Source organism: Lasioglossum baleicum, unplaced genomic scaffold (genome assembly GCF_051020765.1).
Source record: "Lasioglossum baleicum unplaced genomic scaffold, iyLasBale1 scaffold0023, whole genome shotgun sequence".
NCBI lineage: Eukaryota > Metazoa > Arthropoda > Insecta > Hymenoptera > Halictidae > Lasioglossum > Lasioglossum baleicum.
Window position 1 is genome coordinate 1,898,524 of NW_027469083.1, and position 72,089 is coordinate 1,970,612.

Genomic DNA, 72,089 nt, shown 5'->3' on the forward strand with positions numbered 1-72,089 from the left:
TCATCTGCATACCGCCGTTTCCTCAAACTGTGTGTTCATAACTGGCACTAGGAGGATCGCAGTGCCACCACTACGAGGAGGCCCAGGACTCTGCGCGGCATACGCTGGAAGAATGTCCAGCGTGGTTGGCACCGCGCAGAGACCTAAGGGGCGTTATTGGGATGGACCTCCCGTTGCCGGTCGTGGTCGACCACATGATCGGCAGCGAGAGGTCAAGAGCAGCGATTGCCTCCTTCTGCGAGATTGTGATAACGCAGAAGGAGGCAGCGGAGAGGGAGAGGGACGCCGACCCGCTGTCCGCAAGGAGGCTAGCATCGGCGGGGCAACCCCAACGAGGCCGACGGCCCCCGTAAGGGGACGCAGACGTAATGGCGGCGGTGGTACTACTTAGTACTTCCACCGCCGCCAAGGGGGCTGGCCGTTAAGGCGCCCCCGAGGTGGACAGGTCGCGGGGGGCAAGGTGGAGCAATAATCCCCTCCCCCCCTCTACAAAGATGCGACCTTCCGGTCGACCCCCCTCCTTTTATTTTATAATATTTCATTTTACTCTATATTATAAATTTTATCTTTATCTTTTATTCCCCTTTATTTTGCCCCCCTTCTTATGTTTGTTGTGTTTTGTCCATTGTATTTATTTACTTATTATTATTTATTTATTTAATGACTTTTATTTTATCTATTTTATCTATACACCTTTTCATTTACTGATTTTATCTTTTATTTTATCATATTTTTAAGTTTTATGCGGGTTGACCAGTGGGGCGGGACGGGGGGAGGGGACAGACGCGAGCCGGAACTCGCCTCTGTCCCCTCCTTGTCGCGTGCGGAAAAAAATACAATGCAGCGTGTACGAGTACTTGCACATGTATAAAAATCGGATGGCGCGGTAACAAAAATTCTAAATTATACAGCACAAGTGGCAGCAATGCATGCGCATAAGTTAAATCATCTGCATACCGCCGTTTCCTCAAACTGTGTGTTCATAACTGGCACTAGGAGGATCGCAGTGCCACCACTGCGAGGAGGCCCAGGACTCTGCGCGGCATACGCTGGAAGAATGTCCAGCGTGGTCGGCACCGCGCAGAGACCTAAGGGGCGTTATTGGGATGGACCTCCCGTTGCCGGTCGTGGTCGACCACATGATCGGCAGCGAGAGGTCAAGAGCAGCGATTGCCTCCTTCTGCGAGATTGTGATAACGCAGAAGGAGGCAGCGGAGAGGGAGAGGGAAGCCGACCCGCTCTCCGCAAGGAGGCTAACATCGGCGGGGCAACCCCAACGAGGCCGACGGCCCCCGTAAGGGGCCGCAGACGTAATGGCGGCGGTGGTACTACTTAGTACTTCCACCGCCGCCAAGGGGGCTGGCCGTTAAGGCGCCCCCGAGGTGGACAGGTCGCGGGGGGCGAGGTGGAGCAATAATCCCCTCCCCCCCTCTACAAAGATGCGACCTTCCGGTCGACCCCCCTCCTTTTATTTTATAATATTTCATTTTACTCTATATTATAAATTTTATCTTTATCTTTTATTCCCCTTTATTTTGCCCCCCTTCTTATGTTTGTTGTGTTTTGTCCATTGTATTTATTTACTTATTATTATTTATTTATTTAATGACTTTTATTTTATCTATTTTATCTATACACCTTTTCATTTACTGATTTTATCTTTTATTTTATCATATTTTTAAGTTTTATGCGGGTTGACCAGTGGGGCGGGACGGGGGGAGGGGACAGACGCAAGCCGGAACTCGCCTCTGTCCCCTCCTTGTCGCGTGCGGAAAAAAATACAATGCAGCGTGTACGAGTACTTGCACATGTATAAAAATCGGATGGCGCGGTAACAAAAATTCTAAATTATACAGCACAAGTGGCAGCAATGCATGCGCATAAGTTAAATCATCTGCATACCGCCGTTTCCTCAAACTGTGTGTTCATAACTGGCACTAGGAGGATCGCAGTGCCACCACTGCGAGGAGGCCCAGGACTCTGCGCGGCATACGCTGGAAGAATGTCCAGCGTGGTTGGCACCGCGCAGAGACCTAAGGGGCGTTATTGGGATGGACCTCCCGTTGCCGGTCGTGGTCGACCACATGATCGGCAGCGAGAGGTCAAGAGCAGCGATTGCCTCCTTCTGCGAGATTGTGATAACGCAGAAGGAGGCAGCGGAGAGGGAGAGGGAAGCCGACCCGCTCTCCGCAAGGAGGCTAGCATCGGCGGGGCAACCCCAACGAGGCCGACGGCCCCCGTAAGGGGCCGCAGACGTAATGGCGGCGGTGGTACTACTTAGTACTTCCACCGCCGCCAAGGGGGCTGGCCGTTAAGGCGCCCCCGAGGTGGACAGGTCGCGGGGGGCGAGGTGGAGCAATAATCCCCTCCCCCCCTCTACAAAGATGCGACCTGCCCGTCGACCCCCCTCCTTTTATTTTATAATATTTCATTTTACTCTATATTATAAATTTTATCTTTATCTTTTATTCCCCTTTATTTTGCCCCCCTTCTTATGTTTGTTGTGTTTTGTCCATTGTATTTATTTACTTATTATTATTTATTTATTTAATGACTTTTATTTTATCTATTTTATCTATACACCTTTTCATTTACTGATTTTATCTTTTATTTTATCATATTTTTAAGTTTTATGCGGGTTGACCAGGGGGGTGGGACGGGGGGAGGGGACAGACGCGAGCCCGAACTCGCCTCTGTCCCCTCCTTGTCGCGTGCGGAAAAAAATACAATGCAGCGTGTACGAGTATTTGCACATGTATAAAAATCGGATGGCGCGGTAACAAAAATTCTAAATTGTACAGCACAAGTTGCAGCAATGCATGCGCATAAGTTAAATTACCTGCATACCGCCGTTTCCTCAAACTGTGTGTTCATAACTGGCACTAGGAGGATCGCAGTGCCACCACTGCGAGGAGGCCCAGGACTCTGCGCGGCATACGCTGGAAGAATGTCCAGCGTGGTCGGCACCGCGCAGAGACCTAAGGGGCGTTATTGGGATGGACCTCCCGTTGCCGGTCGTGGTCGACCACATGAGCGGCAGCGAGAGGTCAAGAGCAGCGATTGCCTCCTTCTGCGAGATTGTGATAACGCAGAAGGAGGCAGCGGAGAGGGAGAGGGAAGCCGACCCGCTCTCCGCCAGGAGGCTAGCATCGGCGGGGCAACCCCGACGAGGCCGACGGCCCCCGTAAGGGGCCGCAGACGTAATGGCGGCGGTGGTACTACTTAGTACTTCCACCGCCGCCAAGGGGGCTGGCCGTTAAGGCGCCCCCGAGGTGGACAGGTCGCGGGGGGCGAAGTGGAGCAATAATCCCCTCCCCCCCTCTACAAAGATGCGACCTTCCGGTCGACCCCCCTCCTTTTATTTTATAATATTTCATTTTACTCTATATTATAAATTTTATCTTTATCTTTTATTCCCCTTTATTTTGCCCCCTTCTTATGTTTGTTGTGTTTTGTCCATTGTATTTATTTACTTATTATTATTTATTTATTTAATGACTTTTATTTTATCTATTTTATCTATACACCTTTTCATTTACTGATTTTATCTTTTATTTTATCATATTTTTAAGTTTTATGCGGGTTGACCAGTGGGGCGGGACGGGGGGAGGGGACAAACGCGAGCCGGAACTCGCCTCTGTCTCCTCCTTGTCGCGTGCGGAAAAAAATACAATGCAGCGTGTACGAGTATTTGCACATGTATAAAAATCGGATGGCGCGGTAACAAAAATTCTAAATTATACAGCACAAGTTGCAGCAATGCATGCGCATAAGTTAAATTATCTGCATACCGCCGTTTCCTCAAACTGTGTGTTCATAACTGGCACTAGGAGGATCGCAGTGCCACCACTGCGAGGAGGCCCAGGACTCTGCGCGGCATACGCTGGAAGAATGTCCAGCGTGGTCGGCACCGCGTAGAGACCTAAGGGGCGCTATTGGGATGGACCTCCCGTTGCCGATCGTGGTCGACCACATGAGCGGCAGCGAGAGGTCAAGAGCAGCGATTGCCTCCTTCTGCGAGATTGTGATAACGCAGAAGGAGGCAGCGGAGAGGGAGAGGGAAGCCGACCCGCTCTACGCCAGGAGGCTAGCATCGGCGGGGCAACCCCGACGAGGCCGACGGCCCCCGTAAGGGGCCGCAGACGTAATGGCGGCGGTGGTACTACTTAGTACTTCCACCGCCGCCAAGGGGGCTGGCCGTTAAGGCGCCCCCGAGGTGGACAGGTCGCGGGGGGCGAGGTGGAGCAATAATCCCCTCCCCCCCTCTACAAAGATGCGACCTTCCGGTCGACCCCCCTCCTTTTATTTTATAATATTTCATTTTACTCTATATTATAAATTTTATCTTTATCTTTTATTCCCCTTTATTTTGCCCCCTTCTTATGTTTGTTGTGTTTTGTCCATTGTATTTATTTACTTATTATTATTTATTTATTTAATGACTTTTATTTTATCTATTTTATCTATACACCTTTTCATTTACTGATTTTATCTTTTATTTTATCATATTTTTAAGTTTTATGCGGGTTGACCAGTGGGGTGGGACGGGGGGAGGGGACAGACGCGAGCCGGAACTCGCCTCTGTCCCCTCCTTGTCGCGTGCGGAAAAAAATACAATGCAGCGTGTACGAGTATTTGCACATGTATAAAAATCGGATGGCGCGGTAACAAAAATTCTAAATTATACAGCACAAGTTGCAGCAATGCATGCGCATAAGTTAAATTATCTGCATACCGCCGTTTCCTCAAACTGTGTGTTCATAACTGGCACTAGGAGGATCGCAGTGCCACCACTGCGAGGAGGCCCAGGACTCTGCGCGGCATACGTTGGAAGAATGTCCAGCGTGGTCGGCACCGCGTAGAGACCTAAGGGGCGTTATTGGGATGGACCTCCCGTTGCCGGTCGTGGTCGACCACATGAGCGGCAGCGAGAGGTCAAGAGCAGCGATTGCCTCCTTCTGCGAGATTGTGATAACGCAGAAGGAGACAGCGGAGAGGGAGAGGGAAGCCGACCCGCTCTCCGCCAGGAGGCTAGCATCGGCGGGGCAACCCCGACGAGGCCGACGGCCCCCGTAAGGGGCCGCAGACGTAATGGCGGCGGTGGTACTACTTAGTACTTCCACCGCCGCCAAGGGGGGCTGGCCGTTAAGGCGCCCCCGAGGTGGACAGGTCGCGGGGGGCGAGGTGGAGCAATAATCCCCTCCCCCCCTCTACAAAGATGCGACCTGCCGGTCGACCCCCCTCCTTTTATTTTATAATATTTCATTTCACTCTATATTATAAATTTTATCTTTATCTTTTATTCCCCTTTATTTTGCCCCCCCTTCTTATGTTTGTTGTGTTTTGTCCATTGTATTTATTTACTTATTATTATTTATTTATTTATTGACTTTTATTTTATCTATTTTATCTATACACCTTTTCAATTATTGATTTTATCTTTTATTTTATCATATTTTTAAGTTTTATGCGGGTTGACCAGGGGGGTGGAACGTGGGGAGGGGACAGACGCGAGCCGGAACTCGCCTCTGTCCCCTCCTTGTCGCGTGCGGAAAAAAATACAATGCAGCTTGTACGAGTAATTTGCACATGTATAAAAATCGGATGGCGCGGTAACAAAAATTCTAAATTATACAGCACAAGTGGCAGCAATGCATGCGCATAAGTTAAATCATCTGCATACCGCCGTTTCCTCAAACTGTGTGTTCATAACTGGCACTAGGAGGATCGCAGTGCCACCACTGCGAGGAGGCCCAGGACTCTGCGCGGCATACGCTGGAAGAATGTCCAGCGTGGTCGGCACCGCGCAGAGACCTAAGGGGCGTTATTGGGATGGACCTCCCGTTGCCGGTCGTGGTCGACCACATGATCGGCAGCGAGAGGTCAAGAGCAGCGATTGCCTCCTTCTGCGAGATTGTGATAACGCAGAAGGAGGCAGCGGAGAGGGAGAGGGAAGCCGACCCGCTCTCCGCAAGGAGGCTAACATCGGCGGGGCAACCCCAACGAGGCCGACGGCCCCCGTAAGGGGCCGCAGACGTAATGGCGGCGGTGGTACTACTTAGTACTTCCACCGCCGCCAAGGGGGCTGGCCGTTAAGGCGCCCCCGAGGTGGACAGGTCGCGGGGGGCGAGGTGGAGCAATAATCCCCTCCCCCCCTCTACAAAGATGCGACCTTCCGGTCGACCCCCCTCCTTTTATTTTATAATATTTCATTTTACTCTATATTATAAATTTTATCTTTATCTTTTATTCCCCTTTATTTTGCCCCCCTTCTTATGTTTGTTGTGTTTTGTCCATTGTATTTATTTACTTATTATTATTTATTTATTTAATGACTTTTATTTTATCTATTTTATCTATACACCTTTTCATTTACTGATTTTATCTTTTATTTTATCATATTTTTAAGTTTTATGCGGGTTGACCAGGGGGGTGGGACGGAGGGAGGGGACAGACGCGAGCCGGAACTCGCCTCTGTCCCCTCCTTGTCGCGTGCGGAAAAAAATACAATGCAGCGTGTACGAGTATTTGCACATGTATAAAAATCGGATGGCGCGGTAACAAAAATTCTAAATTATACAGCACAAGTTGCAGCAATGCATGCGCATAAGTTAAATTATCTGCATACCGCCGTTTCCTCAAACTGTGTGTTCATAACTGGCACTAGGAGGATCGCAGTGCCACCACTGCGAGGAGGCCCAGGACTCTGCGCGGCATACGCTGGAAGAATGTCCAGCGTGGTCGGCACCGCGTAGAGACCTAAGGGGCGTTATTGGGATGGACCTCCCGTTGCCGGTCGTGGTCGACCACATGAGCGGCAGCGAGAGGTCAAGAGCAGCGATTGCCTCCTTCTGCGAGATTGTGATAACGCAGAAGGAGGCAGCGGAGAGGGAGAGGGAAGCCGACCCGCTCTCCGCCAGGAGGCTAGCATCGGCGGGGCAACCCCGACGAGGCCGACGGCCCCTGTGAGGGGCCGCAGACGTAATGGCGGCGTGTGGTACTACTTAGTACTTCCACCGCCGCCAAGGGGGGCTGGCCGTTAAGGCGCCCCCAAGGTGGGCAGGTCGCGGGGGGCGAGGTGGAGCAATAATCCCCTCCCCCCCTCTACAAAGATGCGACCTGCCCGTCGACCCCCCTCCTTTTATTTTATAATATTTCATTTTACTCTATATTATAAATTTTATCTTTATCTTTTATTCCCCTTTATTTTGCCCCCCTTCTTATGTTTGTTGTGTTTTGTCCATTGTATTTATTTACTTATTATTATTTATTTATTTAATGACTTTTATTTTATCTATTTTATCTATACACCTTTTCATTTACTGATTTTATCTTTTATTTTATCATATTTTTAAGTTTTATGCGGGTTGACCAGGGGGGTGGGACGGGGGGAGGGGACAGACGCGAGCCCGAACTCGCCTCTGTCCCCTCCTTGTCACGTGCGGAAAAAAATACAATGCAGCGTGTACGAGTATTTGCACATGTATAAAAATCGGATGGCGCGGTAACAAAAATTCTAAATTGTACAGCACAAGTTGCAGCAATGCATGCGCATAAGTTAAATTACCTGCATACCGCCGTTTCCTCAAACTGTGTGTTCATAACTGGCACTAGGAGGATCGCAGTGCCACCACTGCGAGGAGGCCCAGGACTCTGCGCGGCATACGCTGGAAGAATGTCCAGCGTGGTCGGCACCGCGCAGAGACCTAAGGGGCGTTATTGGGATGGACCTCCCGTTGCCGGTCGTGGTCGACCACATGAGCGGCAGCGAGAGGTCAAGAGCAGCGATTGCCTCCTTCTGCGAGATTGTGATAACGCAGAAGGAGGCAGCGGAGAGGGAGAGGGAAGCCGACCCGCTCTCCGCCAGGAGGCTAGCATCGGCGGGGCAACCCCGACGAGGCCGACGGCCCCCGTAAGGGGCCGCAGACGTAATGGCGGCGGTGGTACTACTTAGTACTTCCACCGCCGCCAAGGGGGCTGGCCGTTAAGGCGCCCCCGAGGTGGACAGGTCGCGGGGGGCGAGGTGGAGCAATAATCCCCTCCCCCCCTCTACAAAGATGCGACCTTCCGGTCGACCCCCCTCCTTTTATTTTATAATATTTCATTTTACTCTATATTATAAATTTTATCTTTATCTTTTATTCCCCCTTATTTTGCCCCCTTCTTATGTTTGTTGTGTTTTGTCCATTGTATTTATTTACTTATTATTATTTATTTATTTAATGACTTTTATTTTATCTATTTTAACTATACACCTTTTCATTTACTGATTTTATCTTTTATTTTATCATATTTTTAAGTTTTATGCGGGTTGACCAGGGGGCCGGGACGGGGGGAGGGGACAGACGCGAGCCCGAACTCGCCTCTGTCCCCTCCTTGTCGCGTGCGGAAAAAAATACAATGCAGCGTGTACGAGTATTTGCACATGTATAAAAATCGGATGGCGCGGTAACAAAAATTCTAAATTATACAGCACAAGTTGCAGCAATGCATGCGCATAAGTTAAATTATCTGCATACCGCCGTTTCCTCAAACTGTGTGTTCATAACTGGCACTAAGAGGATCGCAGTGCCACCACTGCGAGAAGGCCCAGGACTCTGCGCGGCATACGCTGGAAGAATGTCCAGCGTGGTCGGCACCGCGCAGAGACCTAAGGGGCGTTATTGGGATGGACCTCCGGTTGCCGGTCGTGGTCGACCACATGATCGGCAGCGAGAGGTCAAGAGCAGCGATTGCCTCCTTCTGCGAGATTGTGATAACGCAGAAGGAGGCAGCGGAGAGGGAGAGGGAAGCCGACCCGCTCTCCGCCAGGAGGCTAGCATCGGCGGGGCAACCCCGACGAGGCCGACGGCCCCCGTAAGGGGCCGCAGACGTAATGGCGGCGGTGGTACTACTTAGTACTTCCACCGCCGCCAAGGGGGCTGGCCGTTAAGGCGCCCCCGAGGTGGACAGGTCGCGGGGGGCGAAGTGGAGCAATAATCCCCTCCCCCCCTCTACAAAGATGCGACCTTCCGGTCGACCCCCCTCCTTTTATTTTATAATATTTCATTTTACTCTATATTATAAATTTTATCTTTATCTTTTATTCCCCTTTATTTTGCCCCCTTCTTATGTTTGTTGTGTTTTGTCCATTGTATTTATTTACTTATTATTATTTATTTATTTAATGACTTTTATTTTATCTATTTTATCTATACACCTTTTCATTTACTGATTTTATCTTTTATTTTATCATATTTTTAAGTTTTATGCGGGTTGACCAGTGGGGCGGGACGGGGGGAGGGGACAAACGCGAGCCGGAACTCGCCTCTGTCTCCTCCTTGTCGCGTGCGGAAAAAAATACAATGCAGCGTGTACGAGTATTTGCACATGTATAAAAATCGGATGGCGCGGTAACAAAAATTCTAAATTATACAGCACAAGTTGCAGCAATGCATGCGCATAAGTTAAATTATCTGCATACCGCCGTTTCCTCAAACTGTGTGTTCATAACTGGCACTAGGAGGATCGCAGTGCCACCACTGCGAGGAGGCCCAGGACTCTGCGCGGCATACGCTGGAAGAATGTCCAGCGTGGTCGGCACCGCGTAGAGACCTAAGGGGCGCTATTGGGATGGACCTCCCGTTGCCGATCGTGGTCGACCACATGAGCGGCAGCGAGAGGTCAAGAGCAGCGATTGCCTCCTTCTGCGAGATTGTGATAACGCAGAAGGAGGCAGCGGAGAGGGAGAGGGAAGCCGACCCGCTCTCCGCCAGGAGGCTAGCATCGGCGGGGCAACCCCGACGAGGCCGACGGCCCCCGTAACGGGCCGCAGACGTAATGGCGGCGGTGGTACTACTTAGTACTTCCACCGCCGCCAAGGGGGCTGGCCGTTAAGGCGCCCCCGAGGTGGACAGGTCGCGGGGGGCGAGGTGGAGCAATAATCCCCTCCCCCCCTCTACAAAGATGCGACCTTCCGGTCGACCCCCCTCCTTTTATTTTATAATATTTCATTTTACTCTATATTATAAATTTTATCTTTATCTTTTATTCCCCTTTATTTTGCCCCCTTCTTATGTTTGTTGTGTTTTGTCCATTGTATTTATTTACTTATTATTATTTATTTATTTAATGACTTTTATTTTATCTATTTTATCTATACACCTTTTCATTTACTGATTTTATCTTTTATTTTATCATATTTTTAAGTTTTATGCGGGTTGACCAGTGGGGTGGGACGGGGGGAGGGGACAGACGCGAGCCGGAACTCGCCTCTGTCCCCTCCTTGTCGCGTGCGGAAAAAAATACAATGCAGCGTGTACGAGTATTTGCACATGTATAAAAATCGGATGGCGCGGTAACAAAAATTCTAAATTATACAGCACAAGTTGCAGCAATGCATGCGCATAAGTTAAATTATCTGCATACCGCCGTTTCCTCAAACTGTGTGTTCATAACTGGCACTAGGAGGATCGCAGTGCCACCACTGCGAGGAGGCCCAGGACTCTGCGCGGCATACGTTGGAAGAATGTCCAGCGTGGTCGGCACCGCGTAGAGACCTAAGGGGCGTTATTGGGATGGACCTCCCGTTGCCGGTCGTGGTCGACCACATGAGCGGCAGCGAGAGGTCAAGAGCAGCGATTGCCTCCTTCTGCGAGATTGTGATAACGCAGAAGGAGACAGCGGAGAGGGAGAGGGAAGCCGACCCGCTCTCCGCCAGGAGGCTAGCATCGGCGGGGCAACCCCGACGAGGCCGACGGCCCCCGTAAGGGGCCGCAGACGTAATGGCGGCGGTGGTACTACTTAGTACTTCCACCGCCGCCAAGGGGGGCTGGCCGTTAAGGCGCCCCCGAGGTGGACAGGTCGCGGGGGGCGAGGTGGAGCAATAATCCCCTCCCCCCCTCTACAAAGATGCGACCTGCCGGTCGACCCCCCTCCTTTTATTTTATAATATTTCATTTCACTCTATATTATAAATTTTATCTTTATCTTTTATTCCCCTTTATTTTGCCCCCCCTTCTTATGTTTGTTGTGTTTTGTCCATTGTATTTATTTACTTATTATTATTTATTTATTTATTGACTTTTATTTTATCTATTTTATCTATACACCTTTTCAATTATTGATTTTATCTTTTATTTTATCATATTTTTAAGTTTTATGCGGGTTGACCAGGGGGGTGGAACGTGGGGAGGGGACAGACGCGAGCCGGAACTCGCCTCTGTCCCCTCCTTGTCGCGTGCGGAAAAAAATACAATGCAGCTTGTACGAGTAATTTGCACATGTATAAAAATCGGATGGCGCGGTAACAAAAATTCTAAATTATACAGCACAAGTTGCAGCAATGCATGCGCATAAGTTAAATTACCTGCATACCTCCGTTTCCTCAATCTGTGTGTTCATAACTGGCACTAGGAGGATCGCAGTGCCACCACTGCGAGGAGGCCCAGGACTCTGCGCGGCATACGCTGGAAGAATGTCCAGCGTGGTCGGCACCGCGCAGAGACCTAAGGGGCGTTATTGGGATGGACCTCCCGTTGCCGGTCGTGGTCGACCACATGATCGGCAGCGAGAGGTCAAGAGCAGCGATTGCCTCCTTCTGCGAGATTGTGATAACGCAGAAGGAGGCAGCGGAGAGGGAGAGGGAAGCCGACCCGCTCTCCGCCAGGAGGCTAGCATCGGCGGGGCAACCCCGACGAGGCCGACGGCCCCCGTAAGGGGCCGCAGAAGTAATGGCGGCGGTGGTGTTACTTAGTACTTCCACCGCCGCCAAGGGGGGCTGGCCGTTAAGACGCCCCCGAGGTGGACAGGTCGCGGGGGGCGAGGTGGAGCAATAATCCCCTCCCCCCCCTCTACATAGATGCGACCTGCCGGTCGACCCCCCTCCTTATATTTTATAATATTTCATTTTACTCTATATTATAAATTTTATCTTTATCTTTTATTCCCCTTTATTTTGCCCCCCTTCTTATGTTTGTTGTGTTTTGTCCATTGTATTTATTTACTTATTATTATTTATTTATTTATTGACTTTTATTTTATCTATTTTATCTATACACCTTTTCAATTATTGATTTTATCTTTTATTTTATCATATTTTTAAGTTTTATGCGGGTTGACCAGGGGGGTGGGACGGGGGGAGGGGACAGACGCGAGCCGGAACTCGCCTCTGTCCCCTCCTTGTCGCGTGCGGAAAAAAATACAATGCAGCGTGTACGAGTAATTTGCACATGTATAAAAATCGGATGGCGCGGTAACAAAAATTCTAAACTATACAGCACAAGTTGCAGCAATGCATGCGCATAAGTTAAATTACCTGCATACCTCCGTTTCCTCAAACTGTGTGTTCATAACTGGCACTAGGAGGATCGCAGTGCCACCACTGCGAGGAGGCCCAGGACTCTGCGCGGCATACGCTGGAAGAATGTCCAGCGTGGTCGGCACCGCGCAGAGACCTAAGGGGCGTTATTGGGATGGACCTCCCGTTGCCGGTCGTGGTCGACCACATGATCGGCAGCGAGAGGTCAAGAGCAGCGATTGCCTCCTTCTGCGAGATTGTGATAACGCAGAAGGAGGCAGCGGAGAGGGAGAGGGAAGCCGACCCGCTCTCCGCCAGGAGGCTAGCATCGGCGGGGCAACCCCGACGAGGCCGACGGCCCCCGTAAGGGGCCGCAGTCGTAATGGCGGCGGTGGTGTTACTTAGTACTTCCACCGCCGCCAAGGGGGGCTGGCCGTCAAGGCGCCCCCGAGGTGGACAGGTCGCGGGGGGCGATGTGGAGCAATAATCCCCTCCCCCCCCTCTACAAAGATGCGACCTGCGGGTCGACCCCCCTCCTTATATTTTATAATATTTCATTTTACTCTATATTATAAATTTTATCTTTATCTTTTATTCCCCTTTATTTTGCCCCCCCTTCTTATGTTTGTTGTGTTTTGTCCATTGTATTTATTTATTTATTATTATTTATTTATTTATTGACTTTTATTTTATCTATTTTATCTATACACCTTTTCAATTATTGATTTTATCTTTTATTTTATCATATTTTTAAGTTTTATGCGGGTTGACCAGGGGGGTGGGACGGGGGAGGGGACAGACGCGAGCCGGAACTCGCCTCTGTCCCCTCCTTGTCGCGTGCGGAAAAAAATACAATGCAGCGTGTACGAGTAATTTGCACATGTATAAAAATCGGATGGCGCGGTAACAAAAATTCTAAACTATACAGCACAAGTTGCAGCAATGCATGCGCATAAGTTAAATTACCTGCATACCTCCGTTTCCTCAAACTGTGTGTTCATAACTGGCACTAGGAGGATCGCAGTGCCACCACTGCGAGGAGGCCCAGGACTCTGCGCGGCATACGCTGGAAGAATGTCCAGCGTGGTCGGCACCGCGCAGAGACCTAAGGGGCGTTATTGGGATGGACCTCCCGTTGCCGGTCGTGGTCGACCACATGATCGGCAGCGAGAGGTCAAGAGCAGCGATTGCCTCCTTCTGCGAGATTGTGATAACGCAGAAGGAGACAGCGGAGAGGGAGAGGGAAGCCGACCCGCTCTCCGCCAGGAGTCTAGCATCGGCGGGGCAACCCCGACGAGGCCGACGGCCCCCGTAAGGGGCCGCAGACGTAATGGCGGCGGTGGTGTTACTTAGTACTTCCACCGCCGCCGAGGGGGGCAGGCCGTTAAGGCGCCCCCGAGGTGGACAGGTCGCGGGGGGCGAGGTGGAGCAATAATCCCCTCCCCCCTCTACAAAGATGCGACCTGCCGGTCGACCCCCCTCCTTTTATTTTATATTTCATTTTACTCTATATTATAAATTTTATCTTTATCTTTTATTCCCCTTTATTTTGCCCCCCCTTCTTATGTTTGTTGTGTTTTGTCCATTGTATTTATTTACTTATTATTATTTATTTATTTATTCACTTTTATTTTATCTATTTTATCTATACACCTTTTCAATGATTGATTTTATCTTTTATTTTATCATATTTTTAAGTTTTATGCGGGTTGACCAGGGGGGTGGGACGGGGGGAGGGGACAGACGCGAGCCGGAACTCGCCTCTGTCCCCTCCTTGTCGCGTGCGGAAAAAAATACAATGCAGCGTGTACGAGTATTTGCACATGTATAAAAATCGGATGGCGCGGTAACAAAAATTCTAAATTATACAGCACAAGTTGCAGCAATGCATGCGCATAAGTTAAATTACCTGCATACCAACGTTTCCTCAAACTGTGTGTTCATAACTGGCACTAGGAGGATCGCAGTGCCACCACTGCGAGGAGGCCCAGGACTCTGCGCGGCATACGCTGGAAGAATGTCCAGCGTGGTCGGCACCGCGCAGAGACCTAAGGGGCGTTATTGGGATGGACCTCCCGTTGCCGGTCGTGGTCGACCACATGATCGGCAGCGAGAGGTCAAGAGCAGCGATTGCCTCCTTCTGCGAGATTGTGATAACGCAGAAGGAGGCAGCGGAGAGGGAGAGGGAAGCCGACACGCTCTCCGCCAGGAGGCTAGCATCGGCGGGGCAACCCCGACGAAGCCGACGGCCCCCGTAAGGAGCCGCAGACGTAATGGCGGCGGTGGTACTACTTAGTACTTCCACCGCCGCCAAGGGGGGCTGGCCGTTAAGGCGCCCCCGAGGTGGACAGGTCGCGGGGGGCGAGGTGGAGCAATAATCCCCTCCCCCCCTCTACAAAGATGCGACCTGCCGGTCGACCCCCCTCCTTTTATTTTATAATATTTCATTTTACTCTATATTATAAATTTTATCTTTATCTTTTATTCCCCTTTATTTTGCCCCCCTTCTTATGTTTGTTGTGTTTTGTCCATTGTATTTATTTACTTATTATTATTTATTTATTTATTGACTTTTATTTTATCTATTTTATCTATACACCTTTTCAATTATTGATTTTATCTTTTATTTTATCATATTTTTAAGTTTTATGCGGGTTGACCAGGGGGGTGGGACGGGGGGAGGGGACAGACGCGAGCCGGAACTCGCCTCTGTCCCCTCCTTGTCGCGTGCGGAAAAAAATACAATGCAGCGTGTACGAGTATTTGCACATGTATAAAAATCGGATGGCGCGGTAACAAAAATTCTAAATTATACAGCACAAGTTGCAGCAATGCATGCGCATAAGTTAAATTACCTGCATACCTCCGTTTCCTCAAACTGTGTGTTCATAACTGGCACTAGGAGGATCGCAGTGCCACCACTGCGAGGAGGCCCAGGACTCTGCGCGGCATACGCTGGAAGAATGTCCAGCGTGGTCGGCACCGCGCAGAGACCTAAGGGGCGTTATTGGGATGGACCTCCCGTTGCCGGTCGTGGTCGACCACATGATCGGCAGCGAGAGGTCAAGAGCAGCGATTGCCTCCTTCTGCGAGATTGTGATAACGCAGAAGGAGGCAGCGGAGAGGGAGAGGGAAGCCGACCCGCTCTCCGCCAGGAGTCTAGCATCGGCGGGGCAACCCCGACGAGGCCGACGGCCCCCGTAAGGGGCCGCAGACGTAATGGCGGCGGTGGTGTTACTTAGTACTACCACCGCCGCCGAGGGGGGCAGGCCGTTAAGGCGCCCCCGAGGTGGACAGGTCGCGGGGGGCGAGGTGGAGCAATAATCCCCTCCCCCCTCTACAAAGATGCGACCTGCCGGTCGACCCCCCTCCTTTTATTTTATATTTCATTTTACTCTATATTATAAATTTTATCTTTATCTTTTATTCCCCTTTATTTTGCCCCCCTTCTTATGTTTGTTGTGTTTTGTCCATTGTATTTATTTACTTATTATTATTTATTTATTTATTCACTTTTATTTTATCTATTTTATCTATACACCTTTTCAATGATTGATTTTATCTTTTATTTTATCATATTTTTAAGTTTTATGCGGGTTGACCAGGGGGGTGGGACGGGGGGAGGGGACAGACGCGAGCCGGAACTCGCCTCTGTCCCCTCCTTGTCGCGTGCGGAAAAAAATACAATGCAGCGTGTACGAGTATTTGCACATGTATAAAAATCGGATGGCGCGGTAACAAAAATTCTAAATTATACAGCACAAGTTGCAGCAATGCATGCGCATAAGTTAAATTACCTGCATACCAACGTTTCCTCAAACTGTGTGTTCATAACTGGCACTAGGAGGATCGCAGTGCCACCACTGCGAGGAGGCCCAGGACTCTGCGCGGCATACGCTGGAAGAATGTCCAGCGTGGTCGGCACCGCGCAGAGACCTAAGGGGCGTTATTGGGATGGACCTCCCGTTGCCGGTCGTGGTCGACCACATGATCGGCAGCGAGAGGTCAAGAGCAGCGATTGCCTCCTTCTGCGAGATTGTGATAACGCAGAAGGAGGCAGCGGAGAGGGAGAGGGAAGCCGACACGCTCTCCGCCAGGAGGCTAGCATCGGCGGGGCAACCCCGACGAAGCCGACGGCCCCCGTAAGGAGCCGCAGACGTAATGGCGGCGGTGGTACTACTTAGTACTTCCACCGCCGCCAAGGGGGGCTGGCCGTTAAGGCGCCCCCGAGGTGGACAGGTCGCGGGGGGCGAGGTGGAGCAATAATCCCCTCCCCCCCTCTACAAAGATGCGACCTGCCGGTCGACCCCCCTCCTTTTATTTTATAATATTTCATTTTACTCTATATTATAAATTTTATCTTTATCTTTTATTCCCCTTTATTTTGCCCCCCTTCTTATGTTTGTTGTGTTTTGTCCATTGTATTTATTTACTTATTATTATTTATTTATTTATTGACTTTTATTTTATCATATTTTTAAGTTTTATGCGGGTTGACCAGGGGGGTGGGACGGGGGGAGGGGACAGACGCGAGCCGGAACTCGCCTCTGTCCCCTCCTTGTCGCGTGCGGAAAAAAATACAATGCAGCGTGTACGAGTATTTGCACATGTATAAAAATCGGATGGCGCGGTAACAAAAATTCTAAATTATACAGCACAAGTTGCAGCAATGCATGCGCATAAGTTAAATTACCTGCATACCTCCGTTTCCTCAAACTGTGTGTTCATAACTGGCACTAGGAGGATCGCAGTGCCACCACTGCGAGGAGGCCCAGGACTCTGCGCGGCATACGCTGGAAGAATGTCCAGCGTGGTCGGCACCGCGCAGAGACCTAAGGGGCGTTATTGGGATGGACCTCCCGTTGCCGGTCGTGGTCGACCACATGATCGGCAGCGAGAGGTCAAGAGCAGCGATTGCCTCCTTCTGCGAGATTGTGATAACGCAGAAGGAGGCAGCGGAGAGGGAGAGGGAAGCCGACCCGCTCTCCGCCAGGAGGCTAGCATCGGCGGGGCAACCCCGACGGGGCCGACGGCCCCCGTAAGGGGCCGCAGAAGTAATGGCGGCGGTGGTGTTACTTAGTACTTCCACCGCCGCCAAGGGGGGCTGGCCGTTAAGGCGCCCCCGAGGTGGACAGGTCGCGGGGGGCGAGGTGGAGCAATAATCCCCTCCCCCCCCTCTACAAAGATGCGACCTGCCGGTCGACCCCTCTCCTTATATTTTATAATATTTCATTTTACTCTATATTATAAATTTTATCTTTATCTTTTATTCCCCTTTATTTTGCCCCCCCTTCTTATGTTTGTTGTGTTTTGTCCATTGTATTTATTTACTTATTATTATTTATTTATTTATTGACTTTTATTTTATCTATTTTATCTATACACCTTTTCAATTATTGATTTTATCTTTTATTTTATCATATTTTTAAGTTTTATGCGGGTTGACCAGGGGGGTGGGACGGGGGGAGGGGACAGACGCGAGCCGGAACTCGCCTCTGTCCCCTCCTTGTCGCGTGCGGAAAAAAATACAATGCACCTTGTACGAGTAATTTGCACATGTATAAAAATCGGATGGCGCGGTAACAAAAATTCTAAATTATACAGCACAAGTTGCAGCAATGCATGCGCATAAGTTAAATTACCTGCATACCTCCGTTTCCTCAAACTGTGTGTTCATAACTGGCACTAGGAGGATCGCTGTGCCACCACTGCGAGGAGGCCCAGGAGTCTGCGCGGCATACGCTGGAAGAACGTCCAGCGTGGTCGGCACCGCGCAGAGACCTAAGGGGCGTTATTGGGATGGACCTCCCGTTGCCGGTCGTGGTCGACCACATGATCGGCAGCGAGAGGTCAAGAGCAGCGATTGCCTCCTTCTGCGAGATTGTGATAACGCAGAAGGAGGCAGCGGAGAGGGAGAGGGAAGCCGACCCGCTCTCCGCCAGGAGGCTAGCATCGACTTAGTACTTCCACCGCCGCCAAGGGGGGCTGGCCGTTAAGGCGCCCCCGAGGTGGACAGGTCGCGGGGGGCGAGGTGGAGCAATAATCCCCTCCCCCCCTCTACAAAGATGCGACCTGCCGGTCGACCCCCCTCCTTATATTTTATAATATTTCATTTTACTCTATATTATTGTTCGATGCCGTCGTGAACAAAACCGCGATAGTCCAGCGACCAGCTCAGCGAAGATGAGCACCGCCGTTTACGCCGTTTCAGTATCGCACATACAAACAGAATATGCGAGAACAGACAACCGTTTAGGTCACTTTTTTTGATCGTCCCCACCACGAGAATCAACTCTCGATATTCCGCGCGACGTCGATCGCGCTCTCTTGCCTTCCGGACATGTTAGCGAAAGCAACCATTTGTGACCAGTGCGAATAAACCGTGACCGTGTCGGCCTTATCACCGTCCGTATTAAAGAATTGTACCCGCGATTCAGAACACAAGTACGCGAGTGTCTCGTATCGAAACCTGGCCTCGCGAGAAACCACCAACAGAATAAACTCGTTGTTTGTGGACCAATTCAATAGTGAACTTTTCTTTACAACACGTGGCACCCATCTCGCAGTCTCCTCTTCCGAATCCAACCAGCCTCCATCCGAAACATTGTGGTCCTTCGAGCCGGATAGTTGAGGAGAATCCGTCCACGTCGTGAAGATTCAGTTCGAGCCCTTGGAAAGACCAGACCACACCACGTCGCACGTGGAATCTCCGCCGGAAAAGAGCACGCCATTTTCTGTTACGTCATCAGAACACGCAGTCGTTCGATACGCAATGGATACCATCGACGCATTAATTTCGCAACAGATGCAACTCATCAGTTCAATCCAACGAGCTCTTCGAAATTTTAAGAAGCTCGGTCAAGCCAAAATGACCGCATCGGTAACACGCCAGCGGCTCGCAAACCTGAAGGAGAACTTCGCCAAGTCCCAGGAATTGGACGGAGCCATTGTCGCTTATGCAAGCGAGTCCACCAAAGCAGCTCATCCGTATTTCACGCAGGACCAGTTCTGCGTTGGTGAAGACGCCTTCAACGAAGCTGCAGATTTCATGGCAGAGGTACTCGGATCCACCACCGGTGAGTCATCTGCCTCCAGTAAATCGGTTGCCGATCTTCCTTACCGACCGGTGTCGCGCCTTCCGAAATTGCAGTTGCCTACGTTCGACGGACGTTTATCCCAATGGGAACAATTTCGCGATAATTTCAAATCGATGGTGTTTAACGACAGTACTCTTAGCGACGTAGATCGAATGCAGTATTTAATAACCTGTCTCAAAGGCGATGCAAGCAACGCGATCAGCCGTCTCGCAATTACTGAGAAGAACTTCCGCGTCGCGTGGGAGATACTCGTGAAACGATGCGAACACAAAAGTCGCCTCGTTTCAGTGCACCTTCAAACCCTGTTTGATCTACCAAAAGTCACAGTAGACAATTTCATAAATCTTGGCCGCCTTCGAGACACCGCGAACATAGCAATCGAGTCTCTTCGAAACCTCGGTCGTCCAGTCGAACACTGGGACGACATCTTTGTATTTTGCGTCACCACTAAATTGTCCGAATCGTTGCGAAAAGAATGGAGACTCACGCTCGGCGAGAGTCGTGAGTGCCCGTCGTATGCCAAGCTAGACCAGTTTCTCGGTCAACAAATTAACGCGCTCGACGATTCGAAGCCCGGTGCTGTTGATGTAAACAAACAGGTGTCGCGACCATCCGTTAACCGTCTAAATTTGAAGTCGACTACCTCGCACACCGTCACGCCAAGTAACACGACATGTCCGGCATGTCGGTCCAATCATTTGTTGTACCAATGCGATCAATTTCGTAATCAAACTCCATCGGAGCGATACAAGCTCGTTCGAGCGACCAACCGGTGCATTAATTGTTTTAGCGCGAGTCACGCGGTGAAAGACTGTAAAAGCACGCGCGCTTGCAAGCAATGTCACAAAAGGCATCATACGATGCTGCACTTCCAAACCAGCGACGCACCCGCGCCGCCCTCGGTCTCTCTATTGACAGCGACCGACAATCCAATCGAACAGCCAATCGAGGCAGAAACACCGTCTCACTGCTTGACAAGCGCGATAGCCCGACCCACGACCGTCATTCTTGCCACCGCGTATGTACGAGTCTACTCGAAATCGGGCAATTTTGTGCAGGCTCGAGCGCTCCTGGATCAAGGCTCGGCTATATCAGTTATTTCAGAAAACCTTGTCCAGCTGTTACGCTTATCGAAATTACGAAGATCGATTCGCATACAGGGCATCGGAAATGCCCATACCTATTGTCGTCACGCTGTCTCGCTAACAATCACTCCCCACTCCAGCAGCGCTCCTGCCTTCCCCACTACTGCGCTCGTGCTCCCATCGTTGACGCAGTATAAACCGAATCGAGTCAATTCGCCGTGTCACTATACACACCTTTCGGGACTCAATTTAGCAGACAAGGACCCCATGAGTTCAGACCCAATCGAACTATTGATCGGTGCCGATCTATACGGATCAATCATTCGCGACGGTATTCGAAAAGGCGCCGGTAATGAACCTGTTGCCCAAAACACAGCATTGGGTTGGATAATATCCGGTCCGGTTGCAACTCATGCGTCCTCCACCTTCACATCCATCCATATTTCCCACGGAACTGTACACGAAACGTTCGAGTCCGAACTAAGCAGATTCTGGGAAATCGAGGAGATCCCTCGCACCTCGCTCCCAAGTCCCGAAGACATCCAGTGCGAAAACCATTTCGCATCCACGCATTTTCGCACGCCGGAGGGCAGATACGTCGTCCGTCTTCCCTTCAAGGACAAGTCGTCCACATCGCTCGGAACATCCCGATCCTCCGCGCTGTCGCACCTGTTATTCTCTGAACGCCGTCTCAAGCGGAACCCAACCCAGGCGGCGGAATATACACGCTTTCTCCAAGAATACGAATCCCTTGGTCATATGGAGAAGGTGACACAAACCGACGAGCAATCGTCTCCACCGTACTACATTCCGCATCACGGAGTGTCCCGAACGGACAGCGCCACAACCCGTCCCGGTGGTGTTTAATGCGTCATGTCGCACGTCGACGGGTATATCACTAAACGATTTATTGTTAATAGGACCGAAACTGCAAACTGACTTAACGTCAGTCATCTCATTATGGCGGCAAAGTCAATTCGTCTTCACAGCCGACATCGAAAAGATGTATCGGCAAATATTGATTGACCCACGAGATCGCGATTATCAACGCATTTTGTGGCGTACCAATTCGTCTAATCAAGTACAAGAATACCACCTTAGTACTGTCACCTATGGCACCGCGTCAGCCCCATTCCAAGCTCAACGGGTCCTCCAACAGCTGGTTGAGGACGAAGGCTCTTCGTTCCCTCTAGCCGTCCCCGTGCTACGACACCAAATTTACGTCGATGACTGCATTTTTGGTGCCGACAATATTCAACTGGCCCGGCAAACGCGTGATCAGCTCATCACTCTCTTACAAAAGGGAGGGTTTCGTCTACGCAAGTGGGCAAGCAATCGGTCGACTCTCCTTGCAAACTTGGATCCGTCCGACCATGGACTCGCGTGCGCCAAAGAACTCCGGAGCGACGAATATTTAAAAATATTGGGTATTACGTGGTGCCCGGAAAGTGACCAATTCAAGTTTCGACTTTCCATTCCAAGCCACTCCAAATCCACAAAACGTGGGCTCTTGTCGCTCATAGCAAAACTGTTCGACCCGCTAGGGTGGGCAGTACCAGTAGTCATTACCGCCAAAATCCTCATTCAACAGCTTTGGAAGTTGAAATGCGATTGGGACGATCCCCTTCCAGTCGAATTTCAAACTCGGTGGGAACGATATCGCTCCCTCCTCCACCACTTAGAGTCAGCTCACATTCCGCGATGGACTGGACAAACAGCCGATACAGTTGACGTCCAGCTTCATGGCTTCTCCGACGCGTCCTCGGTCGCTTATGCTGCGGTAGTATACCTTCGCGTCGTTTCCTCCGACGGCAGTATCACCGTCTCCCTGTTGATGGCGAAGTCAAAGGTAGCTCCTGTGAAAACAATCAGCATTCCTCGTCTCGAGTTAACAGCCGCCCACCTGCTTGCACGATTACTGGATTGCATTCAGCAAGCCCTCCACAAGCGTAGCCTTCCATGCGTATGCTGGACAGACTCGACCATCACGCGAGCGTGGCTCAGCAAACCGCCGGCGACGTGGAAAACATTCGTTGCAAATCGCGTGTCCGAAATCCACTCACTGGTTCCAACTGGCCAATGGCTCCATGTCCCGTCAGAGGACAACCCTGCAGACTGCGCCTCGCGTGGCGTTTCAGCGCCGGAATTGGTTTCCCATCCTTTATGGTGGAACGGTCCGCAGTGGCTGCGACTTGTTCCTGAATTTTGGCCATCTCAACCTGCAATAGCAGAGGCACACATTCTCGACGAAAAGAGGAATCCTGTTCCAATTCTTGCATCAACCACGATCGAGCCATGGGACATCCAGACTCGATACTCAACGTGGACCAAACTCCTTCGGGTGACCGCATATGTCATCCGGTTCATTGAGGCAATTCGCCACCATCCTCTCACCTTGTCGCTCACGGGAAATTGCCCGAAGAGTCCAAGAGCAGACCACTCGTTGCATCCGGACGAGATTCAAATCGCCAAGTATTATTGGTATAAAACCATTCAACGGGCATGCTTTCCCAGCGAGTTGTCCAAACTCGTCGCGAAAACGCCAGTACCGAGCTCCAGCCCGCTGTCCAAATTAAATCCTTACCTCGACTCGAGCGAGTTGATCCGAATAAAGGGCAGGTTGCAACACTCCAACCTTCCAGAACCAAGGAAACACCCTATAGTCCTCCGTTCTCACCTACTCCTAAACCTCATCATCTCGCACCATCACCAAAAAACATTGCATGGAGGACCTTCACTCACACTCGCTTCCCTCAGGGAAGAATTGTGGATCCTGAGAGCTCGAACGACAGTGAGGTCGATCTTGTATCGGTGCGTCCCATGCACAGGCGAAGCAGCTAAGGTTCCGACAGAACTCATGGGGGACTTGCCGAGCATGCGAGTCAACCCTCAGTCGCGAGCGTTCACCCACACCGGCGTCGATTATGCCGGACCCATACTTGTGAGACTATCGTCTGGCCGCGGTCACAAAACGCATAAAGCGTACATCTCCATATTCATCTGCATGACCACGAAAGCGGTCCACCTAGAACTAGTCTCAGACTACAGCTCACAAGCGTTTATAAGCGCCTTCCACCGTTTCATCGCGCGTCGAGGTTTACCTCATAGCATGTATTCCGATAATGGAACCACATTCCAAGGCGCGGATCGCGAATTAACCAAAGCACATCGCGATGCCATCCGACAATCAAACTTCCTAAACGAAGTAGCCACTAACCGAGTAGCATGGCATTTCTTACCCCCCGCAGCGCCACATTTCGGTGGCTTGTGGGAGGCCGCGGTGCGCAGCACTAAACACCACCTAAAAAGGTGTGTCGGCGCGCATACTCTCACGTCCGAGGAAATGGCCACGCTGCTCTGTCGGATCGAGGCATGCTTAAACTCGCGACCATTAGGTGCCGTCTCCGATGTCCTTGACGATTACGGAGTGTTAACACCTGGACACTTCTTAATCGGAGCTCCTATCATCAGCCATCCTGAACCGAGCGTACTCGATTTCCGAGAAAACAGACTGTCGCGTTGGCAGCTTGTACAGCGCCTGTCCGAAGGTTTTTGGAAATCCTGGTCGCGCGACTACTTGCATACGCTGCAACAACGCCCGAAATGGCGTGTCGTGCAACAATTGGCCAAGCGAGGTCAAATCGTACTACTGCGTAATCCTAACGCGCCTCCGGCCCACTGGGCCCTCGGTCGGATCAGCGAATGTCATCCGGGCAAGGACGGACTCACCCGAGTAGTAACTGTCAAGACTCAGCTGTCCGAATTCAAAAGACCACTTGAGAAACTGTGCTTTCTCCCAGTAGAAATTAACGCAGAGACGCAAGCTGTCATGGCGGGCGGAACGCCCACTTGCCCGGATGACCCCCCTTCCGGTGCGTCTTAAGTAAAATTGTATATTTGTTTTTTTTGGGTTTTGTTTGTACTGTAGCCCATTTCAACGCGTATTCGACCAACGTCTAGTCCGACACGGTGCGTTCAACAACCAGCGCCTGCATCCTTGTCGAATGTACTCATTCGAGGCGGGCGGTATGTTCGATGCCGTCGTGAACAAAACCGCGATAGTCCAGCGACCAGCTCAGCGAAGATGAGCACCGCCGTTTACGCCGTTTCAGTATCGCACATACAAACAGAATATGCGAGAACAGACAACCGTTTAGGTCACTTTTTTTGATCGTCCCCACCACGAGAATCAACTCTCGATATTCCGCGCGACGTCGATCGCGCTCTCTTGCCTTCCGGACGTGTTAGCGAAAGCAACCATTTGTGACCAGTGCGAATAAACCGTGACCGTGTCGGCCTTATCACCGTCCGTATTAAAGAATTGTACCCGCGATTCAGAACACAAGTACGCGAGTGTCTCGTATCGAAACCTGGCCTCGCGAGAAACCACCAACAGAATAAACTCGTTGTTTGTGGACCAATTCAATAGTGAACTTTTCTTTACAACACGTGGCACCCATCTCGCAGTCTCCTCTTCCGAATCCAACCAGCCTCCATCCGAAACAATTATAAATTTTATCTTTATCTTTTATTCCCCTTTATTTTGCCCCCCTTCTTATGTTTGTTGTGTTTTGTCCATTGTATTTATTTACTTATTATTATTTATCTATTTATTGACTTTTATTTTATCTATTTTATCTATACACCTTTTCAATTATTGATTTTATCTTTTATTTTATCATATTTTTAAGTTTTATGCGGGTTGACCAGGGGGGTGGGACGGGGGGAGGGGACAGACGCGAGCCGGAACTCGCCTCTGTCCCCTCCGTGTCGCGTGCGGAAAAATATACAATGCAGCTTGTACGAGTAATTTGCACATGTATAAAAATCGGATGGCGCGGTAACAAAAATTCTAAATTATACAGCACAAGTTGCAGCAATGCATGCGCATAAGTTAAATTACCTGCATACCTCCGTTTCCTCAAACTGTGTGTTCATAACTGGCACTAGGAGGATCGCAGTGCCACCACTGCGAGGAGGCCCAGGACTCTGCGCGGCATACGCTGGAAGAATGTCCAGCGTGGTCGGCACCGCGCAGAGACCTAAGGGGCGTTATTGGGATGGACCTCCCGTTGCCGGTCGTGGTCGACCACATGATCGGCAGCGAGAGGTCAAGAGCAGCGATTGCCTCCTTCTGCGAGATTGTGATAACGCAGAAGGAGGCAGCGGAGAGGGAGAGGGAAGCCGACCCGCTCTCCGCCAGGAGGCTAGCATCGGCGGGGCAACCCCGACGAGGCCGACGGCCCCCGTAAGGGGCCGCAGTCGTAATGGCGGCGGTGGTGTTACTTAGTACTTCCACCGCCGCCAAGGGGGGCTGGCCGTTAAGGCGCCCCCAAGGTGGACAGGTCGCGGGGGGCGATGTGGAGCAATAATCCCCTCCCCCCCCCCTCTACAAAGATGCGACCTGCCGGTCGACCCCCCTCCTTATATTTTATAATATTTCATTTTACTCTATATTATAAATTTTATCTTTATCTTTTATTCCCCTTTATTTTGCCCCCCCTTCTTATGTTTGTTGTGTTTTGTCCATTGTATTTATTTACTTATTATTATTTATTTATTTATTGACTTTTATTTTATCTATTTTATCTATACACCTTTTCAATGATTGATTTTATCTTTTATTTTATCATATTTTTAAGTTTTATGCGGGTTGACCAGGGGGGTGGGACGGGGGGAGGGGACAGACGCGAGCCGGAACTCGCCTCTGTCCCCTCCTTGTCGCGTGCGGAAAAAAATACAATGCAGCGTGTACGAGTATTTGCACATGTATAAAAATCGGATGGCGCGGTAACAAAAATTCTAAATTATACAGCACAAGTTGCAGCAATGCATGCGCATAAGTTAAATTACCTGCATACCAACGTTTCCTCAAACTGTGTGTTCATAACTGGCACTAGGAGGATCGCAGTGCCACCACTGCGAGGAGGCCCAGGACTCTGCGCGGCATACGCTGGAAGAATGTCCAGCGTGGTCGGCACCGCGCAGAGACCTAAGGGGCGTTATTGGGATGGCCCTCCGGTTGCCGGTCGTGGTCGACCACATGATCGGCAGCGAGAGGTCAAGAGCAGCGATTGCCTCCTTCTGCGAGATTGTGATAACGCAGGCCGACGGCCCCCGCAAGGGGCCGCAGACGTAATGGCGGCGGTGGTACTACTTAGTACTTCCACCGCCGCCAAGGGGGCTGGCCGTTAAGGCGCCCCCGAGGTGGGCAGGTCGCGGGGGGCGAGGTGGAGCAATAATCCCCTCCCCCCCCCCCTCTACAAAGATGCGACCTGCCGGTCGACCCCCCTCCTTATATTTTATAATATTTCATTTTACTCTATATTATAAATTTTATCTTTATCTTTTATTCCCCTTTATTTTGCCCCCCCTTCTTATGTTTGTTGTGTTTTGTCCATTGTATTTATTTACTTATTATTATTTATTTATTTAATGACTTTCATTTTATCTATTTTATGTATACACCTTTTCAATGATTGATTTTATCTTTTATTTTATCATATTTTGAAGTTTTATGCGGGTTGACCAGGGGGGTGGGACGGGGGGAGGGGACAGACGCGAGCCGGAACTCGCCTCTGTCCCCTCCTTGTCGCGTGCGGAAAAAAATACAATGCAGCGTGTACGAGTATTTGCACATGTATAAAAATCGGCTGGCGGTAACAAAAATTCTAAATTATGCAGCACAAGTTGCAGCAATGCATGCGCATAAGTTAAATTACCTGCATACCGCCGTTTCCTCAAACTGTGTGTTCACAACTGGCACTAGGAGGATCGCAGTGCCACCACTGCGAGTAGGCCCAGGACTCTGCGCGGCATACGCTGGAAGAATGTCCAGCGTGGTCGGCACCGCGTAGAGACCTAAGGGGCGTTATTGGGATGGACCTCCCGTTGCCGGTCGTGGTCGACCACATGATCGGCAGCGAGAGGTCAAGAGCAGCGATTGCCTCCTTCTGCGAGATTGTGATAACGCAGAAGGAGGCAGCGGAGAGGGAGAGGGAAGCCGACCCGCTCTCCGCCAGGAGGCTAGCATCGGCGGGGCAACCCCGACGAGGCCGACGGCCCCCGTAAGGGGCCGCAGTCGTAATGGCGGCGGTGGTGTTACTTAGTACTTCCACCGCCGCCAAGGGGGGCTGGCCGTTAAGGCGCCCCCAAGGTGGACAGGTCGCGGGGGGCGATGTGGAGCAATAATCCCCTCCCCCCCCCCTCTACAAAGATGCGACCTGCCGGTCGACCCCCCTCCTTATATTTTATAATATTTCATTTTACTCTATATTATAAATTTTATCTTTATCTTTTATTCCCCTTTATTTTGCCCCCCCTTCTTATGTTTGTTGTGTTTTGTCCATTGTATTTATTTACTTATTATTATTTATTTATTTATTGACTTTTATTTTATCTATTTTATCTATACACCTTTTCAATGATTGATTTTATCTTTTATTTTATCATATTTTTAAGTTTTATGCGGGTTGACCAGGGGGGTGGGACGGGGGGAGGGGACAGACGCGAGCCGGAACTCGCCTCTGTCCCCTCCTTGTCGCGTGCGGAAAAAAATACAATGCAGCGTGTACGAGTATTTGCACATGTATAAAAATCGGATGGCGCGGTAACAAAAATTCTAAATTATACAGCACAAGTTGCAGCAATGCATGCGCATAAGTTAAATTACCTGCATACCAACGTTTCCTCAAACTGTGTGTTCATAACTGGCACTAGGAGGATCGCAGTGCCACCACTGCGAGGAGGCCCAGGACTCTGCGCGGCATACGCTGGAAGAATGTCCAGCGTGGTCGGCACCGCGCAGAGACCTAAGGGGCGTTATTGGGATGGCCCTCCCGTTGCCGGTCGTGGTCGACCACATGATCGGCAGCGAGAGGTCAAGAGCAGCGATTGCCTCCTTCTGCGAGATTGTGATAACGCAGGCCGACGGCCCCCGCAAGGGGCCGCAGACGTAATGGCGGCGGTGGTACTACTTAGTACTTCCACCGCCGCCAAGGGGGCTGGCCGTTAAGGCGCCCCCGAGGTGGGCAGGTCGCGGGGGGCGAGGTGGAGCAATAATCCCGTCCCCCCCTCTACAAAGATGCGACCTGCCGGTCGACCCCCCTCCTTTTATTTTATAATATTTCATTTTACTCTATAGTATAAATTTTATCTTTATCATTTATTCCCCTTTATTTTGCCCCCCTTCTTATGTTTGTTGAGTTTTGTCCACTGTATTTATTTACTTATTATTATTTATTTATTTAATGACTTTCATTTTATCTATTTTATGTATACACCTTTTCATTTACTGATTTCATCTTTTATTTTATCATATTTTGAAGTTTTATGCGGGTTGACCAGGGGGGTGGGACGGGGGGAGGGGACAGACGCGAGCCGGAACTCGCCTCTGTCCCCTCCTTGTCGCGTGCGGAAAAAAATACAATGCAGCGTGTACGAGTATTTGCACATGTATAAAAATCGGCTGGCGGTAACAAAAATTCTAAATTATGCAGCACAAGTTGCAGCAATGCATGCGCATAAGTTAAATTACCTGCATACCGCCGTTTCCTCAAACTGTGTGTTCACAACTGGCACTAGGAGGATCGCAGTGCCACCACTGCGAGTAGGCCCAGGACTCTGCGCGGCATACGCTGGAAGAATGTCCAGCGTGGTCGGCACCGCGTAGAGACCTAAGGGGCGTTATTGGGATGGACCTCCCGTTGCCGGTCGTGGTCGACCACATGATCGGCAGCGAGAGGTCAAGAGCAGCGATTGCCTCCTTCTGCGAGATTGTGATAACGCAGAAGGAGGCAGCGGAGAGGGAGAGGGAAGCCGACCCGCTCTCCGCCAGGAGGCTAGCATCGGCGGGGCAACCCCGACGAGGCCGACGGCCCCCGTAAGGGGCCGCAGACGTAATGGCGGCGGTGGTACTACTTAGTACTTCCACCGCCGCCAAGGGGGGCTGGCCGTTAAGGCGCCCCCGAGGTGGACAGGTCGCGGGGGGCGAGGTGGAGCAATAATCCCCTCCCCCCCCTCTACAAATATGCGACCTGCCGGTCGACCCCCCTCCTTTTATTTTATAATATTTCATTTTACTCTATATTATAAATTTTATCTTTAGCTTTTATTCCCCTTTATTTTGCCCCCCCCCTTCTTATGTTTGTTGTGTTTTGTCCATTGTATTTATTTACTTATTATTATTTATTTATTTAATGACTTTTATTTTATCTATTTTATCTATACACCTTTTCATTTACTGATTTTATCTTTTATTTTATCATATTTTTAAGTTTTATGCGGGTTGACCAGGGGGGTGGGACGGGGGGAGGGGACAGACGCGAGCAGGAACTCGCCTCTGTCCCCTCCTTGTCGCGTGCGGAAAAAAATACAATGCAGCGTGTACGAGTATTTGCACATGTATAAAAATCGGATGGCGCGGTAACAAAAATTCTAAATTATACAGCACAAGTTGCAGCAATGCATGCGCATAAGTTAAATTACCTGCATACAGCCGTTTCCTCAAACTGTGTGTTCATAACTGGCATTGGGAGGATCGCAGTGCCACCACTGCGAGGAGGCCCAGGACTCTGCACGGCATACGCTGGAAGAATGTCCAGCGTGGTCGGCACCGCGCAGAGACCTAAGGGGCGTTATTGGGATGGACCTCCCGTTGCCGGTCGTGGTCGACCACATGATCGGCAGCGACAGGTCAAGAGCAGCGATTGCCTCCTTCTGCGAGATTGTGATAACGCAGAAGGAGGCAGCGGAGAGGGAGAGGGAAGCCGACCCGCTCTCCGCCAGGAGGCTAGCATCGGCGGGGCAACCCCGACGAGGCCGACGGCCGCCGTAAGGGGCCGCAGACGTAATGGCGACGGTGGTACTACTTAGTACTTCCACCGCCGCCAAGGGGGGCTGGCCGTTAAGGCGCCCCCGAGGTGGACAGGTCGCGGGGGGCGAGGTGGAGCAATAATCCCCTCCCCCCCCTCTACAAAGATGCAACCTGCCGGTCGACCCCCCTCCATTTATTTTATAATATTTCATTTTACTCTATATTATAAATTTTATCTTTAGCTTTTATTCCCCTTTATTTTGCCCCCCCCTTCTTATGTTTGTTGTGTTTTGTCCATTGTATTTATTTACTTATTATAATTTATTTATTTAATGACTTTTATTTTATCTATTTTATCTATACACCTTTTCATTTACTGATTTTATCTTTTATTTTATCATATTTTTAAGTTTTATGCGGGTTGACCAGGGGGGTGGGACGGGGGGAGGGGACAGACGCGAGCAGGAACTCGCCTCTGTCCCCTCCTTGTCGCGTGCGGAAAAAAATACAATGCAGCGTGTACGAGTATTTGCACATGTATAAAAATCGGATGGCGCGGTAACAAAAATTCTAAATTATACAGCACAAGTTGCAGCAATGCATGCGCATAAGTTAAATTACCTGCATACAGCCGTTTCCTCAAACTGTGTGTTCATAACTGGCATTGGGAGGATCGCAGTGCCACCACTGCGAGGAGGCCCAGGACTCTGCACGGCATACGCTGGAAGAATGTCCAGCGTGGTCGGCACCGCGCAGAGACCTAAGGGGCGTTATTGGGATGGACCTCCCGTTGCCGGTCGTGGTCGACCACATGATCGGCAGCGACAGGTCAAGAGCAGCGATTGCCTCCTTCTGCGAGATTGTGATAACGCAGAAGGAGGCAGCGGAGAGGGAGAGGGAAGCCGACCCGCTCTCCGCCAGGAGGCTAGCATCGGCGGGGCAACCCCGACGAGGCCGACGGCCCCCGTAAGGGGCCGCAGAAGTAATGGCGGCGGTGGTGTTACTTAGTACTTCCACCGCCGCCAAGGGGGGCTGGCCGTTAAGACGCCCCCGAGGTGGACAGGTCGCGGGGGGCGAGGTGGAGCAATAATCCCCTCCCCCCCCTCTACATAGATGCGACCTGCCGGTCGACCCCCCTCCTTATATTTTATAATATTTCATTTTACTCTATATTATAAATTTTATCTTTATCTTTTATTCCCCTTTATTTTGCCCCCCTTCTTATGTTTGTTGTGTTTTGTCCATTGTATTTATTTACTTATTATTATTTATTTATTTATTGACTTTTATTTTATCTATTTTATCTATACACCTTTTCAATTATTGATTTTATCTTTTATTTTATCATATTTTTAAGTTTTATGCGGGTTGACCAGGGGGGTGGGACGGGGGGAGGGGACAGACGCGAGCCGGAACTCGCCTCTGTCCCCTCCTTGTCGCGTGCGGAAAAAAATACAATGCAGCGTGTACGAGTAATTTGCACATGTATAAAAATCGGATGGCGCGGTAACAAAAATTCTAAACTATACAGCACAAGTTGCAGCAATGCATGCGCATAAGTTAAATTACCTGCATACCTCCGTTTCCTCAAACTGTGTGTTCATAACTGGCACTAGGAGGATCGCAGTGCCACCACTGCGAGGAGGCCCAGGACTCTGCGCGGCATACGCTGGAAGAATGTCCAGCGTGGTCGGCACCGCGCAGAGACCTAAGGGGCGTTATTGGGATGGACCTCCCGTTGCCGGTCGTGGTCGACCACATGATCGGCAGCGAGAGGTCAAGAGCAGCGATTGCCTCCTTCTGCGAGATTGTGATAACGCAGAAGGAGGCAGCGGAGAGGGAGAGGGAAGCCGACCCGCTCTCCGCCAGGAGGCTAGCATCGGCGGGGCAACCCCGACGAGGCCGACGGCCCCCGTAAGGGGCCGCAGTCGTAATGGCGGCGGTGGTGTTACTTAGTACTTCCACCGCCGCCAAGGGGGGCTGGCCGTCAAGGCGCCCCCGAGGTGGACAGGTCGCGGGGGGCGATGTGGAGCAATAATCCCCTCCCCCCCCTCTACAAAGATGCGACCTGCGGGTCGACCCCCCTCCTTATATTTTATAATATTTCATTTTACTCTATATTATAAATTTTATCTTTATCTTTTATTCCCCTTTATTTTGCCCCCCCTTCTTATGTTTGTTGTGTTTTGTCCATTGTATTTATTTATTTATTATTATTTATTTATTTATTGACTTTTATTTTATCTATTTTATCTATACACCTTTTCAATTATTGATTTTATCTTTTATTTTATCATATTTTTAAGTTTTATGCGGGTTGACCAGGGGGGTGGGACGGGGGAGGGGACAGACGCGAGCCGGAACTCGCCTCTGTCCCCTCCTTGTCGCGTGCGGAAAAAAATACAATGCAGCGTGTACGAGTAATTTGCACATGTATAAAAATCGGATGGCGCGGTAACAAAAATTCTAAACTATACAGCACAAGTTGCAGCAATGCATGCGCATAAGTTAAATTACCTGCATACCTCCGTTTCCTCAAACTGTGTGTTCATAACTGGCACTAGGAGGATCGCAGTGCCACCACTGCGAGGAGGCCCAGGACTCTGCGCGGCATACGCTGGAAGAATGTCCAGCGTGGTCGGCACCGCGCAGAGACCTAAGGGGCGTTATTGGGATGGACCTCCCGTTGCCGGTCGTGGTCGACCACATGATCGGCAGCGAGAGGTCAAGAGCAGCGATTGCCTCCTTCTGCGAGATTGTGATAACGCAGAAGGAGACAGCGGAGAGGGAGAGGGAAGCCGACCCGCTCTCCGCCAGGAGTCTAGCATCGGCGGGGCAACCCCGACGAGGCCGACGGCCCCCGTAAGGGGCCGCAGACGTAATGGCGGCGGTGGTGTTACTTAGTACTTCCACCGCCGCCGAGGGGGGCAGGCCGTTAAGGCGCCCCCGAGGTGGACAGGTCGCGGGGGGCGAGGTGGAGCAATAATCCCCTCCCCCCTCTACAAAGATGCGACCTGCCGGTCGACCCCCCTCCTTTTATTTTATATTTCATTTTACTCTATATTATAAATTTTATCTTTATCTTTTATTCCCCTTTATTTTGCCCCCCCTTCTTATGTTTGTTGTGTTTTGTCCATTGTATTTATTTACTTATTATTATTTATTTATTTATTCACTTTTATTTTATCTATTTTATCTATACACCTTTTCAATGATTGATTTTATCTTTTATTTTATCATATTTTTAAGTTTTATGCGGGTTGACCAGGGGGGTGGGACGGGGGGAGGGGACAGACGCGAGCCGGAACTCGCCTCTGTCCCCTCCTTGTCGCGTGCGGAAAAAAATACAATGCAGCGTGTACGAGTATTTGCACATGTATAAAAATCGGATGGCGCGGTAACAAAAATTCTAAATTATACAGCACAAGTTGCAGCAATGCATGCGCATAAGTTAAATTACCTGCATACCAACGTTTCCTCAAACTGTGTGTTCATAACTGGCACTAGGAGGATCGCAGTGCCACCACTGCGAGGAGGCCCAGGACTCTGCGCGGCATACGCTGGAAGAATGTCCAGCGTGGTCGGCACCGCGCAGAGACCTAAGGGGCGTTATTGGGATGGACCTCCCGTTGCCGGTCGTGGTCGACCACATGATCGGCAGCGAGAGGTCAAGAGCAGCGATTGCCTCCTTCTGCGAGATTGTGATAACGCAGAAGGAGGCAGCGGAGAGGGAGAGGGAAGCCGACACGCTCTCCGCCAGGAGGCTAGCATCGGCGGGGCAACCCCGACGAAGCCGACGGCCCCCGTAAGGAGCCGCAGACGTAATGGCGGCGGTGGTACTACTTAGTACTTCCACCGCCGCCAAGGGGGGCTGGCCGTTAAGGCGCCCCCGAGGTGGACAGGTCGCGGGGGGCGAGGTGGAGCAATAATCCCCTCCCCCCCTCTACAAAGATGCGACCTGCCGGTCGACCCCCCTCCTTTTATTTTATAATATTTCATTTTACTCTATATTATAAATTTTATCTTTATCTTTTATTCCCCTTTATTTTGCCCCCCTTCTTATGTTTGTTGTGTTTTGTCCATTGTATTTATTTACTTATTATTATTTATTTATTTATTGACTTTTATTTTATCTATTTTATCTATACACCTTTTCAATTATTGATTTTATCTTTTATTTTATCATATTTTTAAGTTTTATGCGGGTTGACCAGGGGGGTGGGACGGGGGGAGGGGACAGACGCGAGCCGGAACTCGCCTCTGTCCCCTCCTTGTCGCGTGCGGAAAAAAATACAATGCAGCGTGTACGAGTATTTGCACATGTATAAAAATCGGATGGCGCGGTAACAAAAATTCTAAATTATACAGCACAAGTTGCAGCAATGCATGCGCATAAGTTAAATTACCTGCATACCTCCGTTTCCTCAAACTGTGTGTTCATAACTGGCACTAGGAGGATCGCAGTGCCACCACTGCGAGGAGGCCCAGGACTCTGCGCGGCATACGCTGGAAGAATGTCCAGCGTGGTCGGCACCGCGCAGAGACCTAAGGGGCGTTATTGGGATGGACCTCCCGTTGCCGGTCGTGGTCGACCACATGATCGGCAGCGAGAGGTCAAGAGCAGCGATTGCCTCCTTCTGCGAGATTGTGATAACGCAGAAGGAGGCAGCGGAGAGGGAGAGGGAAGCCGACCCGCTCTCCGCCAGGAGTCTAGCATCGGCGGGGCAACCCCGACGAGGCCGACGGCCCCCGTAAGGGGCCGCAGACGTAATGGCGGCGGTGGTGTTACTTAGTACTACCACCGCCGCCGAGGGGGGCAGGCCGTTAAGGCGCCCCCGAGGTGGACAGGTCGCGGGGGGCGAGGTGGAGCAATAATCCCCTCCCCCCTCTACAAAGATGCGACCTGCCGGTCGACCCCCCTCCTTTTATTTTATATTTCATTTTACTCTATATTATAAATTTTATCTTTATCTTTTATTCCCCTTTATTTTGCCCCCCTTCTTATGTTTGTTGTGTTTTGTCCATTGTATTTATTTACTTATTATTATTTATTTATTTATTCACTTTTATTTTATCTATTTTATCTATACACCTTTTCAATGATTGATTTTATCTTTTATTTTATCATATTTTTAAGTTTTATGCGGGTTGACCAGGGGGGTGGGACGGGGGGAGGGGACAGACGCGAGCCGGAACTCGCCTCTGTCCCCTCCTTGTCGCGTGCGGAAAAAAATACAATGCAGCGTGTACGAGTATTTGCACATGTATAAAAATCGGATGGCGCGGTAACAAAAATTCTAAATTATACAGCACAAGTTGCAGCAATGCATGCGCATAAGTTAAATTACCTGCATACCAACGTTTCCTCAAACTGTGTGTTCATAACTGGCACTAGGAGGATCGCAGTGCCACCACTGCGAGGAGGCCCAGGACTCTGCGCGGCATACGCTGGAAGAATGTCCAGCGTGGTCGGCACCGCGCAGAGACCTAAGGGGCGTTATTGGGATGGACCTCCCGTTGCCGGTCGTGGTCGACCACATGATCGGCAGCGAGAGGTCAAGAGCAGCGATTGCCTCCTTCTGCGAGATTGTGATAACGCAGAAGGAGGCAGCGGAGAGGGAGAGGGAAGCCGACACGCTCTCCGCCAGGAGGCTAGCATCGGCGGGGCAACCCCGACGAAGCCGACGGCCCCCGTAAGGAGCCGCAGACGTAATGGCGGCGGTGGTACTACTTAGTACTTCCACCGCCGCCAAGGGGGGCTGGCCGTTAAGGCGCCCCCGAGGTGGACAGGTCGCGGGGGGCGAGGTGGAGCAATAATCCCCTCCCCCCCTCTACAAAGATGCGACCTGCCGGTCGACCCCCCTCCTTTTATTTTATAATATTTCATTTTACTCTATATTATAAATTTTATCTTTATCTTTTATTCCCCTTTATTTTGCCCCCCTTCTTATGTTTGTTGTGTTTTGTCCATTGTATTTATTTACTTATTATTATTTATTTATTTATTGACTTTTATTTTATCATATTTTTAAGTTTTATGCGGGTTGACCAGGGGGGTGGGACGGGGGGAGGGGACAGACGCGAGCCGGAACTCGCCTCTGTCCCCTCCTTGTCGCGTGCGGAAAAAAATACAATGCAGCGTGTACGAGTATTTGCACATGTATAAAAATCGGATGGCGCGGTAACAAAAATTCTAAATTATACAGCACAAGTTGCAGCAATGCATGCGCATAAGTTAAATTACCTGCATACCTCCGTTTCCTCAAACTGTGTGTTCATAACTGGCACTAGGAGGATCGCAGTGCCACCACTGCGAGGAGGCCCAGGACTCTGCGCGGCATACGCTGGAAGAATGTCCAGCGTGGTCGGCACCGCGCAGAGACCTAAGGGGCGTTATTGGGATGGACCTCCCGTTGCCGGTCGTGGTCGACCACATGATCGGCAGCGAGAGGTCAAGAGCAGCGATTGCCTCCTTCTGCGAGATTGTGATAACGCAGAAGGAGGCAGCGGAGAGGGAGAGGGAAGCCGACCCGCTCTCCGCCAGGAGGCTAGCATCGGCGGGGCAACCCCGACGGGGCCGACGGCCCCCGTAAGGGGCCGCAGAAGTAATGGCGGCGGTGGTGTTACTTAGTACTTCCACCGCCGCCAAGGGGGGCTGGCCGTTAAGGCGCCCCCGAGGTGGACAGGTCGCGGGGGGCGAGGTGGAGCAATAATCCCCTCCCCCCCCTCTACAAAGATGCGACCTGCCGGTCGACCCCTCTCCTTATATTTTATAATATTTCATTTTACTCTATATTATAAATTTTATCTTTATCTTTTATTCCCCTTTATTTTGCCCCCCCTTCTTATGTTTGTTGTGTTTTGTCCATTGTATTTATTTACTTATTATTATTTATTTATTTATTGACTTTTATTTTATCTATTTTATCTATACACCTTTTCAATTATTGATTTTATCTTTTATTTTATCATATTTTTAAGTTTTATGCGGGTTGACCAGGGGGGTGGGACGGGGGGAGGGGACAGACGCGAGCCGGAACTCGCCTCTGTCCCCTCCTTGTCGCGTGCGGAAAAAAATACAATGCACCTTGTACGAGTAATTTGCACATGTATAAAAATCGGATGGCGCGGTAACAAAAATTCTAAATTATACAGCACAAGTTGCAGCAATGCATGCGCATAAGTTAAATTACCTGCATACCTCCGTTTCCTCAAACTGTGTGTTCATAACTGGCACTAGGAGGATCGCTGTGCCACCACTGCGAGGAGGCCCAGGAGTCTGCGCGGCATACGCTGGAAGAACGTCCAGCGTGGTCGGCACCGCGCAGAGACCTAAGGGGCGTTATTGGGATGGACCTCCCGTTGCCGGTCGTGGTCGACCACATGATCGGCAGCGAGAGGTCAAGAGCAGCGATTGCCTCCTTCTGCGAGATTGTGATAACGCAGAAGGAGGCAGCGGAGAGGGAGAGGGAAGCCGACCCGCTCTCCGCCAGGAGGCTAGCATCGACTTAGTACTTCCACCGCCGCCAAGGGGGGCTGGCCGTTAAGGCGCCCCCGAGGTGGACAGGTCGCGGGGGGCGAGGTGGAGCAATAATCCCCTCCCCCCCTCTACAAAGATGCGACCTGCCGGTCGACCCCCCTCCTTATATTTTATAATATTTCATTTTACTCTATATTATTGTTCGATGCCGTCGTGAACAAAACCGCGATAGTCCAGCGACCAGCTCAGCGAAGATGAGCACCGCCGTTTACGCCGTTTCAGTATCGCACATACAAACAGAATATGCGAGAACAGACAACCGTTTAGGTCACTTTTTTTGATCGTCCCCACCACGAGAATCAACTCTCGATATTCCGCGCGACGTCGATCGCGCTCTCTTGCCTTCCGGACATGTTAGCGAAAGCAACCATTTGTGACCAGTGCGAATAAACCGTGACCGTGTCGGCCTTATCACCGTCCGTATTAAAGAATTGTACCCGCGATTCAGAACACAAGTACGCGAGTGTCTCGTATCGAAACCTGGCCTCGCGAGAAACCACCAACAGAATAAACTCGTTGTTTGTGGACCAATTCAATAGTGAACTTTTCTTTACAACACGTGGCACCCATCTCGCAGTCTCCTCTTCCGAATCCAACCAGCCTCCATCCGAAACATTGTGGTCCTTCGAGCCGGATAGTTGAGGAGAATCCGTCCACGTCGTGAAGATTCAGTTCGAGCCCTTGGAAAGACCAGACCACACCACGTCGCACGTGGAATCTCCGCCGGAAAAGAGCACGCCATTTTCTGTTACGTCATCAGAACACGCAGTCGTTCGATACGCAATGGATACCATCGACGCATTAATTTCGCAACAGATGCAACTCATCAGTTCAATCCAACGAGCTCTTCGAAATTTTAAGAAGCTCGGTCAAGCCAAAATGACCGCATCGGTAACACGCCAGCGGCTCGCAAACCTGAAGGAGAACTTCGCCAAGTCCCAGGAATTGGACGGAGCCATTGTCGCTTATGCAAGCGAGTCCACCAAAGCAGCTCATCCGTATTTCACGCAGGACCAGTTCTGCGTTGGTGAAGACGCCTTCAACGAAGCTGCAGATTTCATGGCAGAGGTACTCGGATCCACCACCGGTGAGTCATCTGCCTCCAGTAAATCGGTTGCCGATCTTCCTTACCGACCGGTGTCGCGCCTTCCGAAATTGCAGTTGCCTACGTTCGACGGACGTTTATCCCAATGGGAACAATTTCGCGATAATTTCAAATCGATGGTGTTTAACGACAGTACTCTTAGCGACGTAGATCGAATGCAGTATTTAATAACCTGTCTCAAAGGCGATGCAAGCAACGCGATCAGCCGTCTCGCAATTACTGAGAAGAACTTCCGCGTCGCGTGGGAGATACTCGTGAAACGATGCGAACACAAAAGTCGCCTCGTTTCAGTGCACCTTCAAACCCTGTTTGATCTACCAAAAGTCACAGTAGACAATTTCATAAATCTTGGCCGCCTTCGAGACACCGCGAACATAGCAATCGAGTCTCTTCGAAACCTCGGTCGTCCAGTCGAACACTGGGACGACATCTTTGTATTTTGCGTCACCACTAAATTGTCCGAATCGTTGCGAAAAGAATGGAGACTCACGCTCGGCGAGAGTCGTGAGTGCCCGTCGTATGCCAAGCTAGACCAGTTTCTCGGTCAACAAATTAACGCGCTCGACGATTCGAAGCCCGGTGCTGTTGATGTAAACAAACAGGTGTCGCGACCATCCGTTAACCGTCTAAATTTGAAGTCGACTACCTCGCACACCGTCACGCCAAGTAACACGACATGTCCGGCATGTCGGTCCAATCATTTGTTGTACCAATGCGATCAATTTCGTAATCAAACTCCATCGGAGCGATACAAGCTCGTTCGAGCGACCAACCGGTGCATTAATTGTTTTAGCGCGAGTCACGCGGTGAAAGACTGTAAAAGCACGCGCGCTTGCAAGCAATGTCACAAAAGGCATCATACGATGCTGCACTTCCAAACCAGCGACGCACCCGCGCCGCCCTCGGTCTCTCTATTGACAGCGACCGACAATCCAATCGAACAGCCAATCGAGGCAGAAACACCGTCTCACTGCTTGACAAGCGCGATAGCCCGACCCACGACCGTCATTCTTGCCACCGCGTATGTACGAGTCTACTCGAAATCGGGCAATTTTGTGCAGGCTCGAGCGCTCCTGGATCAAGGCTCGGCTATATCAGTTATTTCAGAAAACCTTGTCCAGCTGTTACGCTTATCGAAATTACGAAGATCGATTCGCATACAGGGCATCGGAAATGCCCATACCTATTGTCGTCACGCTGTCTCGCTAACAATCACTCCCCACTCCAGCAGCGCTCCTGCCTTCCCCACTACTGCGCTCGTGCTCCCATCGTTGACGCAGTATAAACCGAATCGAGTCAATTCGCCGTGTCACTATACACACCTTTCGGGACTCAATTTAGCAGACAAGGACCCCATGAGTTCAGACCCAATCGAACTATTGATCGGTGCCGATCTATACGGATCAATCATTCGCGACGGTATTCGAAAAGGCGCCGGTAATGAACCTGTTGCCCAAAACACAGCATTGGGTTGGATAATATCCGGTCCGGTTGCAACTCATGCGTCCTCCACCTTCACATCCATCCATATTTCCCACGGAACTGTACACGAAACGTTCGAGTCCGAACTAAGCAGATTCTGGGAAATCGAGGAGATCCCTCGCACCTCGCTCCCAAGTCCCGAAGACATCCAGTGCGAAAACCATTTCGCATCCACGCATTTTCGCACGCCGGAGGGCAGATACGTCGTCCGTCTTCCCTTCAAGGACAAGTCGTCCACATCGCTCGGAACATCCCGATCCTCCGCGCTGTCGCACCTGTTATTCTCTGAACGCCGTCTCAAGCGGAACCCAACCCAGGCGGCGGAATATACACGCTTTCTCCAAGAATACGAATCCCTTGGTCATATGGAGAAGGTGACACAAACCGACGAGCAATCGTCTCCACCGTACTACATTCCGCATCACGGAGTGTCCCGAACGGACAGCGCCACAACCCGTCCCGGTGGTGTTTAATGCGTCATGTCGCACGTCGACGGGTATATCACTAAACGATTTATTGTTAATAGGACCGAAACTGCAAACTGACTTAACGTCAGTCATCTCATTATGGCGGCAAAGTCAATTCGTCTTCACAGCCGACATCGAAAAGATGTATCGGCAAATATTGATTGACCCACGAGATCGCGATTATCAACGCATTTTGTGGCGTACCAATTCGTCTAATCAAGTACAAGAATACCACCTTAGTACTGTCACCTATGGCACCGCGTCAGCCCCATTCCAAGCTCAACGGGTCCTCCAACAGCTGGTTGAGGACGAAGGCTCTTCGTTCCCTCTAGCCGTCCCCGTGCTACGACACCAAATTTACGTCGATGACTGCATTTTTGGTGCCGACAATATTCAACTGGCCCGGCAAACGCGTGATCAGCTCATCACTCTCTTACAAAAGGGAGGGTTTCGTCTACGCAAGTGGGCAAGCAATCGGTCGACTCTCCTTGCAAACTTGGATCCGTCCGACCATGGACTCGCGTGCGCCAAAGAACTCCGGAGCGACGAATATTTAAAAATATTGGGTATTACGTGGTGCCCGGAAAGTGACCAATTCAAGTTTCGACTTTCCATTCCAAGCCACTCCAAATCCACAAAACGTGGGCTCTTGTCGCTCATAGCAAAACTGTTCGACCCGCTAGGGTGGGCAGTACCAGTAGTCATTACCGCCAAAATCCTCATTCAACAGCTTTGGAAGTTGAAATGCGATTGGGACGATCCCCTTCCAGTCGAATTTCAAACTCGGTGGGAACGATATCGCTCCCTCCTCCACCACTTAGAGTCAGCTCACATTCCGCGATGGACTGGACAAACAGCCGATACAGTTGACGTCCAGCTTCATGGCTTCTCCGACGCGTCCTCGGTCGCTTATGCTGCGGTAGTATACCTTCGCGTCGTTTCCTCCGACGGCAGTATCACCGTCTCCCTGTTGATGGCGAAGTCAAAGGTAGCTCCTGTGAAAACAATCAGCATTCCTCGTCTCGAGTTAACAGCCGCCCACCTGCTTGCACGATTACTGGATTGCATTCAGCAAGCCCTCCACAAGCGTAGCCTTCCATGCGTATGCTGGACAGACTCGACCATCACGCGAGCGTGGCTCAGCAAACCGCCGGCGACGTGGAAAACATTCGTTGCAAATCGCGTGTCCGAAATCCACTCACTGGTTCCAACTGGCCAATGGCTCCATGTCCCGTCAGAGGACAACCCTGCAGACTGCGCCTCGCGTGGCGTTTCAGCGCCGGAATTGGTTTCCCATCCTTTATGGTGGAACGGTCCGCAGTGGCTGCGACTTGTTCCTGAATTTTGGCCATCTCAACCTGCAATAGCAGAGGCACACATTCTCGACGAAAAGAGGAATCCTGTTCCAATTCTTGCATCAACCACGATCGAGCCATGGGACATCCAGACTCGATACTCATCGTGGACCAAACTCCTTCGGGTGACCGCATATGTCATCCGGTTCATTGAGGCAATTCGCCACCATCCTCTCACCTTGTCGCTCACGGGAAATTGCCCGAAGAGTCCAAGAGCAGACCACTCGTTGCATCCGGACGAGATTCAAATCGCCAAGTATTATTGGTATAAAACCATTCAACGGGCATGCTTTCCCAGCGAGTTGTCCAAACTCGTCGCGAAAACGCCAGTACCGAGCTCCAGCCCGCTGTCCAAATTAAATCCTTACCTCGACTCGAGCGAGTTGATCCGAATAAAGGGCAGGTTGCAACACTCCAACCTTCCAGAACCAAGGAAACACCCTATAGTCCTCCGTTCTCACCTACTCCTAAACCTCATCATCTCGCACCATCACCAAAAAACATTGCATGGAGGACCTTCACTCACACTCGCTTCCCTCAGGGAAGAATTGTGGATCCTGAGAGCTCGAACGACAGTGAGGTCGATCTTGTATCGGTGCGTCCCATGCACAGGCGAAGCAGCTAAGGTTCCGACAGAACTCATGGGGGACTTGCCGAGCATGCGAGTCAACCCTCAGTCGCGAGCGTTCACCCACACCGGCGTCGATTATGCCGGACCCATACTTGTGAGACTATCGTCTGGCCGCGGTCACAAAACGCATAAAGCGTACATCTCCATATTCATCTGCATGACCACGAAAGCGGTCCACCTAGAACTAGTCTCAGACTACAGCTCACAAGCGTTTATAAGCGCCTTCCACCGTTTCATCGCGCGTCGAGGTTTACCTCATAGCATGTATTCCGATAATGGAACCACATTCCAAGGCGCGGATCGCGAATTAACCAAAGCACATCGCGATGCCATCCGACAATCAAACTTCCTAAACGAAGTAGCCACTAACCGAGTAGCATGGCATTTCTTACCCCCCGCAGCGCCACATTTCGGTGGCTTGTGGGAGGCCGCGGTGCGCAGCACTAAACACCACCTAAAAAGGTGTGTCGGCGCGCATACTCTCACGTCCGAGGAAATGGCCACGCTGCTCTGTCGGATCGAGGCATGCTTAAACTCGCGACCATTAGGTGCCGTCTCCGATGTCCTTGACGATTACGGAGTGTTAACACCTGGACACTTCTTAATCGGAGCTCCTATCATCAGCCATCCTGAACCGAGCGTACTCGATTTCCGAGAAAACAGACTGTCGCGTTGGCAGCTTGTACAGCGCCTGTCCGAAGGTTTTTGGAAATCCTGGTCGCGCGACTACTTGCATACGCTGCAACAACGCCCGAAATGGCGTGTCGTGCAACAATTGGCCAAGCGAGGTCAAATCGTACTACTGCGTAATCCTAACGCGCCTCCGGCCCACTGGGCCCTCGGTCGGATCAGCGAATGTCATCCGGGCAAGGACGGACTCACCCGAGTAGTAACTGTCAAGACTCAGCTGTCCGAATTCAAAAGACCACTTGAGAAACTGTGCTTTCTCCCAGTAGAAATTAACGCAGAGACGCAAGCTGTCATGGCGGGCGGAACGCCCACTTGCCCGGATGACCCCCCTTCCGGTGCGTCTTAAGTAAAATTGTATATTTGTTTTTTTTGGGTTTTGTTTGTACTGTAGCCCATTTCAACGCGTATTCGACCAACGTCTAGTCCGACACGGTGCGTTCAACAACCAGCGCCTGCATCCTTGTCGAATGTACTCATTCGAGGCGGGCGGTATGTTCGATGCCGTCGTGAACAAAACCGCGATAGTCCAGCGACCAGCTCAGCGAAGATGAGCACCGCCGTTTACGCCGTTTCAGTATCGCACATACAAACAGAATATGCGAGAACAGACAACCGTTTAGGTCACTTTTTTTGATCGTCCCCACCACGAGAATCAACTCTCGATATTCCGCGCGACGTCGATCGCGCTCTCTTGCCTTCCGGACGTGTTAGCGAAAGCAACCATTTGTGACCAGTGCGAATAAACCGTGACCGTGTCGGCCTTATCACCGTCCGTATTAAAGAATTGTACCCGCGATTCAGAACACAAGTACGCGAGTGTCTCGTATCGAAACCTGGCCTCGCGAGAAACCACCAACAGAATAAACTCGTTGTTTGTGGACCAATTCAATAGTGAACTTTTCTTTACAACACGTGGCACCCATCTCGCAGTCTCCTCTTCCGAATCCAACCAGCCTCCATCCGAAACAATTATAAATTTTATCTTTATCTTTTATTCCCCTTTATTTTGCCCCCCTTCTTATGTTTGTTGTGTTTTGTCCATTGTATTTATTTACTTATTATTATTTATCTATTTATTGACTTTTATTTTATCTATTTTATCTATACACCTTTTCAATTATTGATTTTATCTTTTATTTTATCATATTTTTAAGTTTTATGCGGGTTGACCAGGGGGGTGGGACGGGGGGAGGGGACAGACGCGAGCCGGAACTCGCCTCTGTCCCCTCCGTGTCGCGTGCGGAAAAATATACAATGCAGCTTGTACGAGTAATTTGCACATGTATAAAAATCGGATGGCGCGGTAACAAAAATTCTAAATTATACAGCACAAGTTGCAGCAATGCATGCGCATAAGTTAAATTACCTGCATACCTCCGTTTCCTCAAACTGTGTGTTCATAACTGGCACTAGGAGGATCGCAGTGCCACCACTGCGAGGAGGCCCAGGACTCTGCGCGGCATACGCTGGAAGAATGTCCAGCGTGGTCGGCACCGCGCAGAGACCTAAGGGGCGTTATTGGGATGGACCTCCCGTTGCCGGTCGTGGTCGACCACATGATCGGCAGCGAGAGGTCAAGAGCAGCGATTGCCTCCTTCTGCGAGATTGTGATAACGCAGAAGGAGGCAGCGGAGAGGGAGAGGGAAGCCGACCCGCTCTCCGCCAGGAGGCTAGCATCGGCGGGGCAACCCCGACGAGGCCGACGGCCCCCGTAAGGGGCCGCAGTCGTAATGGCGGCGGTGGTGTTACTTAGTACTTCCACCGCCGCCAAGGGGGGCTGGCCGTTAAGGCGCCCCCAAGGTGGACAGGTCGCGGGGGGCGATGTGGAGCAATAATCCCCTCCCCCCCCCCCTCTACAAAGATGCGACCTGCCGGTCGACCCCCCTCCTTATATTTTATAATATTTCATTTTACTCTATATTATAAATTTTATCTTTATCTTTTATTCCCCTTTATTTTGCCCCCCCTTCTTATGTTTGTTGTGTTTTGTCCATTGTATTTATTTACTTATTATTATTTATTTATTTATTGACTTTTATTTTATCTATTTTATCTATACACCTTTTCAATGATTGATTTTATCTTTTATTTTATCATATTTTTAAGTTTTATGCGGGTTGACCAGGGGGGTGGGACGGGGGGAGGGGACAGACGCGAGCCGGAACTCGCCTCTGTCCCCTCCTTGTCGCGTGCGGAAAAAAATACAATGCAGCGTGTACGAGTATTTGCACATGTATAAAAATCGGATGGCGCGGTAACAAAAATTCTAAATTATACAGCACAAGTTGCAGCAATGCATGCGCATAAGTTAAATTACCTGCATACCAACGTTTCCTCAAACTGTGTGTTCATAACTGGCACTAGGAGGATCGCAGTGCCACCACTGCGAGGAGGCCCAGGACTCTGCGCGGCATACGCTGGAAGAATGTCCAGCGTGGTCGGCACCGCGCAGAGACCTAAGGGGCGTTATTGGGATGGCCCTCCGGTTGCCGGTCGTGGTCGACCACATGATCGGCAGCGAGAGGTCAAGAGCAGCGATTGCCTCCTTCTGCGAGATTGTGATAACGCAGGCCGACGGCCCCCGCAAGGGGCCGCAGACGTAATGGCGGCGGTGGTACTACTTAGTACTTCCACCGCCGCCAAGGGGGCTGGCCGTTAAGGCGCCCCCGAGGTGGGCAGGTCGCGGGGGGCGAGGTGGAGCAATAATCCCCTCCCCCCCCCCCTCTACAAAGATGCGACCTGCCGGTCGACCCCCCTCCTTATATTTTATAATATTTCATTTTACTCTATATTATAAATTTTATCTTTATCTTTTATTCCCCTTTATTTTGCCCCCCCTTCTTATGTTTGTTGTGTTTTGTCCATTGTATTTATTTACTTATTATTATTTATTTATTTAATGACTTTCATTTTATCTATTTTATGTATACACCTTTTCAATGATTGATTTTATCTTTTATTTTATCATATTTTGAAGTTTTATGCGGGTTGACCAGGGGGGTGGGACGGGGGGAGGGGACAGACGCGAGCCGGAACTCGCCTCTGTCCCCTCCTTGTCGCGTGCGGAAAAAAATACAATGCAGCGTGTACGAGTATTTGCACATGTATAAAAATCGGCTGGCGGTAACAAAAATTCTAAATTATGCAGCACAAGTTGCAGCAATGCATGCGCATAAGTTAAATTACCTGCATACCGCCGTTTCCTCAAACTGTGTGTTCACAACTGGCACTAGGAGGATCGCAGTGCCACCACTGCGAGTAGGCCCAGGACTCTGCGCGGCATACGCTGGAAGAATGTCCAGCGTGGTCGGCACCGCGTAGAGACCTAAGGGGCGTTATTGGGATGGACCTCCCGTTGCCGGTCGTGGTCGACCACATGATCGGCAGCGAGAGGTCAAGAGCAGCGATTGCCTCCTTCTGCGAGATTGTGATAACGCAGAAGGAGGCAGCGGAGAGGGAGAGGGAAGCCGACCCGCTCTCCGCCAGGAGGCTAGCATCGGCGGGGCAACCCCGACGAGGCCGACGGCCCCCGTAAGGGGCCGCAGTCGTAATGGCGGCGGTGGTGTTACTTAGTACTTCCACCGCCGCCAAGGGGGGCTGGCCGTTAAGGCGCCCCCAAGGTGGACAGGTCGCGGGGGGCGATGTGGAGCAATAATCCCCTCCCCCCCCCCCTCTACAAAGATGCGACCTGCCGGTCGACCCCCCTCCTTATATTTTATAATATTTCATTTTACTCTATATTATAAATTTTATCTTTATCTTTTATTCCCCTTTATTTTGCCCCCCCTTCTTATGTTTGTTGTGTTTTGTCCATTGTATTTATTTACTTATTATTATTTATTTATTTATTGACTTTTATTTTATCTATTTTATCTATACACCTTTTCAATGATTGATTTTATCTTTTATTTTATCATATTTTTAAGTTTTATGCGGGTTGACCAGGGGGGTGGGACGGGGGGAGGGGACAGACGCGAGCCGGAACTCGCCTCTGTCCCCTCCTTGTCGCGTGCGGAAAAAAATACAATGCAGCGTGTACGAGTATTTGCACATGTATAAAAATCGGATGGCGCGGTAACAAAAATTCTAAATTATACAGCACAAGTTGCAGCAATGCATGCGCATAAGTTAAATTACCTGCATACCAACGTTTCCTCAAACTGTGTGTTCATAACTGGCACTAGGAGGATCGCAGTGCCACCACTGCGAGGAGGCCCAGGACTCTGCGCGGCATACGCTGGAAGAATGTCCAGCGTGGTCGGCACCGCGCAGAGACCTAAGGGGCGTTATTGGGATGGCCCTCCCGTTGCCGGTCGTGGTCGACCACATGATCGGCAGCGAGAGGTCAAGAGCAGCGATTGCCTCCTTCTGCGAGATTGTGATAACGCAGGCCGACGGCCCCCGCAAGGGGCCGCAGACGTAATGGCGGCGGTGGTACTACTTAGTACTTCCACCGCCGCCAAGGGGGCTGGCCGTTAAGGCGCCCCCGAGGTGGGCAGGTCGCGGGGGGCGAGGTGGAGCAATAATCCCGTCCCCCCCTCTACAAAGATGCGACCTGCCGGTCGACCCCCCTCCTTTTATTTTATAATATTTCATTTTACTCTATAGTATAAATTTTATCTTTATCATTTATTCCCCTTTATTTTGCCCCCCTTCTTATGTTTGTTGAGTTTTGTCCACTGTATTTATTTACTTATTATTATTTATTTATTTAATGACTTTCATTTTATCTATTTTATGTATACACCTTTTCATTTACTGATTTCATCTTTTATTTTATCATATTTTGAAGTTTTATGCGGGTTGACCAGGGGGGTGGGACGGGGGGAGGGGACAGACGCGAGCCGGAACTCGCCTCTGTCCCCTCCTTGTCGCGTGCGGAAAAAAATACAATGCAGCGTGTACGAGTATTTGCACATGTATAAAAATCGGCTGGCGGTAACAAAAATTCTAAATTATGCAGCACAAGTTGCAGCAATGCATGCGCATAAGTTAAATTACCTGCATACCGCCGTTTCCTCAAACTGTGTGTTCACAACTGGCACTAGGAGGATCGCAGTGCCACCACTGCGAGTAGGCCCAGGACTCTGCGCGGCATACGCTGGAAGAATGTCCAGCGTGGTCGGCACCGCGTAGAGACCTAAGGGGCGTTATTGGGATGGACCTCCCGTTGCCGGTCGTGGTCGACCACATGATCGGCAGCGAGAGGTCAAGAGCAGCGATTGCCTCCTTCTGCGAGATTGTGATAACGCAGAAGGAGGCAGCGGAGAGGGAGAGGGAAGCCGACCCGCTCTCCGCCAGGAGGCTAGCATCGGCGGGGCAACCCCGACGAGGCCGACGGCCCCCGTAAGGGGCCGCAGACGTAATGGCGGCGGTGGTACTACTTAGTACTTCCACCGCCGCCAAGGGGGGCTGGCCGTTAAGGCGCCCCCGAGGTGGACAGGTCGCGGGGGGCGAGGTGGAGCAATAATCCCCTCCCCCCCCTCTACAAATATGCGACCTGCCGGTCGACCCCCCTCCTTTTATTTTATAATATTTCATTTTACTCTATATTATAAATTTTATCTTTAGCTTTTATTCCCCTTTATTTTGCCCCCCCCCTTCTTATGTTTGTTGTGTTTTGTCCATTGTATTTATTTACTTATTATTATTTATTTATTTAATGACTTTTATTTTATCTATTTTATCTATACACCTTTTCATTTACTGATTTTATCTTTTATTTTATCATATTTTTAAGTTTTATGCGGGTTGACCAGGGGGGTGGGACGGGGGGAGGGGACAGACGCGAGCAGGAACTCGCCTCTGTCCCCTCCTTGTCGCGTGCGGAAAAAAATACAATGCAGCGTGTACGAGTATTTGCACATGTATAAAAATCGGATGGCGCGGTAACAAAAATTCTAAATTATACAGCACAAGTTGCAGCAATGCATGCGCATAAGTTAAATTACCTGCATACAGCCGTTTCCTCAAACTGTGTGTTCATAACTGGCATTGGGAGGATCGCAGTGCCACCACTGCGAGGAGGCCCAGGACTCTGCACGGCATACGCTGGAAGAATGTCCAGCGTGGTCGGCACCGCGCAGAGACCTAAGGGGCGTTATTGGGATGGACCTCCCGTTGCCGGTCGTGGTCGACCACATGATCGGCAGCGACAGGTCAAGAGCAGCGATTGCCTCCTTCTGCGAGATTGTGATAACGCAGAAGGAGGCAGCGGAGAGGGAGAGGGAAGCCGACCCGCTCTCCGCCAGGAGGCTAGCATCGGCGGGGCAACCCCGACGAGGCCGACGGCCGCCGTAAGGGGCCGCAGACGTAATGGCGACGGTGGTACTACTTAGTACTTCCACCGCCGCCAAGGGGGGCTGGCCGTTAAGGCGCCCCCGAGGTGGACAGGTCGCGGGGGGCGAGGTGGAGCAATAATCCCCTCCCCCCCCTCTACAAAGATGCAACCTGCCGGTCGACCCCCCTCCATTTATTTTATAATATTTCATTTTACTCTATATTATAAATTTTATCTTTAGCTTTTATTCCCCTTTATTTTGCCCCCCCCTTCTTATGTTTGTTGTGTTTTGTCCATTGTATTTATTTACTTATTATAATTTATTTATTTAATGACTTTTATTTTATCTATTTTATCTATACACCTTTTCATTTACTGATTTTATCTTTTATTTTATCATATTTTTAAGTTTTATGCGGGTTGACCAGGGGGGTGGGACGGGGGGAGGGGACAGACGCGAGCAGGAACTCGCCTCTGTCCCCTCCTTGTCGCGTGCGGAAAAAAATACAATGCAGCGTGTACGAGTATTTGCACATGTATAAAAATCGGATGGCGCGGTAACAAAAATTCTAAATTATACAGCACAAGTTGCAGCAATGCATGCGCATAAGTTAAATTACCTGCATACAGCCGTTTCCTCAAACTGTGTGTTCATAACTGGCATTGGGAGGATCGCAGTGCCACCACTGCGAGGAGGCCCAGGACTCTGCACGGCATACGCTGGAAGAATGTCCAGCGTGGTCGGCACCGCGCAGAGACCTAAGGGGCGTTATTGGGATGGACCTCCCGTTGCCGGTCGTGGTCGACCACATGATCGGCAGCGACAGGTCAAGAGCAGCGATTGCCTCCTTCTGCGAGATTGTGATAACGCAGAAGGAGGCAGCGGAGAGGGAGAGGGAAGCCGACCCGCTCTCCGCCAGGAGGCTAGCATCGGCGGGGCAACCCCGACGAGGCCGACGGCCGCCGTAAGGGGCCGCAGACGTAATGGCGACGGTGGTACTACTTAGTACTTCCACCGCCGCCAAGGGGGGCTGGCCGTTAAGGCGCCCCCGAGGTGGACAGGTCGCGGGGGGCGAGGTGGAGCAATAATCCCCTCCCCCCCCTCTACAAAGATGCAACCTGCCGGTCGACCCCCCTCCATTTATTTTATAATATTTCATTTTACTCTATATTATAAATTTTATCTTTAGCTTTTATTCCCCTTTATTTTGCCCCCCCCTTCTTATGTTTGTTGTGTTTTGTCCATTGTATTTATTTACTTACTATTATTTATTTATTTATTGACTTTTATTTTATCTATTTTATCTATACACCTTTTCATTTACTGATTTTATCTTTTATTTTATCATATTTTTAAGTTTTATGTGGGTTGACCAGGGGGGTGGGACGGGGGGAGGGGACAGACGCGAGCCGGAACTCGCCTCTGTCCCCTCCTTGTCGCGTGCGGAAAAAAATACAATGCAGCGTGTACGAGTATTTGCACATGTATAAAAATCGGCTGGCGGTAACAAAAATTCTAAATTATGCAGCACAAGTTGCAGCAATGCATGCGCATAAGTTAAATTACCTGCATACCGCCGTTTCCTCAAACTGTGTGTTCATAACTGGCACTAGGAGGATCGCAGTGCCACCACTGCGAGTAGGCCCAGGACTCTGCGCGGCATACGCTGGAAGAATGTCCAGCGTGGTCGGCACCGCGTAGAGACCTAAGGGGCGTTATTGGGATGGACCTCCCGTTGCCGGTCGTGGTCGACCACATGATCGGCAGCGAGAGGTCAAGAGCAGCGATTGCCTCCTTCTGCGAGATTGTGATAACGCAGAAGGAGGCAGCGGAGAGGGAGAGGGAAGCCGACCCGCTCTCCGCCAGGAGGCTAGCATCGGCGGGGCAACCCCGACGAGGCCGACGGCCCCCGTAAGGGGCAGCAGACGTAATGGCGGCGGTGGTACTACTTAGTACTTCCACCGCCGCCAAGGGGGGCTGGCCGTTAAGGCGCCCCCGAGGTGGACAGGTCGCGGGGGGCGAGGTGGAGCAATAATCCCCTCCCCCCCCTCTACAAATATGCGACCTGCCGGTCGACCCCCCTCCTTTTATTTTATAATATTTCATTTTACTCTATATTATAAATTTTATCTTTAGCTTTTATTCCCCTTTATTTTGCCCCCCCTTCTTATGTTTGTTGTGTTTTGTCCATTGTATTTATTTACTTATTATTATTTATTTATTTAATGACTTTTATTTTATCTATTTTATCTATACACCTTTTCATTTACTGATTTTATCTTTTATTTTATCATATTTTTAAGTTTTATGCGGGTTGACCAGGGGGGTGGGACGGGGGGAGGGGACAGACGCGAGCAGGAACTCGCCTCTGTCCCCTCCTTGTCGCGTGCGGAAAAAAATACAATGCAGCGTGTACGAGTATTTGCACATGTATAAAAATCGGATGGCGCGGTAACAAAAATTCTAAATTATACAGCACAAGTTGCAGCAATGCATGCGCATAAGTTAAATTACCTGCATACAGCCGTTTCCTCAAACTGTGTGTTCATAACTGGCATTGGGAGGATCGCAGTGCCACCACTGCGAGGAGGCCGAGGACTCTGCACGGCATACGCTGGAAGAATGTCCAGCGTGGTCGGCACCGCGCAGAGACCTAAGGGGCGTTATTGGGATGGACCTCCCGTTGCCGGTCGTGGTCGACCACATGATCGGCAGAGACAGGTCAAGAGCAGCGATTGCCTCCTTCTGCGAGATTGTGATAACGCAGAAGGAGGCAGCGGAGAGGGAGAGGGAAGCCGACCCGCTCTCCGCCAGGAGGCTAGCATCGGCGGGGCAACCCCGACGAGGCCGACGGCCGCCGTAAGGGGCCGCAGACGTAATGGCGACGGTGGTACTACTTAGTACTTCCACCGCCGCCAAGGGGGGCTGGCCGTTAAGGCGCCCCCGAGGTGGACAGGTCGCGGGGGGCGAGGTGGAGCAATAATCCCCTCCCCCCCTCTACAAAGATGCGACCTGCCGGTCGACCTCCCTCCTTTTATTTTATAATATTTCATTTTACTGTATATTATAAATTTTATCTTTAGCTTTTTTTCCCCTTTATTTTGCCCCCCCCCTTCTTATGTTTGTTGTGTTTTGTCCATTGTATTTATTTACTTACTATTATTTATTTATTTATTGACTTTTATTTTATCTATTTTATCTATACATCTTTTCAATTACTGATTTTATCTTTTATTTTATCATGTTTTTAAGTTTTATGTGGGTTGACCAGGGGGGTGGGACGGGGGGAGGGGACAGACGCGAGCCGGAACTCGCCTCTGTCCCCTCCTTGTCGCGTGCGGAAAAAAATACAATGCAGCGTGTACGAGTATTTGCACATGTATAAAAATCGGCTGGCGGTAACAAAAATTCTAAATTATACATGCACAAGTTGCAGCAATGCATGCGCATAAGTTAAATTACCTGCATACAGCCGTTTCCTCAAACTGTGTGTTCATAACTGGCACTAGGAGGATCGCAGTGCCACCACTGCAAGGAGGCCCAGGACTCTGCGCGGCATACGCTGGAAGAATGTCCAGCGTGGTCGGCACCGCGTAGAGACCTAAGGGGCGTTATTGGGATGGACCTCCCGTTGCCGGTCGTGGTCGACCACATGATCGGCAGCGAGAGGTCAAGAGCAGCGATTGCCTCCTTCTGCGAGATTGTGATAACGCAGAAGGAGGCAGCGGAGAGGGAGAGGGAAGCCGACCCGCTCTCCGCAAGGAGGCTAGCATCGGCGGGGCAACCCCGACGAGGCCGACGGCCCCCGTAAGGGGCCGCAGACGTAATGGCGGCGGTGGTACTACTTAGTACTTCCACTGCCGCCAAGGGGGGCTGGCCGTTAAGGCGCCCCCGAGGTGGACAGGTCGCGGGGGGCGAGGTGGAGCAATAATCCACTCCCCCCCTCTACAAAGATGCGACCTGCCGGTCGACCCCCTCCTTTTATTTTATAATATTTCATTTTACTCTATAGTATAAATTTTATCTTTATCATTTATTCCCCTTTATTTTGCCCCCCTTCTTATGTGTGTTGTGTTTTGTCCACTGAATTTATTTCCTTATTATTATTTATTTATTTAATGACTTTTATTTTATCTATACACCTTTTCATTTACTGATTTTATCTTTTATTTTATCATATTTTTAAGTTTTATGCGGGTTGACCAGGGGGGTGGGACGGGGGGAGGGGCAGACGCGAGCCGGAACTCGCCTCTGTCCCCTCCTTGTCGCGTGCGGAAAAAAATACAATGCAGCGTGTACGAGTATTTGCACATGTATAAAAATCGGATGGCGCGGTAACAGAAATTCTAAATTATACAGCACAGGTTGCAGCAATGCATGCGCATAAGTTAAATTACCTGCATGCCTCCGTTTCCTCAAACTGTGTGTTCATAACTGGCATTGGGAGGATCGCAGTGCCACCACTGCGAGGAGACCCAGGACTCTGCACGGCATACGCTGGAAGAATGTCCAGCGTGGTCGGCACCGCGCAGAGACCTAAGGGGCGTTATTGGGATGGACCTCCCGTTGCCGGTCGTGGTCGACCACATGATCGGCAGCGAGAGGTCAAGAGCAGCGATTGCCTCCTTCTGCGAGATTGTGATAACGCAGAAGGAGGCAGCGGAGAGGGAGAGGGAAGCCGACCCGCTCTCCGCAAGGAGACTAGCATCGGCGGGGCAACCCCGACGAGGCCGACGGCCCCCGTAAGGGGCCGCAGACGTAATGGCGGCGGTGGTACTACTTAGTACTTCCACTGCCGCCAAGGGGGGCTGGCCGTTAAGGCGCCCCCGAGGTGGACAGGTCGCGGGGGGCGAGGTGGAGCAATAATCCACTCCCCCCCTCTACAAAGATGCGACCTGCCGGTCGACCCCCTCCTTTTATTTTATAATATTTCATTTTACTCTATAGTATAAATTTTATCTTTATCATTTATTCCCCTTTATTTTGCCCCCCTTCTTATGTGTGTTGTGTTTTGTCCACTGAATTTATTTCCTTATTATTATTTATTTATTTAATGACTTTTATTTTATCTATACACCTTTTCATTTACTGATTTTATCTTTTATTTTATCATATTTTTAAGTTTTATGCGGGTTGACCAGGGGGGTGGGACGGGGGGAGGGGCAGACGCGAGCCGGAACTCGCCTCTGTCCCCTCCTTGTCGCGTGCGGAAAAAAATACAATGCAGCGTGTACGAGTATTTGCACATGTATAAAAATCGGATGGCGCGGTAACAGAAATTCTAAATTATACAGCACAGGTTGCAGCAATGCATGCGCATAAGTTAAATTACCTGCATACCTCCGTTTCCTCAAACTGTGTGTTCATAACTGGCACTAGGAGGATCGCAGTGCCACCACTGCAAGGAGGCCCAGGACTCTGCGCGGCATACGCTGGAAGAATGTCCAGCGTGGTCGGCACCGCGTAGAGACCTAAGGGGCGTTATTGGGATGGACCTCCCGTTGCCGGTCGTGGTCGACCACATGATCGGCAGCGAGAGGTCAAGAGCAGCGATTGCCTCCTTCTGCGAGATTGTGATAACGCAGAAGGAGGCAGCGGAGAGGGAGAGGGAAGCCGACCCGCTCTCCGCCAGGAGGCTAGCATCGGCGGGGCAACCCCGACGAGGCCGACGGCCCCCGTAAGGGGCCGCAGACGTAATGGCGGCGGTGGTACTACTTAGTACTTCCACCGCCGCCAAGGGGGGCTGGCCGTTAAGGCGCCCCCGAGGTGGACAGGTCGCGGGGGGCGAGGTGGAGCAATAATCCCCTCCCCCCCCTCTACAAATATGCGACCTGCCGGTCGACCCCCCTCCTTTTATTTTATAATATTTCATTTTACTCTATATTATAAATTTTATCTTTAGCTTTTATTCCCCTTTATTTTGCCCCCCCTTCTTATGTTTGTTGTGTTTTGTCCATTGTATTTATTTACTTATTATTATTTATTTATTTAATGACTTTTATTTTATCTATTTTATCTATACACCTTTTCATTTACTGATTTTATCTTTTATTTTATCATATTTTTAAGTTTTATGCGGGTTGACCAGGGGGGTGGGACGGGGGGAGGGGACAGACGCGAGCAGGAACTCGCCTCTGTCCCCTCCTTGTCGCGTGCGGAAAAAAATACAATGCAGCGTGTACGAGTATTTGCACATGTATAAAAATCGGATGGCGCGGTAACAAAAATTCTAAATTATACAGCACAAGTTGCAGCAATGCATGCGCATAAGTTAAATTACCTGCATACAGCCGTTTCCTCAAACTGTGTGTTCATAACTGGCATTGGGAGGATCGCAGTGCCACCACTGCGAGGAGACCCAGGACTCTGCACGGCATACGCTGGAAGAATGTCCAGCGTGGTCGGCACCGCGCAGAGACCTAAGGGGCGTTATTGGGATGGACCTCCCGTTGCCGGTCGTGGTCGACCACATGATCGGCAGCGAGAGGTCAAGAGCAGCGATTGCCTCCTTCTGCGAGATTGTGATAACGCAGAAGGAGGCAGCGGAGAGGGAGAGGGAAGCCGACCCGCTCTCCGCCAGGAGGCTAGCATCGGCGGGGCGCCCCCGAGGTGGACAGGTCGCGGGGGGCGAGGTGGAGCAATAATCCCCTCCCCCCCCCTCTACAAAGATGCAACCTGCCGGTCGACCCCCCTCCATTTATTTTATAATATTTCATTTTACTCTATATTATAAATTTTATCTTTAGCTTTTATTCCCCTTTATTTTGCCCCCCCATTCTTATGTTTGTTGTGTTTTGTCCATTGTATTTATTTACTTACTATTATTTATTTATTTATTGACTTTTATTTTATCTATTTTATCTATACATCTTTTCAATTACTGATTTTATCTTTTATTTTATCATGTTTTTAAGTTTTATGTGGGTTGACCAGGGGGGTGGGACGGGGGGAGGGGACAGACGCGAGCCGGAACTCGCCTCTGTCCCCTCCTTGTCGCGTGCGGAAAAAAATACAATGCAGCGTGTACGAGTATTTGCACATGTGTAAAAATCGGATGGCGAGGTAACAGAAATTCTAAATTATACAGCACAGGTTGCAGCAATGCATGCGCATAAGTTAAATTACCTGCATACCTCCGTATCCTCAAACTGTGTGTTCATAACTGGCACTAGGAGGATCGCAGTGCCACCACTGCAAGGAGGCCCAGGACTCTGCGCGGCATACGCTGGAAGAATGTCCAGCGTGGTCGGCACCGCGTAGAGACCTAAGGGGCGTTATTAGGATGGACCTCCCGTTGCCGGTCGTGGTCGACCACATGATCGGCAGCGAGAGGTCAAGAGCAGCGATTGCCTCCTTCTGCGAGATTGTGATAACGCAGAAGGAGGCAGCGGAGAGGGAGAGGGAAGCCGACCCGCTCTCCGCAAGGAGGCTAGCATCGGCGGGGCAACCCCGACGAGGCCGACGGCCCCCGTAAGGGGCCGCAGACGTAATAGCGGCGGTGGTACTACTTAGTACTTCCACTGCCGCCAAGGGGGGCTGGCCGTTAAGGCGCCCCCGAGGTGGACAGGTCGCGGGGGGCGAGGTGGAGCAATAATCCACTCCCCCCCTCTACAAAGATGCGACCTGCCGGTCGACCCCCTTCTTTTATTTTATAATATTTCATTTTACTCTATAGTATAAATTTTATCTTTAGCTTTTATTCCCCTTTATTTTGCCCCCCCTTCTTATGTTTGTTGTGTTTTGTCCACTGTATTTATTTACTTATTATTATTTATTTATTTAATGACTTTTATTTTATCTATTTTATCTATACACCTTTTCATTTACTGATTTTATCTTTTATTTTATCATATTTTTAAGTTTTATGCGGGTTGACCAGGGGGGTGGGACGGGGGGAGGGGCAGACGCGAGCCGGAACTCGCCTCTGTCCCCTCCTTGTCGCGTGCGGAAAAAAATACAATGCAGCGTGTACGAGTATTTGCACATGTATAAAAATCGGATGGCGCGGTAACAGAAATTCTAAATTATACAGCACAGGTTGCAGCAATGCATGCGCATAAGTTAAATTACCTGCATACCTCCGTTTCCTCAAACTGTGTGTTCATAACTGGCACTAGGAGGATCGCAGTGCCACCACTGCAAGGAGGCCCAGGACTCTGCGCGGCATACGCTGGAAGAATGTCCAGCGTGGTCGGCACCGCGTAGAGACCTAAGGGGCGTTATTGGGATGGACCTCCCGTTGCCGGTCGTGGTCGACCACATGATCGGCAGCGAGAGGTCAAGAGCAGCGATTGCCTCCTTCTGCGAGATTGTGATAACGCAGAAGGAGGCAGCGGAGAGGGAGAGGGAAGCCGACCCGCTCTCCGCAAGGAGGCTAGCATCGGCGGGGCAACCCCGACGAGGCCGACGGCCCCCGTAAGGGGCCGCAGACGTAATGGCGGCGGTGGTACTACTTAGTACTTCCACTGCCGCCAAGGGGGGCTGGCCGTTAAGGCGCCCCCGAGGTGGACAGGTCGCGGGGGGCGAGGTGGAGCAATAATCCACTCCCCCCCTCTACAAAGATGCGACCTGCCGGTCGACCCCCTCCTTTTATTTTATAATATTTCATTTTACTCTATAGTATAAATTTTATCTTTATCATTTATTCCCCTTTATTTTGCCCCCCTTCTTATGTGTGTTGTGTTTTGTCCACTGAATTTATTTCCTTATTATTATTTATTTATTTAATGACTTTTATTTTATCTATTTTATCTATACACCTTTTCATTTACTGATTTTATCTTTTATTTTATCATATTTTTAAGTTTTATGCGGGTTGACCAGGGGGGTGGGACGGGGGGAGGGGACAGACGCGAGCCGGAACTCGCCTCTGTCCCCTCCTTGTCGCGTGCGGAAAAAAATATAATGCAGCGTGTACGAGTATTTGCACATGTATAAAAATCGGCTGGCGGTAACAAAAATTCTAAATTATACATGCACAAGTTGCAGCAATGCATGCGCATAAGTTAAATTACCTGCATACAGCCGTTTCCTCAAACTGTGTATTCATAACTGGCATTGGGAGGATCGCAGTGCCACCACTGCGAGGAGGCCCAGGACTCTGTACGGCATACGCTGGAAGAATGTCCAGCGTGGTCGGCACCGCGCAGAGACCTAAGGGGCGTTATTGGGATGGACCTCCCGTTGCCGGTCGTGGTCGACCACATGATCGGCAGCGAGAGGTCAAGAGCAGCGATTGCCTCCTTCTGCGAGATTGTGATAACGCAGAAGGAGGCAGCGGAGAGGGTGAGGGAAGCCGACCCGCTCTCCGCCAGGAGGCTAGCTTCGGCGGGGCAACCCCGACGAGGCCGACGGCCCCCGTTAGGGGCCGCAGACGTAATGGCGGCGGTGGTACTACTTAGTACTTCCACCGCCGCCAAGGGGGGCTGGCCGTTAAGGCGCCCCCGAGGTGGACAGGTCGCGGGGGGCGAGGTGGAGCAATAATCCCCTCCCCCCCCTCTACAAAGATGCGACCTGCCGGACGACCCCCCTCCTTTTATTTTATAATATTTCATTTTACTCTATATTATAAATTTTATCTTTAGCTTTTATTCCCCTTTATTTTGCCCCCCCCTTCTTATGTTTGTTGTGTTTTGTCCATTGTATTTATTTACTTATTATTATTTATTTATTTAATGACTTTTGTTTTATCTATTTTATCTATACACCTTTTCATTTACTGATTTTATCTTTTATTTTATCATATTTTTAAGTTTTATGCGGGTTGACCAGGGGGGTGGGACGGGGGGAGGGGACAGACGCGAGCAGGAACTCGCCTCTGTCCCCTCCTTGTCGCGTGCGGAAAAAAATACAATGCAGCGTGTACGAGTATTTGCACATGTATAAAAATCGGATGGCGCGGTAACAAAAATTCTAAATTATACAGCACAAGTTGCAGCAATGCATGCGCATAAGTTAAATTACCTGCATACAGCCGTTTCCTCAAACTGTGTGTTCATAACTGGCATTGGGAGGATCGCAGTGCCACCACTGCGAGGAGGCCCAGGACTCTGCACGGCATACGCTGGAAGAATGTCCAGCGTGGTCGGCACCGCGCAGAGACCTAAGGGGCGTTATTGGGATGGACCTCCCGTTGCCGGTCGTGGTCGACCACATGATCGGCAGCGAGAGGTCAAGAGCAGCGATTGCCTCCTTCTGCGAGATTGTGATAACGCAGAAGGAGGCAGCGGAGAGGGAGAGGGAAGCCGACCCGCTCTCCGCCAGGAGGCTAGCATCGGCGGGGCAACCCCGACGAGGCCGACGGCCCCCGTAAGGGGCCGCAGACGTAATGGCGGCGGTGGTACTACTTAGTACTTCCACCGCCGCCAAGGGGGGCTGGCCGTTAAGGCGCCCCCGAGGTGGACAGGTCGCGGGGGGCGAGGTGGAGCAATAATCCCCTCCCCCCCCTCTACAAAGATGCGACCTGCCGGTCGACCCCCCTCCATTTATTTTATAATATTTCATTTTACTCTATATTATAAATTTTATCTTTAGCTTTTATTCCCCTTTATTTTGCCCCCCCTTCTTATGTTTGTTGTGTTTTGTCCATTGTATTTATTTACTTACTATTATTTATTTATTTATTGACTTTTATTTTATCTATTTTATCTATACACCTTTTCATTTACTGATTTTATCTTTTATTTTATCATATTTTTAAGTTTTATGTGGGTTGACCAGGGGGGTGGGACGGGGGGAGGGGACAGACGCGAGCCGGAACTCGCCTCTGTCCCCTCCTTGTCGCGTGCGGAAAAAAATACAATGCAGCGTGTACGAGTATTTGCGCATGTGTAAAAATCGGATGGCGCGGTAACAGAAATTCTAAATTATACAGCACAGGTTGTAGCAATGCATGCGCATAAGTTAAATTACCTGCATACCGCCGTTTCCTCAAACTGTGTGTTCATAACTGGCATTGGGAGGATCGCAGTGCCACCACTGCGAGGAGGCCCAGGACTCTGCACGGCATACGCTGTAAGAATGTCCAGCGTGGTCGGCACCGCGCAGAGACCTAAGGGGCGTTATTGGGATGGACCTCCCGTTGCCGGTCGTGGTCGACCACATGATCGGCAGCGAGAGGTCAAGAGCAGCGATTGCCTCCTTCTGCGAGATTGTGATAACGCAGAAGGAGGCAGCGGAGAGGGAGAGGGAAGCCGACCCGCTCTCCGCCAGGAGGCTAGCATCGGCGGGGCAACCCCGACGAGGCCGACGGCCCTCGTAAGGAGCCGCAGACGTAATGGCGGCGGTGGTACTACTTAGTACTTCCACCGCCGCCAAGGGGGGCTGGCCGTTAAGGCGCCCCCGAGGTGGACAGGTCGCGGGGGGCGAGGTGGAGCAATAATCCCCTCCCCCCCTCTACAAAGATGCGACCTGATGGGTCGACCTCCCTCCTTTTATTTTATAATATTTCATTTTACTGTATATTATAAATTTTATCTTTAGCTTTTTTTCCCCTTTATTTTGCCCCCCCCCTTCTTATGTTTGTTGTGTTTTGTCCATTGTATTTATTTACTTACTATTATTTATTTATTTATTGACTTTTATTTTATCTATTTTATCTATACATCTTTTCAATTACTGATTTTATCTTTTATTTTATCATGTTTTTAAGTTTTATGTGGGTTGACCAGGGGGGTGTGACGGGGGGAGGGGACAGACGCGAGCCGGAACTCGCCTCTGTCCCCTCCTTGTCGCGTGCGGAAAAAAATACAATGCAGCGTGTACGAGTATTTGCACATGTATAAAAATCGGCTGGCGGTAACAAAAATTCTAAATTATACATGCACAAGTTGCAGCAATGCATGCGCATAAGTTAAATTACCTGCATACAGCCGTTTCCTCAAACTGTGTGTTCATAACTGGCACTAGGAGGATCGCAGTGCCACCACTGCGAGGAGGCCCAGGACTCTGCGCGGCATACGCTGGAAGAATGTCCAGCGTGGTCGGCACCGCGCAGAGACCTAAGGGGCGTTATTGGGATGGACCTCCCGTTGCCGGTCGTGGTCGACCACATGATCGGCAGCGAGAGGTCAAGAGCAGCGATTGCCTCCTTCTGCGAGATTGTGATAACGCAGAAGGAGGCGGCGGAGAGGGTGAGGGAAGCCGACCCGCTCTCCGCAAGGAGGCTAGCATCGGCGGGGCAACCCCGACGAGGCCGACGGCCCCCGTAAGGGGCCGCAGACGTAATGGCGGCGGTGGTACTACTTAGTACTTCCACTGCCGCCAAGGGGGGCTGGCCGTTAAGGCGCCCCCGAGGTGGACAGGTCGCGGGGGGCGAGGTGGAGCAATAATCCACTCCCCCCCTCTACAAAGATGCGACCTGCCGGTCGACCCCCTCCTTTTATTTTATAATATTTCATTTTACTCTATAGTATAAATTTTATCTTTATCATTTATTCCCCTTTATTTTGCCCCCCTTCTTATGTGTGTTGTGTTTTGTCCACTGAATTTATTTCCTTATTATTATTTATTTATTTAATGACTTTTATTTTATCTATTTTATCTATACACCTTTTCATTTACTGATTTTATCTTTTATTTTATCATATTTTTAAGTTTTATGCGGGTTGACCAGGGGGGTGGGACGGGGGGAGGGGACAGACGCGAGCCGGAACTCGCCTCTGTCCCCTCCTTGTCGCGTGCGGAAAAAAATACAATGCAGCGTGTACGAGTATTTGCACATGTATAAAAATTGGCTGGCGGTAACAAAAATTCTAAATTATACATGCACAAGTTGCAGCAATGCATGCGCATAAGTTAAATTACCTGCATACAGCCGTTTCCTCAAACTGTGTATTCATAACTGGCATTGGGAGGATCGCAGTGCCACCACTGCGAGGAGGCCCAGGACTCTGTACGGCATACGCTGGAAGAATGTCCAGCGTGGTCGGCACCGCGCAGAGACCTAAGGGGCGTTATTGGGATGGACCTCCCGTTACCGGTCGTGGTCGACCACATGATCGGCAGCGAGAGGTCAAGAGCAGCGATTGCCTCCTTCTGCGAGATTGTGATAACGCAGAAGGAGGCAGCGGAGAGGGAGAGGGAAGCCGACCCGCTCTCCGCAAGGAGGCTAGCATCGGCGGGGCAACCCCGACGAGGCCGACGGCCCCCGTAAGGGGCCGCAGACGTAATGGCGGCGGTGGTACTACTTAGTACTTCCACTGCCGCCAAGGGGGGCTGGCCGTTAAGGCGCCCCCGAGGTGGACAGGTCGCGGGGGGCGAGGTGGAGTAATAATCCACTCCCCCCCTCTACAAAGATGCGACCTGCCGGTCGACCCCCTCCTTTTATTTTATAATATTTCATTTTACTCTATAGTATAAATTTTATCTTTATCATTTATTCCCCTTTATTTTGCCCCCCTTCTTATGTGTGTTGTGTTTTGTCCACTGAATTTATTTACTTATTATTATTTATTTATTTAATGACTTTTATTTTATCTATTTTATCTATACACCTTTTCATTTACTGATTTTATCTTTTATTTTATCATATTTTTAAGTTTTATGCGGGTTGACCAGGGGGGTGGGACGGGGGGAGGGGACAGACGCGAGCCGGAACTCGCCTCTGTCCCCTCCTTGTCGCGTGCGGAAAAAAATACAATGCAGCGTGTACGAGTATTTGCACATGTATAAAAATCGGCTGGCGGTAACAAAAATTCCAAATTATACATGCACAAGTTGCAGCAATGCATGCGCATAAGTTAAATTACCTGCATACAGCCGTTTCCTCAAACTGTGTATTCATAACTGGCATTGGGAGGATCGCAGTGCCACCACTGCGAGGAGGCCCAGGACTCTGTACGGCATACGCTGGAAGAATGTCCAGCGTGGTCGGCACCGCGCAGAGACCTAAGGGGCGTTATTGGGATGGACCTCCCGTTGCCGGTCGTGGTCGACCACATGATCGGCAGCGAGAGGTCAAGAGCAGCGATTGCCTCCTTCTGCGAGATTGTGATAACGCAGAAGGAGGCAGCGGAGAGGGAGAGGGAAGCCGACCCGCTCTCCGCCAGGAGGCTAGCTTCGGCGGGGCAACCCCGACGAGGCCGACGGCCCCCGTTAGGGGCCGCAGACGTAATGGCGGCGGTGGTACTACTTAGTACTTCCACCGCCGCCAAGGGGGGCTGGCCGTTAAGGCGCCCCCGAGGTGGACAGGTCGCGGGGGGCGAGGTGGAGCAATAATCCCCTCCCCCCCCTCTACAAAGATGCGACCTGCCGGACGACCCACCTCCTTTTATTTTATAATATTTCATTTTACTCTATATTATAAATTTTATCTTTATCATTTATTCCCCTTTATTTTGCCCCCCTTCTTATGTGTGTTGTGTTTTGTCCACTGAATTTATTTCCTTATTATTATTTATTTATTTAATGACTTTTATTTTATCTATTTTATCTATACACCTTTTCATTTACTGATTTTATCTTTTATTTTATCATATTTTTAAGTTTTATGCGGGTTGACCAGGGGGGTGGGACGGGGGGAGGGGACAGACGCGAGCCGGAACTCGCCTCTGTCCCCTCCTTGTCGCGTGCGGAAAAAAATACAATGCAGCGTGTACGAGTATTTGCACATGTATAAAAATCGGCTGGCGGTAACAAAAATTCTAAATTATACATGCACAAGTTGCAGCAATGCATGCGCATAAGTTAAATTACCTGCATACAGCCGTTTCCTCAAACTGTGTATTCATAACTGGCATTGGGAGGATCGCAGTGCCACCACTGCGAGGAGGCCCAGGACTCTGTACGGCATACGCTGGAAGAATGTCCAGCGTGGTCGGCACCGCGCAGAGACCTAAGGGGCGTTATTGGGATGGACCTCCCGTTGCCGGTCGTGGTCGACCACATGATCGGCAGCGAGAGGTCAAGAGCAGCGATTGCCTCCTTCTGCGAGATTGTGATAACGCAGAAGGAGGCAGCGGAGAGGGAGAGGGAAGCTGACCCGCTCTCCGCAAGGAGGCTAGCATCGGCGGGGCAACCCCGACGAGGCCGACGGCCCCCGTAAGGGGCCGCAGACGTAATGGCGGCGGTGGTACTACTTAGTACTTCCACTGCCGCCAAGGGGGGCTGGCCGTTAAGGCGCCCCCGAGGTGGACAGGTCGCGGGGGGCGAGGTGGAGTAATAATCCACTCCCCCCCCTCTACAAAGATGCGACCTGCCGGTCGACCCCCTCCTTTTATTTTATAATATTTCATTTTACTCTATAGTATAAATTTTATCTTTATCATTTATTCCCCTTTATTTTGCCCCCCTTCTTATGTGTGTTGTGTTTTGTCCACTGAATTTATTTACTTATTATTATTTATTTATTTAATGACTTTTATTTTATCTATTTTATCTATACACCTATTTCATTTACTGATTTTATCTTGTAACGTCGTACCGACGTCTTGCGTCGGCCTCCTTCATACGAGCAAATTCTCGCCGTATATACATATATATACATATCCCCGTGAGAGTGAACATAGGGAATCGGGAAAGAAGCGATAGTCACCGGTACAAGCGGACGCCAGCATGGCAACCGCGAGTACAGGTGTACGTACATCTAAACCGTCGTTTCGTTCGAACTGCGAAAAGTATACATCGACGACAACATATTCGTCCGTGCCTGGTACGATTTAGACAAAAGGACTTCGCGGTTCACCGAATCCCGATGGTCCGCGCTCTTATTATAAATAAGACGAAATCGCGCGAATCGCTCTCTTCCAGTTTCGGAATTCTACGAATTCAGTTCTCTCGCGTCTTCAATCGAATTCAGTTCGACTCAGTCTTTTCTCGCGTTTTCGGACTCTATTTCAGATCGTTCACGATATTCAGGTCGTATTGCTCCTTACCATTTACACTATTTCTTTATATATCATTTGGTTCTAAATTGTTATTCGAGTCTGCTCGTAGATTATTATTACGTATTTACAGATATTATTCTGGTTTATTGGTTGTACGAGGTTACTCGTAAACCGTCACCGTTATTTTGTTGTACGAGCTTACTCGCATTATCATTTCAAATTTGTAATTACTATTTTCGTGCTATCTTGTTTATGCGATCTTGCTCGCTTTATTATTCACATTTCAATTGTTAATTTTGTGTTATTTGGCTTATACGAGCTTGCTCGCATTACTATTCGTATTGCAATTGCTATTTTTGTTAATTTGGCGCTATTTTTGTTTGAACGAGCTTGCTCGCATTACTATTCGTATTGCAATTGCTATTTTTGTTAATTTGGCGCTATTTTTGTTTGAACGAGCTTGCTCGCGTTACTATTCGTATTGATAACTATTATCTAGTGCTATTTTGTTGTACGAGCTTGCTCGCATTATAATTAAGGCTGATAATTCTTATTTTTGTGCCATTTTGCTTTGTATGAGCTCGCTCGTAACCTGCTTGTTACTATTCTGTGCTATATATCTCGTTCGAGCTCGCTAGCGAACCGACATTGTATTTGGTTCACGAGTTCTGCTCGCAAGTCTTATTCTTGTACATATTCTGATTCATTATATTCTGTCTGTTTAAACCATCTATTACTTCGCAGCTTTATTCAGCAACACCTTGCTCCTCGATATCTTCCACTTCTAAAGTGTCGTTCCCAGTGACCGGTTAAAGTGATCGCGAGTGTGTGCGTGTGTGCGTGTGCGTCTCCGGGTTGTTCAATCCCGATCGGTCCGTCGATCGATTCCTCACATTCCTCACATTCGTTCCTATAACCCCTAAAATTGGTGTATCAATCGTGTACGTCTGAGCCCAGAGGGTGCTCGGTACCGAGAGAACACTAATTTCCCTTCGGTCGAGAATCCTGTCACGAATCGAACAACCCACGCGTTCGGACGAGTCACACACAACACGCCCACATAGTGACACTCTGATCGCAGGGAGCTGTCACCGTCATCGCGCAGTTCGTCGCTCCGTCGCGACATCCCCGCCGGACGACGTCCATTCATTTCCCTCTTCGCCCCTTTTCAACAACGACGAACGCCGGTATCGGGTCCCTGATCAGACGTGGACGTTACGCGCCACGTGGATCTAAGATCGTCTTAAATAAATTGGTCCGGTTACGTCCCCGCCCCGTCTGGGCGTCGTTTCGTCGGATCATATCCGACCCGGGACGTAACATCTTTTATTTTATCATATTTTTAAGTTTTATGCGGGTTGACCAGGGGGGTGGGACGGGGGGAGGGGACAGACGCGAGCCGGAACTCGCCTCTGTCCCCTCCTTGTCGCGTGCGGAAAAAAATACAATGCAGCGGGTACGAGTATTTGCACATGTATAAAAATCGGCTGGCGGTAACAAAAATTCTAAATTATACATGCACAAGTTGCAGCAATGCATGCGCATAAGTTAAATTACCTGCATACAGCCGTTTCCTCAAACTGTTTATTCATAACTGGCATTGGGAGGATCGCAGTGCCACCACTGCGAGGAGGCCCAGGACTCTGTACAGCATACGCTGGAAGAATGTCCAGCGTGGTCGGCACCGCGCAGAGACCTAAGGGGCGTTATTGGGATGGACCTCCCGTTGCCGGTCGTGGTCGACCACATGATCGGCAGCGAGAGGTCAAGAGCAGCGATTGCCTCCTTCTGCGAGATTGTGATAACGCAGAAGGAGGCAGCGGAGAGGGAGAGGGAAGCCGACCCGCTCTCCGCCAGGAGGCTAGCTTCGGCGGGGCAACCCCGACGAGGCCGACGGCCCCCGTTAGGGGCCGCAGACGTAATGGCGGCGGTGGTACTACTTAGTACTTCCACCGCCGCCAACGGGGGCTGGCCGTTAAGGCGCCCCCGAGGTGGACAGGTCGCGGGGGGCGAGGTGGAGCAATAATCCCCTCCCCCCCCCCCCTCTACAAAGATGCGACCTGCCGGTCGACCCCCCTCCTTTTATTTTATAATATTTCATTTCACTCTATATTATAAATTTTATCTTTATCTTTTATTCCCCTTTATTTTGCCCCCCCTTCTTATGTTTGTTGTGTTTTGTCCATTGTATTTATTTACTTATTATTATTTATTTATTTATTGACTTTTATTTTATCTATTTTATCTATACACCTTTTCATTTACTGATTTTATCTTTTATTTTATCATATTTTTAAGTTTTATGCGGGTTGACCAGGGGGTGGGACGGGGGGAGGGGACAGACGCGAGCCGGAACTCGCCTCTGTCCCCTCCTTGTCGCGTGCGGAAAAAAATACAATGCAGCGTGTACGAGTATTTGCACATGTATAAAAATCGGCTGGCGGTAACAAAAATTCTAAATTATACATGCACAAGTTGCAGCAATGCATGCGCATAAGTTAAATTACCTGCATACAGCCGTTTCCTCAAACTGTGTGTTCATAACTGGCACTAGGAGGATCGCAGTGCCACCACTGCGAGGAGGCCCAGGACTCTGCGCGGCATACGCTGGAAGAATGTCCAGCGTGGTCGGCACCGCGCAGAGACCTAAGGGGCGTTATTGGGATGGACCTCCCGTTGCCGGTCGTGGTCGACCACATGATCGGCAGCGAGAGGTCAAGAGCAGCGATTGCCTCCTTCTGCGAGATTGTGATAACGCAGAAGGAGGCAGCGGAGAGGGAGAGGGAAGCCGACCCGCTCTCCGCCAGGAGGCTAGCATCGGCGGGGCAACCCCGACGAGGCCGACGGCCCCCGTAAGGAGCCGCAGACGTAATGGCGGCGGTGGTACTACTTAGTACTTCCACCGCCGCCAAGGGGGGCTGGCCGTTAAGGCGCCCCCGAGGTGGACAGGTCGCGGGGGGCGAGGTGGAGCAATAATCCCCTCCCCCCCCTCTACAAAGATGCGACCTGCCGGTCGACCTCCCTCCTTTTATTTTATAATATTTCATTTTACTGTATATTATAAATTTTATCTTTAGCTTTTTTTCCCCTTTATTTTGCCCCCCCCCTTCTTATGTTTGTTGTGTTTTGTCCATTGTATTTATTTACTTACTATTATTTATTTATTTATTGACTTTTATTTTATCTATTTTATCTATACATCTTTTCAATTACTGATTTTATCTTTTATTTTATCATGTTTTTAAGTTTTATGTGGGTTGACCAGGGGGGTGGGACGGGGGAGGGGACAGACGCGAGCCGGAACTCGCCTCTGTCCCCTCCTTGTCGCGTGCGGAAAAAAATACAATGCAGCGTGTACGAGTATTTGCACATGTATAAAAATCGGATGGCGCGGTAACAGAAATTCTAAATTATACAGCACAGGTTGCAGCAATGCATGCGCATAAGTTAAATTACCTGCATACCTCCGTTTCCTCAAACTGTGTGTTCATAACTGGCACTAGGAGGATCGCAGTGCCACCACTGCGAGGAGGCCCAGGACTCTGCGCGGCATACGCTGGAAGAATGTCCAGCGTGGTCGGCACCGCGCAGAGACCTAAGGGGCGTTATTGGGATGGACCTCCCGTTGCCGGTCGTGGTCGACCACATGATCGGCAGCGAGAGGTCAAGAGCAGCGATTGCCTCCTTCTGCGAGATTGTGATAACGCAGAAGGAGGCGGCGGAGAGGGTGAGGGAAGCCGACCCGCTCTCCGCCAGGAGGCTAGCATTGGCGGGGCAACCCCGACGAGGCCGACGGCCCCCGTTAGGGGCCGCAGACGTAATGGCGGCGGTGGTACTACTTAGTACTTCCACCGCCGCCAAGGGGGGCTGGCCGTTAAGGCGGCCCCGAGGTGGACAGGTCGCGGGGGGCGAGGTGGAGCAATAATCCCCTCCCCCCCCTCTACAAAGATGCGACCTGCCGGTCGACCCCCCTCCTTTTATTTTATAATATTTCATTTTACTCTATATTATAAATTTTATCTTTAGCTTCTATTCCCCTTTATTTTGCCCCCCTTCTTATGTTTGTTGTGTTTTGTCCATTGTATTTATTTACTTACTATTATTTATTTATTTATTGACTTTTATTTTATCTATTTTATCTATACATCTTTTCAATTACTGATTTTATCTTTTATTTTATCATGTTTTTAAGTTTTATGTGGGTTGACCAGGGGGGGCGGGACGGGGGGAGGGGACAGACGCGAGCCGGAACTCGCCTCTGTCCCCTCCTTGTCGCGTGCGGAAAAAAATACAATGCAGCGTGTACGAGTATTTGCACATGTATAAAAATCGGATGGCGCGGTAACAGAAATTCTAAATTATACAGCACAGGTTGCAGCAATGCATGCGCATAAGTTAAATTACCTGCATACCTCCGTTTCCTCAAACTGTGTGTTCATAACTGGCACCAGGAGGATCGCAGTGCCACCACTGCGAGGAGGCCCAGGACTCTGCGCGGCATACGCTGGAAGAATGTCCAGCGTGGTCGGCACCGCGTAGAGACCTAAGGGGCGTTATTGGGATGGACCTCCCGTTGCCGGTCGTGGTCGACCACATGATCGGCAGCGAGAGGTCAAGAGCAGCGATTGCCACCTTCTGCGAGATTGTGATAACGCAGAAGGAGGCAGCGGAGAGGGAGAGGGAAGCCGACCCGCTCTCCGCAAGGAGGCTAGCATCGGTGGGGCAACCCCGACAAGGCCGACGGCCCCCGTTAGGGGCCGCAGACGTAATGGCGGCGGTGGTACTACTTAGTACTTCCACCGCCGCCAAGGGGGGCTGGCCGTTAAGGCGCCCCCGAGGTGGACAGGTCGCGGGGGGCGAGGTGGAGCAATAATCCCCTCCCCCCCCTCTACAAAGATGCGACCTGCCGGTCGACCCCCCTCCTTTTATTTTATAATATTTCATTTTACTGTATATTATAAATTTTATCTTTAGCTTTTATTCCCCTTTATTTTGCCCCCCCCTTCTTATGTTTGTTGTGTTTTGTCCATTGTATTTATTTACTTACTATTATTTATTTATTTATTGACTTTTATTTTATCTATTTTATGTATACATCTTTTCAATTACTGATTTTATCTTTTATTTTATCATGTTTTTAAGTTTTATGTGGGTTGACCAGGGGGGTGGGACGGGGGGAGGGGACAGACGCGAGCCGGAACTCGCCTCTGTCCCCTCCTTGTCGCGTGCGGAAAAAAATACAATGCAGCGTGTACGAGTATTTGCACATGTACAAAAATCGGATGGCGCGGTAACAGAAATTCTAAATTATACAGCACAGGTTGCAGCAATGCATGCGCATAAGTTAAATTACCTGCATACCTCCGTTTCCTCAAACTGTGTGTTCATAACTGGCACTAGGAGGATCGCAGTGCCACCACTGCGAGGAGGCCCAGGACTCTGCGCGGCATACGCTGGAAGAATGTCCAGCGTGGTCGGCACCGCGTAGAGACCTAAGGGGCGTTATTGGGATGGACCTCCCGTTGCCGGTCGTGGTCGACCACATGATCGGCAGCGAGAGGTCAAGAGCAGCGATTGCCGCCTTCTGCGAGATTGTGATAACGCAGAAGGAGGCAGCGGAGAGGGAGAGGGAAGCCGACCCGCTCTCCGCCAGGAGGCTAGCATCGGCGGGGCAACCCCGACGAGGCCGACGGCCCCCGTAAGGGGCCGCAGACGTAATGGCGGCGGTGGTACTACTTAGTACTTCCACCGCCGCCAAGGGGGGCTGGCCGTTAAGGCGCCCCCGAGGTGGACAGGTCGCGGGGGCGAGGTGGAGCAATAATCCCCTCCCCCCCCTCTACAAAGATGCGACCTGCCGGTCGACCCCCCTTCTTTTCTTTTATAATATTTCCTTTTACTCTATATTATAAATTTTATCTTTAGCTTTTATTCCCCTTTATTTTGCCCCCCCTTCTTATGTTTGTTGTGTTTTGTCCACTGTATTTATTTACTTATTATTATTTATTTATTTAATGACTTTTATTTTATCTATTTTATCTATACACCTTTTCATTTACTGATTTTATCTTTTATTTTATCATATTTTTAAGTTTTATGCGGGTTGACCAGGGGGGTGGGACGGGGGGAGGGGACAGACGCGAGCCGGAACTCGCCTCTGTCCCCTCCTTGTCGCGTGCGGAAAAAAATACAATGCAGCGTGTACGAGTATTTGCACATGTATAAAAATCGGCTGGCGGTAACAAAAATTCTAAATTATACATGCACAAGTTGCAGCAATGCATGCGCATAAGTTAAATTACCTGCATACAGCCGTTTCCTCAAACTGTGTGTTCATAACTGGCATTGGGAGGATCGCAGTGCCACCACTGCGAGGAGGCCCAGGACTCTGCACGGCATACGCTGGAAGAATGTCCAGCGTGGTCGGCACCGCGCAGAGACCTA

At 50.2% G+C, this 72,089-nt stretch overlaps 4 protein-coding genes across 4 annotated transcripts; all 4 read left to right on the top strand.

Moving 5' to 3' along the window:
* The first annotated feature begins 19,049 nt into the window (after positions 1-19,049).
* On the top strand, positions 19,050-21,326 carry LOC143219316 (uncharacterized). Its single transcript, XM_076445320.1, has one exon. The coding sequence runs from the start codon at positions 19,050-19,052 to the stop codon at positions 21,324-21,326; it is 2,277 nt and encodes a 758-aa protein (XP_076301435.1).
* Positions 21,327-21,462: 136 nt separating this feature from the next.
* Positions 21,463-24,342, top strand: LOC143219317 (uncharacterized). Its single transcript, XM_076445321.1, has one exon. The coding sequence runs from the start codon at positions 21,463-21,465 to the stop codon at positions 24,340-24,342; it is 2,880 nt and encodes a 959-aa protein (XP_076301436.1).
* Positions 24,343-38,596: 14,254 nt separating this feature from the next.
* LOC143219318 (uncharacterized) lies at positions 38,597-40,873 on the top strand. The gene has a single exon (XM_076445322.1). It carries the CDS (start codon positions 38,597-38,599, stop codon positions 40,871-40,873), a length of 2,277 nt encoding a protein of 758 aa, XP_076301437.1.
* Positions 40,874-41,009: 136 nt separating this feature from the next.
* On the top strand, positions 41,010-43,889 carry LOC143219319 (uncharacterized). The gene has a single exon (XM_076445323.1). It carries the CDS (start codon positions 41,010-41,012, stop codon positions 43,887-43,889), a length of 2,880 nt encoding a protein of 959 aa, XP_076301438.1.
* The last annotated feature ends 28,200 nt before the right edge of the window (positions 43,890-72,089 follow it).

Coding starts and splice junctions, on each gene's coding strand:
- LOC143219316 (XM_076445320.1), top strand. CDS start 19,050: ATGGATACCATCGACGCATTAATTTCGCAACAGATGCAACTCATCAGT.
- LOC143219317 (XM_076445321.1), top strand. CDS start 21,463: ATGTATCGGCAAATATTGATTGACCCACGAGATCGCGATTATCAACGC.
- LOC143219318 (XM_076445322.1), top strand. CDS start 38,597: ATGGATACCATCGACGCATTAATTTCGCAACAGATGCAACTCATCAGT.
- LOC143219319 (XM_076445323.1), top strand. CDS start 41,010: ATGTATCGGCAAATATTGATTGACCCACGAGATCGCGATTATCAACGC.